Source organism: Humulus lupulus, chromosome 1 (genome assembly GCF_963169125.1).
Source record: "Humulus lupulus chromosome 1, drHumLupu1.1, whole genome shotgun sequence".
In the NCBI taxonomy this organism is placed as follows: domain Eukaryota; kingdom Viridiplantae; phylum Streptophyta; class Magnoliopsida; order Rosales; family Cannabaceae; genus Humulus; species Humulus lupulus.
Genome location: NC_084793.1, coordinates 306,627,706 through 306,699,794, shown reverse-complemented (window position 1 = coordinate 306,699,794; position 72,089 = coordinate 306,627,706). Strand labels below are relative to the sequence as shown.

At 31.6% G+C, this 72,089-nt stretch overlaps 5 protein-coding genes across 6 annotated transcripts; 2 read left to right on the top strand and 3 right to left on the bottom strand.

The window, feature by feature from the left end:
* Positions 1–10,690: 10,690 nt before the first annotated feature.
* LOC133812718 (protein SHI RELATED SEQUENCE 1) lies at positions 10,691–13,407 on the top strand. The gene is made up of 2 exons (XM_062246522.1): positions 10,691–12,038; positions 12,510–13,407. Exons 1-2 carry the CDS (start codon positions 11,237–11,239, stop codon positions 12,905–12,907), a joined length of 1,200 nt encoding a protein of 399 aa, XP_062102506.1. The 5' UTR covers positions 10,691–11,236; the 3' UTR covers positions 12,908–13,407.
* A 9,488-nt stretch (positions 13,408–22,895) lies between these two features.
* On the bottom strand, positions 22,896–23,285 carry LOC133781357 (glutathione S-transferase T3-like). Its single transcript, XM_062220329.1, has one exon. It carries the CDS (start codon positions 23,283–23,285, stop codon positions 22,896–22,898), a length of 390 nt encoding a protein of 129 aa, XP_062076313.1.
* Positions 23,286–24,811: 1,526 nt separating this feature from the next.
* On the bottom strand, positions 24,812–30,567 carry LOC133812717 (uncharacterized). The gene is made up of 13 exons (XM_062246521.1): positions 30,304–30,567; positions 30,051–30,209; positions 29,686–29,934; positions 29,458–29,577; positions 29,203–29,283; positions 28,452–28,547; positions 27,954–28,049; positions 27,635–27,688; positions 27,337–27,540; positions 27,124–27,249; positions 26,843–26,908; positions 25,777–26,076; positions 24,812–25,661 (listed from the first exon to the last, which is right to left on the bottom strand). The coding sequence occupies exons 1-13, from the start codon at positions 30,364–30,366 to the stop codon at positions 25,185–25,187; spliced, it is 2,091 nt and encodes a 696-aa protein (XP_062102505.1). The 5' UTR covers positions 30,367–30,567; the 3' UTR covers positions 24,812–25,184.
* Positions 30,568–32,063: 1,496 nt separating this feature from the next.
* LOC133812716 (protein MICRORCHIDIA 2-like) lies at positions 32,064–39,654 on the bottom strand. The gene is made up of 18 exons (XM_062246520.1): positions 39,203–39,654; positions 38,643–38,717; positions 38,529–38,563; positions 37,772–37,850; positions 37,580–37,669; positions 37,293–37,368; positions 36,650–36,728; positions 36,424–36,552; positions 35,913–36,011; positions 35,171–35,278; positions 34,934–35,083; positions 34,607–34,696; positions 34,246–34,297; positions 34,004–34,115; positions 33,553–33,787; positions 32,946–33,043; positions 32,737–32,779; positions 32,064–32,668 (listed from the first exon to the last, which is right to left on the bottom strand). The coding sequence occupies exons 1-18, from the start codon at positions 39,480–39,482 to the stop codon at positions 32,552–32,554; spliced, it is 1,947 nt and encodes a 648-aa protein (XP_062102504.1). The 5' UTR covers positions 39,483–39,654; the 3' UTR covers positions 32,064–32,551.
* Positions 39,655–59,456: 19,802 nt separating this feature from the next.
* LOC133812715 (G-type lectin S-receptor-like serine/threonine-protein kinase At4g27290) lies at positions 59,457–63,569 on the top strand. Of its 2 annotated transcripts, none has more exons than XM_062246517.1 (7): positions 59,457–60,784; positions 60,900–61,010; positions 61,768–61,916; positions 62,014–62,224; positions 62,322–62,559; positions 62,647–62,797; positions 63,061–63,569. In XM_062246517.1, exons 1-7 carry the CDS (start codon positions 59,506–59,508, stop codon positions 63,376–63,378), a joined length of 2,457 nt encoding a protein of 818 aa, XP_062102501.1. In that variant the 5' UTR covers positions 59,457–59,505; the 3' UTR covers positions 63,379–63,569. The 2 variants fall into 2 exon arrangements, with proteins under 2 accessions (XP_062102501.1, XP_062102502.1); XM_062246518.1 differs by having other exon boundaries at positions 59,458–60,784; positions 61,771–61,916.
* Positions 63,570–72,089: the final 8,520 nt, after the last annotated feature.

Sequence of the window (72,089 nt, the reverse complement as noted above, 5' to 3'; positions counted from 1 at the left end):
TATATATAATAATTTTTTTTTGGTTTGAAGTGTCTTTATGTATAAATGTTGAGCCATAAAGTTTGGTTATATAAGGTGGTAGTCAACCATGGGAACAAACACAGGGCTCGAGAATGACAGAAACAGAGGTACAACAATTATTGGGACTCGTATACTATCATTCATTTTTTTCTTTCTTTTTTTTTTTCTCTTCACTGCAAAACACCAAAAACTGGTTCCCTTTTTCTTCTTTATTACTCTTCTCTCTCTCTCTCTCTCTCTCGCTTTTTCTCTTGGGTCCTTTTATCTTCCCAATTCCTTTCTTAAAGCGCGTGTGTGTATATATATATATATATATAGATATATACATGTAATTATATGAAAGAAAAAAATATCAGAGATATATAAAGGGGAATTCTTCGACATGGCGAAGCTCTCAGTATTCTCGACCTAACCCGTAAATAGTTTTTGGTGTGATTTTTTTTATAATCGTGTATATTGTAGCTATTTAGAGTATTCTGTAAATTTTCAGAAAATTTTGAATAGTTTATAGTACTGAAAACTAAGTTCAAACATATTGTTGTACGCGTGACTAATTTTTTTATGCGCGTAGAAAACAACATGTTTGAACCTAGTTTTCAGTACTGTAAACTATTCGGAATTTTCTGAAAATTTGTAAGATGCTCAAAATAGCTACAATATATATGGGCATAAAAAAAATTACATCAAAAATTATTTACGGATTGAGAAACACTGAAAATCTTATCGGTAAGGCTTAAAGTGAACCCTATAAAAAAAGTTGTTCTCTATGTATATATAGTTATGTTTCGATAAGACATTGGAATTTGTCTCACCAATTGGTTTATTTTTGCATGAAGATGATGTTATGTTATATAAAGTTGTTACGTTACGTAGCACCTTAAACGTCATTATTAAGAAATAAAGATAATTAATTATATGATAATGTTGATTAATGTTAATAATCGAATCGATTGGATTGGATTGGATATGGTTGTAGTATTTGATATGATTTGTTGTGTAGCTTGAAATGAAAGGTGTCCTCCATCAAATGGTTGATTCAAACATTTCATTGACAATATTAATCGGTGTGGGGGGTAATCAGGGAGATCCAGTACTAGGTACTACTGCCTTTTACATTATTTGAAAAATCAGTCTTCGTTTGACTCTTTCTTTTTTTTTTTTTTTTGTAAATATATATAAAAATAAACAATTAAGGAGAAAAATCTAATATATATATACATGGAATTTCTTAAATAGGGCTTTAAGCCCTAGTGGTGGAGCTCAGTGTTTTTAATCCGTGAATAGTTTTCGGCGCGATTTTTTTTATGACTGTGTATGTTGTAGCTATTTAGAGCATCAGGCAAAGTTTCATAAAATTCTGAATAGTTTACAGTACCGAAAACTAAGTTCAAACATATTGTTGCACGCGTGACTAATTTTTTTTATGCGAGTGGAAAGCAACATGTTTAAACCTAGTTTTCAGTACGGTAAACTATTCATAATTTTTTGAAAATTTGCATGATGCTCTAAATAGCTACAATATGCACGCTCATAAAAAAAAATCATGCCGAAAACTGTTCACGGGTCGAGAAACACTGAGAGCCCTACCAGTAAAGCTTAAAATGAAGCCCCTATAGAATAATTGTCTTATATATATATCATCATTGTTGAAGGAAAATATTGCATACACAATGTGAAATAAGGGTTATTATTTTTTGAGTCTCGATATTTGACACTTTAGGTGTCCAACATCACATGAGGTGTTACCCTATAATTGTTTAGCGATACATCATAATACTTATTAAATTCAAATTTGTGAGACTCGATATTGAATTGCACCAATAGCAGTATGTCACCTCCTTGTGGTGTTGGTCACCAGTGGTGTTCCTTAACAATTCTCTTGTTTTTGCCCTTACTGTATGAACGTTTTCTATTTTTTGTATTTTGAGAAATTATAACCCAATTTTTTTGTATGACAACGTATATAATAGTTAGTAATAATATGCATCCCGTCAATTTTTTGATAATTTTTTAATAATTTACTGTGCCGAAATCATAGTTCAAATAATATTTTTCTATGCGTATAAAAAAATTAGGCACACATGCAACTGACTATTTGAACTCTGAATTTTGCACCATAAATTATTTGAATTTTTCTTAAAATTTGCGGGATATCTGTTATAACTATCATGCTAAAAAAAAATGTTATAATTTTTTCAAGTGCCAAAAATAGGAAACACTCCTACGGAATGAGCAAACATGATGTCATTACCTAAGAAAATTCTTATACTATTTTTGTTGTTTTTTTTTTACTTTTTTATGTTCCCCGTTTTTTTTTTCAAAAATATTATTTTCAAAGTTTTTTATTTACAAAATGTGGTGTCAAAAAAGCAACTAAAAATAACAATTGGACAATATCTAAACATCAATCCAATGCATATTAACACATTCAAAAATAATTAAAAAATAACAATTAGACAACAATTAGAAGTCGACCCATTGAATACTAACACGTTTTTAAAAAAATTCAAAATATATCTAAAAACCACTAAATATCAATTAGATATCAACATAACAACCATAAATAAATTTAAACAACATAAAAACAACTATATATAAACTTAAATAACTAAAAAACAATACAAAAGACGAAAAACATGCAAAACCGTAAAAATTTTCTTAAAATTGAAAAAAAAAATTGTCAATCCATAAAGATGTAATTTTTTAGCAAAATTAAGTGTATTTTGTAAATTTCCCGATAATTAATTACTTAAACGATCATGTTAAAACAATCAAAATTTTATTTTCATGGAAAAAAATATATTATTATTTTTATTATAAGTTGTAGTTTGGCTCCAAAATTTTGAAGGAAAGGACGTGTATGGGCCTCCATATGCATGTCGGATATGCATGCATGTTATATCAATGTCTCAAGTAGATAAAACATCATCAAAAACTTACAAAAGGCAAAAAGTTTCTATATAATCTCTTGATCATATTCACACTAAATGTCCAAACATATTTTTCTTAATTTCAGAAAAGATATATTTATCTTCTTTTTTATTTTTGAAAGAATTATGGAGAAAAAAAATCCTCCAATTAGTATATTTCAAGTTATTTAATAATTTGTTACATAATATAAAAATATTTAAGAGATACACTAATAGTATCCAACATGACGTAACGTGACATAACATATTATTATATAAGATTCGATACTTAATTATACCAATTAATATTTGACGGTATTGGTTTTTTCAAATTATTTAGTAATTATTGTTACATAGTATAATTGTTTAGCCACATTTTTTTTGTGACTTGAGTGAAAATTTATTTATTATCTTACATATGACTATAAATTTGAATAAAAAGAAATAGAATTTATTATATATATACATATTGAGTGATGTGTCATATGCTTGCCGGTTAAGAAAAAAATAAGTTTTCATATATAATGAGAATTATTTAACGATATTTATAGTATCAAAAATATCTTAGGACTAGTATTTAAACTTGAAGGTACGTGTATATTTTGAGTTACCTTTTTTCTTATAGTCAAATTTATTATTGGGTAAATTATATCATCAATGAGTGATTGTAACATTATTTTGTTTTGACATGGCACTATCAATTGACAGGATATTAATTAATTCAAAATTATTGTGGTTAAAAAGGACTATCATCGTAACCTAACTCATCATAATAGAACATTTATATATCTGTAAATGTATGAAAATTTGAATCTAAATTACTAATTTGAAAAAACAATAGAAGGGTCTCTTTGACTAATGCTAGAGACAAATTTTATATACATACCACACACACACACAAAATATGTACACAGGGTGTTATTTTTTCAATCATGAAAATAATGTAGCTTTACCATAATATCTCTTCTATATAAAAATATGTAGATAATGGATTTTTTTTTATTTTAACAATTTATTTTGTTAATTTTAACGAAATATTTTAATATTTAATAGAATATACTTTTAAAATAAACTAAAAATAGATATTTATTAATTATATTAATATAAATTCAAATATTATAAAATATAATAATTATAATAATATTTAATATAAAACTACATATATAATAATTATATTAATATAAATTCAAATTCAAATATTATATAATATATAATACAATAATAGATATTTAATAATTATATTAATATAAATTTAAATGTTATAAAATATTATTATGATAATATTATATAATCCTATTTTTTCCTAATTATATTAATATGAATTCAAATATTCTAAAATATTATTATTATAATAATATTTAATACAAGATTATATATTTAATACTTATATTAATATAAATTTAAATATTATAAAATTATCATTTATATTTACAAATATTGTCATATTATATATAGTTAAAAAATCATAAACAATGTTTTGGTTTAATTTTTCATTTAATATGTTTATACCATTTTTTTATATATAATATTGTTTATTAATTTGAAATTTATATGACAATGATACAAATTTAATAAAAATAATTAATAAATTCTATAAATAAAACTTAGTAAACGTGCATTGCACGTTGTATGTATCTAATATATATATATATAATTAGTCAAAGAGAGACAACTGCTTTCCTAATTTATTTTAAGTTTATGTATTGTTTTTTATATTTTTATAATTTTATTTTATATAACTTTTGTCATTTTTTCTCTTTATTATGTATAAATTTATGATAACATATTCTTATTTAATTTTCGCCTTTAAAAAAGAATCGAGTCCACCACTACATATGCCATTTGTGTGTGTATAAATCGAAAAAGTTTAGAGTAAGTTGCGTCTTCTTATTTTATTGGCAGGTTAAGATTCTGTTTTAGGTACGTAAATCAATTATGGCTCTAGGTTTTTTATTGACAGTGTTTATTATAGTCATAGCAAATTTCTTGTAAATTTTTTAGAAATTTTGTATAATTTAGGATATCGAAATCAGGGTTCAAACAATTTGTTTTACACGAGTTTAAAAGAAATAGACATACATGTAATAAATTGTTTAAATCCTAATTTTACACTGTAAATTATTCAAAATTTCCAAAACATTTGCAAGAGATCTATTATAACTACAATAATTAATTTACATGTCTAAAGGAGGGTTGTGCCCTACCAGTAAAGTAAAAAAGTGTATCTTATTGTAAATTTTTCCAAAATATATAGTGTAGGAATGTTCATCGGTCGGTGTGGTTGGGTCATAAGAGATTTTAATCAACCCAATGTAAAAGTTAGGTTGCAAAAATCCAACACTAACCCGTGCAATTAAGAAAAAAATATTAATCCGTCCAATGTTTTAGGCGATTTGATCGGGTTAATCCGCCCAAACTAATTTTAAGTTTTTATTAATGTTCAAATAATTAGATTCAATCAACTAAACATATAGTATGCATCTTCCAAACTAAGACATATTATTCCAAATTGAAACTTTAAAACATTATTCTAAAATCATTGTTAAGAATTTAAAAATAATATTTAATATGACATATAATATATCTTCTATATAAAAAAAGTGTGTAGATAACATAAATTATTGATTTTAATGGTTTCTTTTGTTAACTTTAATGGAATATTTCAAACATTTAACGGAATAAATTCAGATATTATAAAATATTATTAGATATATTAATAAAAATTTAAATGTTATAAAATATCATTAGATATTAAATAATTATATTAGTATAAATTCAAATGTTATAAAATATTATTATAATAATATATAATACATAATATATACATTATATATATGTTGTGTGTGTAAAAATAGTATAACAGTGTAACTAAATAAAAAATTAGAATGACATTTATCTTTAATCAAGAATAAATAAGTTTATTTAATGTGTGATTTGAATAATATTATGATTATGTTGTACGTTAAATAAGTTAGTTTGTGATCCAAAATGTCATCGTATTATTTTTTTATAAAAAAAAACATAAACAATGTTTTGATTTATTTTTTATTTTAATATATTTATGTCATTCTTTTATATATAATATTATTTATTTATTTAAAATTTATATGACAATCATAAAAACTCAATAAAAATAATTAATTATTTTTCTAAATAAAACTAAACAATTATGCATTGCACATTGATTGCACGTAGTTGTAATAATATATGTATAAATGAAAAAAAAAAACTCTTAATCGGTTTATTCTGGTTATAATAGACAGATTAGTATAATTCTCTAAATTTTTAGTGGGTTATTAGAATTGTACTTTTTACCCGTCTTTTCAGTTTGGTTTGGACGGTTTGCAAAATCCTAATAAATAGTGTGTAACAAGATTATTACTAATATATTACACATCATGCACAGTTGGAAGCCTTTGGAAAAAATAAAATAAATGTAATTTCTAAAAACCATAAATGTTATTAGATTGATTTTCTTTATATGATCTAGATTCGGTCTTTGGGCGTTCTTCTAAGCCAGCTGTAATTAGAAAAGTTGATAAGGACACTTTAACCTTAACACATTTTGCTTCAATTTCGCTCAAAAACCGGATCACTTTTGTATTTATTGGGTTACCCAGCTTTTGGGCAACACCACTCACTCACCATCCCAACTTCACTTCACTTCACTATAGAACTAATACTATTCCCATTTTTATCTTATTCATAAAATAAAATAAAATATATTCCAAACTATGGCTTTTCAAATTTGTTAATTTCTCATTAATTAGTATTTTTTTAGGATAATTATATATAGATTTCGATTGTAATATTTTAATAATTGTTTATTAAGGAATAATAATCCGATATTTTCTTTATACTCTTGACTGAACTCTTCTACAAAGTTTCATTAATTATATATATATATAATATTATATAAAATAAAGTGGTTTACAGTTGTTTATATTCCTAATAATAGTGAGAGTATTCATGTACTATAAAATGCATTGAGTTGAAAAATTGACCAATATTAGGTGTTCAAGTATTTAATGACATAGAATAGAGAGAGATATATAAGAGAAAGAGAAAGAGAAAAAGAGAGAGAGTGAACCTTTTTCTCATCAAGAATCTCTCAATAGTAATAGTTTGTCTTTCTTTTTTGACGAAAAATGCTTTTTCAAATAGATACAAAAAGCAACTTATTATATGTTATTATGAAGTTATTAGTTAACACAGTCCTTTTTTTTTTTTAAATAAAAAATACAAAATAAAAAATAAACATGTAATTATGTATAGTTAATTAATAGCAGACTGATTAATTGCACTTTGTTTATTATTCATGAACAGAACTAGAGAGTGTGTAATTAATAGTATGTTATGATAATATAACTAAATATTTGTGGATGAAAATCTTTCTAATTAAGATAAAGCTATATTAATATTTTATTAATTAATTAAGGCTTAAAGGGGGAAAAAGAATTAGAAGAAGTGTGCATGTGTTGATTTAACACATGTACAAGTTAGACTTAGAGAAGCAATTAATTGCTTTTACGGTTCAACTAATTCTAACTTTATAATCAGTTCTTGAAAAGTCAAAATAATTTTTATTTTATTTTTTTAAACAAAAAAAAGAGTTATAATTACGGGACCAAGCAGGAACTAATTACTTTTGACGAAAGTTATCACAATAAAATAAAATACTTTACAAAGTATATAAATGAGAGAAACGCTTTGTTGAAGTTTTTGCAGATAAAATGGAAACTAAGAAGAAGCTGATCGTGCTTAATTAATAATTAATATGCATCTAATCATAATTTTGTTCAATCTAATCATATCATGAGAAAAGGCCAAAACAGAGATTGATGAGGTGGCATTAGCTGAGTGGGTGCACATGGGAAACCCTTCTTTTATGGAGTGGGACTGATTACCTACAAAAGGGTCTGGTCTCACTCGATCGATCGATCTCACATAACATAACATAACATTAATTATAATTTGTACAAGTTTTTATTATTTTAAGTTATACCAACTTCGACTGTTACATGAGAATATTGGCCTTTAAAAAGACAACGTTTTCTCCATGCATATAATAATAAATTCTTACTTATTTTGTCAAATCGGCCACTCTCTATGGGAAACTATATATGAATTCGATAAAACAACAACATTTATAGTTATTTAGACTAGTGTATACATATAATAATAATCAATATTCTTTATAATTATATATTATATTTATATTGGATCATATAACAATACCCTACCATGACAAAGCATTAAATTTTTATATGCTTTATAGAAATATATATATATATATCATATTTGCTAAATGACTAACACTGCATGAGATGGGATGTTAGCAATAACTCATAATATTTATTAAATTAAAATGTGTAGAACTTGATATAAGTATGTATGTAGATAACTAAAACGTGTTAATTAATATAATAGAAACTTAATTTTTTGATGGTTTACTGCAGAAAATGTAATTACTTTTACTTCATTACATGATACACCGAATATGTATTATACTATATAACATATCAATGAATTAATGATTCTCATTCTATTTACAACATCAATCACTGACATGACATAATTTATCGAAAAAAATAGTACTTTTGGCATCTGCGCACAACTCTTAAGTTTTTTATCTTCTTAATCTATATCATTGACGGTACATTCTTACTACAACACTCTCAAAGAAAGAAGTGTCGAACATCTTCACACGAGGGGACAAGATCGAGTACACCGACTCGGGAGACCGAAAAATACGCCACTTGATTCAAGGGGACAATATATATTAAAACGACCGAAAATAGATGATCATCATAATGTTATTTATAAATAACAAAATAATAATGAGGCTAATAATTAGAAGACATATACCATGAGTTTTAGTTCCAATAAATAAGAGTAAAGATGAATAGTATTGTAGTGTGAATTTGGGAATGAGCTAGGTTTTTTAAGGGTTATATAGCTCACGCACTCACAATGACACAACACAACCCACCTTAAGAAAACCATTTAGAAGTGTGTGATCATGTATTGGTCAGTTGATGACTCATATAAAGACTCACTTTTTATGGAACGTCTAACGTTTTATAGATTTTGCAATTTTGGAACTCTATATATAGTACTGCATTCTTACATAATCACCTATATCATATATCTACAGAATTTAACCTCATATGTATAAATTTATAATTAAATTTGTACCACTTTTTTTGTTTGTATATATAGATCTACCTATATATATATATGCTTCAATGCCTTCGTTTATATAAATATATATACATTTATTTTATTATCTAAAATAAAACTATAACTAAAAACATAACAATATCTTTTGTTGATATAGTTATATTAAGACTAAATTGTATTTTTGTGACTAAACTTTTTATCTACAAATTTACATAATTTTAACTATTTTTTTTTGGTTTTATTTATTAATCTAATATGTAGTTCGTTTGGAATTGGATGTATGATATTTGGTCCATGTCATCGTGGGTCCACGTGGAAAGTGGGTCCCATAAACGCATGATATATAGTTAGGGTGTGGTTTCCCTTCCAAGTGGACTGTCACGCCCCCAATGATGCGAGTGGGACCCAAAATTTCAAGTCCTATTATTGTAAGAAAATAAATACTAATTGATTAAGTAAATAATAATAATAATAATAATTATCTTAGTATAATCATTAATATTCAAATTAAAATAGTTCCCAATTAAACACGACTGTACGGCCTCACAATCTCTGTCATAGCCCTCACTCGCCGGTATTGCAGGCCGGCGGAGCCTGTGAGCCACATTTAATCATTCATTTAACAACGTCAAATATTTACACACACTCCATGTGAAAAGACGAAAATACCCTCAAATTCAAATAGTCAACTCCTACTACAAACACAAACACAAACACACACATAAATATATATATATAAATATTTATGCCAATTTTTTTTTTATGCTCCCTAAAAAGAAATTGCACGTAATTTAAGAAATTAACACCACGGTTGGTCCCCCATTGTTAAATTAATTATTTTTTCTCGCTTAAATTAATTTTTGAAAAATAAATAAATTAATGTAAATTATAAAAGTACGAGGAGAGGTGGCGCTGTGTTCCCCTATGTGACCACAATTTAAACAAAAGGGGTATTGATTAATTTTTATTTATTTAGAAATTCGATGAAATACTCCTCTTTTTCACTGCCCGAATCTCTCTACCTCAATAAACTAATCAAATACACTTTATTTATTTTTAATTTATTTGTTTATAAAATTTCAAAATTGCATCCACGCATATACATATGTCCGTATCAAAGATAATGTATTTAAATTCCAAATTAAAAAATAAAAAATAGAAAAAGCAACAAAAATCTAATTCCCTTTGACAAAGAAGAAAAAAAAATGTGGTTACACTTGGCTACTACTAGTACTACCACTTTATATAATATTATTATTAGATGAAATATGAGTATTAATTGGAAATTAGAGAAGAAATAATATTAAATGGAATAAAAAAAAAAATAATAAAAATAATAAGAGAAGGGTCATTAAAGGAGAAGGAGTGTGACAGAAAAGTAGCGGGTTTTCCGGTGCAAAGGACGAAGAAGCAAAAGATGGTGCGGCGACACGTGGCGCGATGAGAACCGTTGGATGAGCATGCGAGGGATTTAGTTAGCGGTTGATCATTCCCTTTGGAGATGTGATCACAACACGCATAGATAGCTTAGCCAAACCAAAAGAGAAAGTTAGAGAGAGAGAGAGAGAGAGAGAGAGGGAGTTAGGGAGAGACTTAAATTTGGGGTTGCAGCTGTGCAGAGCAGTAGAGAGAGAAAGAGAGAGTGTGAGAAGAGAGAGAGGCATGGCGGCGTTGCAGAGAGAGAAACTTAATTGTGGTGCTTCTTAAATAAATGCCACACTTAAATTTAAGTTTATAAGAGAAACACAACAAACCCAACACAAAAACACATAAACACCACACTAGTGAGTAGTATTATACTAGTAGTGGTAGCAGTAGTTTATATATTTTGGGTCTAAAGAAAGAAGAAGAAGAATAAGAGAGAATTGAGTGTGTTTTTTGGGAGGGAGATTTATTAACCTTAGCTGCCTCCCAACAGTGTCTGATTCTCAAATAAACATGGATTTAAGATAGAGATTAGAGATTTCGAGGAGTACCCAGATGAGGATTTTGGGGTTTTGAAGGTCCAATTGGGAAGAGGGGGTATAACTTTTCTCTTTTTCTTCTCTTATTTTGAGGTGTGTTTCGTATCTGATGGATTTTCGGTCACAATTGGGGTCAGGGTCAGTATTAGTGGTGGAAATATGGCGGGGTTCTTCTCTTTAGGATCGTCTTCCACGTCTACACCGGCTTCTGCCGCCGCCGCCGCCGCCGCCACAACCAGAAGAGGTTCGACTAGCGCTGCCCAAGAAGAAGACGACGACAACAACAACCATAACCAGACCACTACTCACACCGGAATTCCAGGTCATCCGGAGACTTTTTTCTGGTACAACGTCAAGCAGCATAGTAACAACAACAACAGCAACAATCATGATCATCAGACTAATACGACCGCTACCTTCGAGCTCTGGCAACAACAACAACAACAGCAAGCTGCGCTTCTCCATCTCCAAACCATCCCCACTCGGTCTCACCACCACCACCACCAAGATCTTTACTCCTCTGCGGCGGCTCTAGGCGTTGGGCCTAGTAGTTACAGGAGTGTTGGTGGTGGTGGTGGTGCTTCGATCACCGTTGATTCTTCTGATGAGCATCAGTCTTCGTCGGCGAGGTTTATGATGATGAGGTCTTCTTCTTCTGGTGGTGGTGGTGCTGGTGGTGGTGGAGTAGTAGGAGGCGGAGTGAGCTGTCAGGATTGCGGGAACCAAGCGAAGAAAGATTGTATTCACATGAGGTGCAGAACCTGTTGTAAGAGCCGAGGTTATGACTGTCAAACTCATGTGAAGAGCACTTGGGTCCCCGCATCTAAGCGCCGAGAACGACAACAACAGCAACAACAGCTCTCTTCTCTCCAGCATCAACCGCATCAGCAACCCAAAAGGCTCAGAGATAATAATGCCTTGATGATTTCTTCTTCTCGATTGCAAACCAATACCTCATCAGGTACATATCTTACTATATATATAAATATATATTTATAACTCTGAAAGAGAGAATTCAATAGAAAGAGAGAGAGAAGAGAGGGTTTCAAAAGTTTGAACTTTTAGTAAGAGTACTACATAGATATATGTTTATATGTCTGTATTTGCTATACTATAATACTATACTATACTATTCAATATATCACCATATGATTTTATCGATTGCGTGCGAAAGAGAACCATTTACCTTCTCCTCTCTAGCTAACAACTAAACAAAACCCCATCTTTTTATATTTTTTTCGTTCTTTCTTTTGTCCCATACTCACTGTGATTCGGCAATCCCTGACGACTAGTCTTGAGGTTTCAAAGAAAGAGACTTTATATACATATTTTTTTGTTTTTAGTTTCATCTTTTATGCACAACGAAAATCAAGCTGTAGTTTTCATCGAAAGATCGTGATAATAGTACTGATGGTTTTTGAGTTGCATATAGGCATGGAAGTTGGCAACTTTCCGGCTGAAGTAAGCTCACAAGCGTTATTTCGATGCGTCAAAGTGAGCTCCATGGAAGATAATGATGATCAGTATGCATATCAGACGGCTGTGAACATCGGCGGCCACGTGTTCAAGGGAATTCTCTACGACCATGGCCCCGAATCCAACTACAACATGGGTGGCGAAACCTCCTCCGGTGGCGGCGGCGGTGGTGGTGGTGGTGGGAATCAAGTTCAGCCTTTGGATCTTATCACAGTTGCTGCCACGGCCAGTACTGCCGCCGGAGCAACCGAAGCTTCTCCGTCTGGAGCGTTTGATCCTTCTTCTCTATACCAACAACCTCCTCTCAACACTTACATAGCTGGTACGCAATTCTTCCTACCTCCAAGATCTTGATCATCATGAGATCGTGATGGTGATGATGATGACGATGATGATGATAATGATATGATCATCACCTAAGCCCTACTCATCATTCTATCATATTCATCTTCTTTTTCTTCTTCTTCTACTTCACCAAACTTTCGATTATTCAAAGCTGTTTTAAGCTCTAGATTATAAACATCAATTAATGTAGTAACATTTGACAAAGCAAAAGTATATCAGAGAGTTAACTACTAGCTATATATATATATAGCTCTAGGATGATGAGTACTAAAATTTAAAGAATGGTGATCGAGTACGAGTGGAATTGATCAATGGATATATGGATCATTATTATCCATATGCGGATATCATGATCTTTGTTGATTTGTTCTTTGTTTTTATTAATTTTGTGCAAAAAAAAAAAAAAAATCTTGAAAGTGGTTATTCTCAAACACGATATTAATCTTCTTTTTGGATAGAGATCATGGTGGAATCAAATGAAATGGAATGGAATGTGTTATTTCTTGTTATAGTACTATTTCATCTTTTTATATAAATATACACATATATATAAATATATATTTAACTCTTCTGGTTGAATTCGATTTAGTCTTTGTTTCTGATTGGTTTTGAATTTCGAAGCTGCTTTTTCCCTGTTTATCCGTATGCATGTTTGCCGGTTTGAAATGGGATATTGTAACTGGGGTTTCGTCTCTTGTTGGCCAAACTATAACTATGCAAAATTAAATTCAAAATTCTTTTTTCCCTCTTGGTATGGGCAGTGTCTAGTCCAGCCATGCATTATACTACCAGCATTCAAGTCCAAAAGTTAATGTAGAAATATACACTCTTTCCCTTGTGCTATACATACATATAAATTTCAATATATATATAAATATAAACACTTGCTATGTTGATGTGACTTTTAATGTTGAAATGGGAAATATTGCTTTTTTCATCTGGTAATATGGTTGATGAACCTGCAGGAAATTAAGTGTATATTCGTCTTTAAATGCTAATATATATATATATACATATGTAGATGCTTATAGTAACGTTCCTCAATCATGAGTGAATATATAGAAATGTGGATGCAAAACAGAAAATTGAAAGCTTTTCCTTGTAATGTTTATAATGAATCGTGTCATTCTGACCATTACATGTTATCTTATTTTTTACATTATAATAATTTTATTTACATTTATAGATCTCATTAACTCCTCAGTTCATCAAGTCTTCCAGCATTAAAATTGGTTATTAGTCGTTTATTTAAATAATTTTTTCTTCTTACTTTTTCTACTGCTCTAGCCCGTTTTCTTAGGTAATATTATTATTATCTCATTAATGCTTATCGTGCTATACTCTCTTTATAGTGGTTGGTTTAGGGTAGATTCGTAGGGAGTTATTTTCTAAGATCATAATGATCCCTTAATTACTTGCCTCTGGTGTTTATATATATTTATATATATATAATTTTCTTTGGATTAATTCATCTCTATATTCACTTCATCTGTATTCGTTTATGACTCTTCCTATATTGTTCATATATATATTAAATGGAAAGAAAAAAAAAACTTATTTTTAAGTGGTTTTTGTTTAGCTAATAAGGAGAAAAATATAGCATTTTTCAATTTTTAATTAGGTTCTTGTGACAAGTAAGTTGAAGTTAAAATTTGGTAATGATGTGACTGAATAAAGTTTTGGTTTATATATAATATATTATTGTTGTTCAAGATTGTATTATTATGAACAAGTTGGATTTTAGTGAGAATTATCGTACGAGAAAGGGAATTAGAAAAAAGTTACAAAAACCTCTTGGCTAAAGGTCTGGTTTTTCAAATGGTTGTTGATTTGGGCGATGGATGTTATAGTGTAAATCTCGTTTTATTGCATAATTAAGTTTAATTTTTTTTATATATATATATTTATAGTTTGTACGCCGAAGTCGTCTTACTTTTCTTGGTTGAAATTAGGTGATTAATACTACTGGCATTAATTAATTTCAAATTGGTATTATTTATGGATTAAATCTTGTGATTCTTCCCAGTCTCATTTATATATACATATATATATATATGTTCTACTAGAACAAACTAAGCAATAAGTAAAAATCACTCAAAAAGGTTATCCCAGGCAATTCTTTAACAAATTTTATAAGATTTTACTATTGATATGCATAGGCATATTCCTGGTAAATTTACCAATTATTCTAGCATGTGAAAATATATACATTATGATGATGATGAAGCTGACAACAGAAATTAATTTACGAAAATATTTATTTATTTATTTATTTTTGTCTATAAAACAATAGAGCTCATTTGAAATATAAATAATAAGATCAAATGATATGTGCACTTAAATATAAATATTAGACACAATAAAAAATAAATTAAATTAACACATTGAGTAATCACTTGTATTTACAAAAAATAAAGGGTATAAGTGTCTCATTATATATAATAGGTCATAGGTGATCATCTATGTGTGAGGCTCAGTAAGGTAGTACTATGTGTGTTTGTGTATAAATATTACTAAGGGTAATTCGGGAATTATTGAGGGTAATTTCTATATATAGTTCATGTCAGAAGTCACGCGACTCATCGGGGTTAGATTTTTGAGGTCATTAATTAACGATGTGAAGTTTAAAAAAAAATTATATAAATATATATATATATTTTTCTAGCCAGTAAAAGAAGCTTTTAATCAATAACCTCTAATAAGTTTTGAATATGGTCAATTATTATTATGACAATCACTGTTTGTATAAGAAGAATTATATTAATATATATTATCACGTTTTGTCAGTATTATATATGTATCAGAATATTCATTTTTGCGTTGAAATAATATGAAATATTAAATATGCCAAGTGGTATATAATGCAAATATAATCTATAGCTATAGCTCAAGTTACATTTAAATTTTGCATGTTTAATAAAATCAAGAGTTAGATTATAATATCATGATGATTAATATTATATACAATTAGACTCTTATTTAAATTCTAGCTATATAGACTAACATATTTTAAAAATATATATATAATAAGCATGGTGAGTCTTCTTCTTTTTTCTTTTTGGTGAAATGATATCTTATTTATTAATTAGTGTCTTATCAAAACCACTGCAACTTTGTGGAATATGCAATGTGACATTTCATTTGTGTGCTCTTAAAACTATGCAACTGATTGTTACATAATCCCAAAAAAAAAATAAAGAATTACTTATTTGATTCCCTTTGTCTCACTTCAAATTCTAATCAAACTGATTTTTTTGCCTAACTGAAAATATGCTTCAAACTCATCAATTCTTTCTCTACCTATAATATACCTACCCTAGATTAATTAAATATTTATATTCATTATTTCACTTCATTAGTTTAAGTTAAGAATGTGAATTTTTTTTATAACAAATAGGGGAGAAGGGGCTACCAGTATGGCTCCTTTTTCTCAGTGTTACCATGAGAGTTTCAACTCCGACCCTATTTATATTAGAGTAATGATACGTGCTCTCAAATTATGCATTCAAACATTATAACAGTGAGTCTTAATTTTAATAAACGTGATTAGTTAGGATAAACTACCACATTAATGAGTGTATATTTTGGGTGCACATATCATTAATCTTTATATTAATACTAATATTAAGAATGTGTATTAATACTAATAAATTTATACTATGATCTTTTTTTTTACAGTCCACATGCATGCATGAACAACTCATGTGCAAACTTCCAATGAAAATATGTCCAAATTATCTCACTTTTCTTATGATGCTAATAATTGAAATTTTTATTTATTTTTTATGTGTAAAGTCTTGTAATAATAACTTGGTAATATTAAAAAAATTAGGGAAGGTAGGTGGAGATTGTCTCCACCACAAATTTAGGGCTTTTGAGAGAAAAATATCAAAATTTCTACTGCTGAGAGAACAGTGGTACTATATATATACTGCGATGCAGCTGTTTAATTTGATTTATGTCTCATTTCTTCTAGTAAAAACCATATACAAATATAATAATATGTTTACTAATTAAAGAAAAATCATATGAAAATGAATATTATTATTACTATAAAAAATTATTATTGTACTGATTTCGAGTACTTAGTGTACACGGCCATATATACATATATATGTTTAATTAATTTTTTTTTCTTTCCCAAAATTAATAAAACTCCCACTTTTCTCGGATTCTCATGTTTCCTTGAGCAGCACAAATTAAGAGGAATAATTACAAAATATTCCTTCTTTTAATATATATATTTCTTAACCAAGAGAATGATATTCCTTCATCAACTTGTTACTGAAGTTATATTACTACTTGCTAAAGCTAAGTTTTAATTATATAAACAACAAATATATATATATATACATATGAGTGTGTTTTTTATATTCCAAAAAGGAAAAATCATAAGAAAGAATCAATTTTTTGATGATCTTAGACAAAAAGACTTAACCTTTTTCTACACATAATTAGCCCTAGCCTAGCACTACTACTACTACTACTATACACATATATATAGTGGGCACCCAAAACTACATGAAATGTTAAGTTTTATTTCATGTCACACAAACAAAATTTGTAATAATAACATAAGAAAGTAAAATATATATATATATTTATATAAATAAATTCACCTTTATTGGATTATTCACAGTAGCTAGTAGTGTAGTGGTAGTAGTCCGAACTCTTTAAACGACAATAGCTGAGTTGTGCTTTGCTTTAACTTGTTGATGTCGTTCATATATAGAGCCTATATATATAGCTATATAGCTGCTACTATATATATATATATATATAATTTTCTGGGCAACCTTTAAAAACAAAAAAACGCAAAATTAGCTTAAAGCTATCAATTAGGGGTTTTACTATGAAAAAATGAACAAAAATAGAAACAAAAAAAGAGAGATATTTAGAGTAAAAATTAAGAGAGAAAGAGAGAACTGTACGTACATGGATATGTATATATATATATCAACGATGAATTAAATTAGCGAAACTGAACCATTTTTGTGTATTGAAAAACCAGTAGTAGTGTACCAGCTTCTGAGAGAGCCATGATTATGGTCAAAAGTAGTAACTAAAGAAAAGTTAAGAAAAAAGAGCTCTCTTTCTTTGTGTTAGCTAGGGCATATTGTTGTGTTTTGTGATATACAGTAGAGCTCAGCTAGGTTGGGTTATTAGGATATTTTGAGCTGAGAAAGAAGGAGGGTTGAGGATGAGGAGGGGAGTATAGGGTGAGCCCAAAGAGTATGGAGTTTAATGCTTAGTTTCTCCAAAACCCAAATTTTGATTTTAAAAAAAGTGCTTTGCTATGTGGGCATCATTGGCTGTGGTCCCAAACAAGGTCTAAACTGTAAAAGCTTTCATGGAGTAGCTGTAGCTGTTTCAAAAACCCTACTTGTGTTTTCTGAGAAAGTTGGAGACAGCCCTGTATTTGGAGCAAACTGTGTTCAAATAATAATAATAATAAAAGGGTTTTTTTTTTTTTTTTTTTACAATTATTATTATTATTTAAAATAAAATTGGATAGTTGGTAAAGAAGGCTGCAAATTTAGATGTTATATCAGATGTGGCTTTTAAGGCACAAAAGTTTTGTGAAACCAATTAAGCTTGTTTTGTCTCATGAATCGTCTCTTCAATGGCCAGCCTTGTAGTCAGACTTTGTATATAAATATCTATATTTTTTCTTCATTTTTTGTCCAAAATAATGATGAAATATATGAATTAATTTTGAAAAAGATAATAATGGCATAATTAGAGAAAAAAGCAAAAGAACCACATTTTGCCGTTTTAAAGAGATCACTGGCTGTGATTGAAGAACTTTTTGTTGTTTGTTCATAAAGTTTATCCAGTTTCTTAAGTACGTGACTTCTGTAAAAACGTTGTGGAAGTATTTTTTATTTATTTATTTATTTTTTTGGGAAGGAAAAAATAAAAGAGGAAAAGTCTACTCCATATAATCACCCTTTATTGTACGACTCTTATCTATTGTACTGTAGTTGGATTCTATTACAACATTACTTCAGATTTTTTGTGTAAACTCAATTTAAAAAAAAAAAAACTTGTTAACAAAAACATCAAAAGTGATCACAAATTTAATTTATCATAATTATAATAATATACCATCATCATATGTATATACACACACAAACATAGCTTGAATAGAACGAAGTATCTCATAGCTTTTTACCTTTTGTTGTATGGATAATGTTGTACATCTCTCTCTCTCTAGAAGCTATATATATATATTAGCTCAGCTAATAAGATCTCCCACAGTCTTAGGAGAAAGAATATTGACCAATAAGTTTGATTAAAAAATGTATTATTATTTGTAAAGATTAATTATAAAAGATGTACCAATGAAGAAAAAAAAAGGTGAAAAAGAAAACCTCTCTACTTAAAGTTCTATATATATATATATCTATATATTATTTAAAGAAACTTTTTTTAATTAAAAAAATAAACAAAGTCGGTGCCACACCATACAATTAGGTCATTATTAGGAGAGATGATTGTCTAGTTTGTAGGAGTATATATATATTTATATATATATATATTTTGGTAGATGATGACTGGATTGATATATCAAATTTATGAAACTTTTTTACATAATTAAAAAATATATTTATTTATTTTTTTCCTTCAATGTTATCTGTCTGCCAATTTATATAAATTTACAAATTTTCAAAATGTACTTGTTGACTTACCCAAATGACCAAATTTAACAGCTCCAAGTTCAATTACTTAGACCTAGTTATACCTACCTTGTACCAATAATATAAATAAATCCTAGAATAAAGACTACACAGACCAATAATTATACAAGCTAGCTAGGTTATTACTTTTGACATAATTTTCTTCTCTTTAATTTGTTTCCCATGTTTATATTAATATATATATAAGAGATTTCTCCTATATAGTTTCACTTTAAGCGTGAATAATTTTTGTTATGACCGTGTATATTGTAGCTATTTAGAGTATCCTGCAAATTTTCAGAAAATTCCGAATAGTTTACAATACCGAAAACTAAGTTCAAACATGTTGTTGCACGCGTGACTAATTTTTTTATGCGCGTGGAAAACAACATGTTTGAACCTAGTTTTCGGTACTGTAAACTATTCAGAATTTTCATAAAATTTGCAGGATGCTCTAAATAGCTACAATATACACGGTCATAAAAAAAATCGTACCGAAAACTATTCAGGGGTCGATAAATACTAAGAACTCTACTGGTAGGGCTTAAAGTGAAGCGTCTTGTCCTATATATGTATATATATTATAACTACAAATAATACAATTTGGTGCTGTGTCTGCTTTTCTAAGCAAGTTGATTAGTGCAATATCACTAGATGAGTGAGTAGTGTGTAAGAGTAAGATCCTTCACTTCTGTCTCCCTTTGTGTTAGATTTTTGAGTAGCTATTCCTATTATTAGGGCTTAGCTATTATTATTATTTTATTGATTATATCTATATATATATATTTCTTTCACTCCAATAATTGTACTTTGGTTTTACACCATTTGTGCTGCACCAACAATTTGAGAATCTCCACCTTTGTGTGGCCTTTAAGCATAATAATCAGAATAGTTTTATTGTATTGGTCGATTCACAAATCTCTCACTGAATCAAAAATCTAGATTTTGCCTGATTTTATTATATATATATGTACTGTTTTTTCACTCTCTCCTTCCTCGTAATTATGTGTCTTTATTCCACTAAGTATATATATCATTATATATATATATATTCTTGATTAATTATTCATAGCTATAGCTGCATGCATGCCTTTAGATTTTAGGGTTTTTAATAGTGATTATGATTTGGTACAAAGTGAAGAGATGAGTACTATGCTTTAGTACTGTGGCTATGTTCATGCAACTTCTAAATAAATATTTTTGGGTTTCTGGTACTGTATCAGAATTTACTATTCTTCAATTCAGTTACTGATTCACTATTTAGTCATGACAAAACAATAAATAACCTCTATATAGTGGTAGAAGTAATGAGGTTCCTTTTTCCAAAATCAGTTAAACTAGTGGCAAAATTATAATAAAACTTGTTTTTTTTAAGAAAAAAAAAACTCATTTTCGTGATCAATTTAATATTTCAAATAAATTTTTTTCAGTTTTTCTATAACTTCTAATAGAGTGATTTTATATATATATATTAATTACTATAGTCAACTGAACTGATCTTAGGAAATTAAGGACGTCCTTTTTGGCAATTAAATATTAATTTAAGGAGTTTTTTTTTTTAAAGTTAATTTTGTTTTCCGAAACATAAAAAAATTGAATTATAAATTAACTCTGCAAGTGTTCTACAAACCTAGTAATGAATATATATATATGGAAATTCTATATTAGGGTTGCTACTTAGCCCTACCGGTAAGGATATTTTTATTTCCGACATATAAAGAAATTATAATGCAATTTTTTTTTATATGACATTGTATATTGTAATTATAATAGACATCTAACTAGTTTTTGAAAACTAATTTACAATGTCTAAAACAGGATTCGAACAATCAAATTTGAACTCTTGTTTTTGGTATTATAAATATTTATAATTTTCAAAAATTAATAAGATATCTACTATAATTACAATATACAATGTCATATAAAAAAAATTAGCTACATGCCGGAAATAGAAATACCCTTAATGATAGGGGCTAAACTAGCACCCTACTATATATCAATTTCCCAAAATATTTACCCAAATTTTAAAGCATATTAATGGACAATAATTCTTCAAAAAAAATGCATTGTAATTATTTTATTAGCGAAACATATTTCGCAATATATTGAGTTTCATAAAGAATGTACACTCTACTTTTATCTTTTTTATTTACATTAAAATAGTTTGCTTAAATGATTTTAAAACAAGAATGGTATATCATATAGATATATATAATTTTCCATAGAAAACCTATATGTACTTTTGTTAAATTTTGGGAAAAAAACAACTTAGATTTAACGCGTACGACAACAAACTGGTCTTTTAGCAACTTCGGATATACCGCTGAAGACTCATTAGTCGCTGTTGTGGCTACATGTCACCGCTAATATGTTGTTGCTAAAAGTTCGATGCTAATAGTTATTATTAGCGACAGCAGACTATGTCGCCCCTAATACACCGGTTCATCAGAAAAGTAGTCATCGAACAAACGTTGGTGTCCTTCTACATGACCCTTATCAATGTGGGCTCTCTTTCTTCCTTGTCTTGTTGAGCTACCCCCATCCATGAGCGCTTTGAAATATTGATCATCATGATCGTCAGTACACTCTGCAATTATGATATCCTCTAGACTCATATTGTCGTATGGATTCGGAGAATTTGGCGAATCCATTGTCGAACTTAGAGTATATGATATTTGGGAATGAAAGATGAATGAGAGAGTAAAATGAAGGATTGAATGGAGAGTTGAGTAAAAGGAATATTGAAATTTGGTATTTATAGACATGGTGACATATATATGTAGCCATTAAAATAAAGAATAATTTATTTAAATAAAATAAAATACATAATAATGCGGTTGATAAAAATACATAACAATTACAACTTCAAGATATTATTCTTAATATAAGTACACAAGTTTTCATGATCTTTCTTTTGTTCAAGAGTCATGTGCGACGTGTCCATGATGAGATAATCCATGTATTTTGTCATCCTATTATCTTCTGCCTCTTTCTCCTTTATCGTCGCCAATTTCTCCAATGCAGATGCTTTCCGTTCACTAATCTCTATAAATCTAGTATTTGTGTCTTTTTTTTCCTTCCCTTTTCTCTCTGCTGCCTTTTGGCCAGTAGGGCGCACTTCACGTACTTCATCATCACTGAAGTCTGCATTGGAAGAAGAAGTAAATACCCCTGATTCTGACACCTTTGTTCTCTTACCACCTTTTGGTTGGTATATTGTATTGCTCATCCTTTAGCAATCTCCAACAGTCCACAAGCAGAAAATTTGAGTTGCTATTTTCATATTTGTACAATTAATGTGCATTCTCAAGAATTTGCTAATCAGACCAACCACTGTGATGTGCTTGTTGTACTCGTTTATAACACCCATTGAAACGCGCCACCTTTTGATTCATCTTGTTCCAATGATCTTTGCATTGCCTTCCAGTTCTTGCTTGCTCGCCTTTTTGGTTGGTGTTGTAGTATTCTGCAATCCGAGCCCAGAAATGTGTAGAAGTTTGGTCATTCCCCACAATGGCATCCTTAGATGTATTAAGCCATCCACTTATCAGAAGTATAGTGGCTTCCTTGCTCCATTTGACTTTACCTTTATGCCTTGATTCATCTTCATTGTGTAGAACTACATTTTCCAACCCTTCAACATCATGTTCAGGTTGGGTTTCAGAGGATGATATTTCACAATTCAAATCAATACTAGACTTTTCCATACTTGACCTGTAATTTCTTGAAATAATTTCGTGTTGGTGTAGGGAAGGCATATGAAAGGCATATGGTAGTGAATTTGGTTGTGTGAAGAATAGAGCTTGTTGGGGCGTCTCAAAAGAGCCAAAATTTTGAAAAGGGTATGAGGCTATGGGATAATTTTGAGAATTTAGAAAACTTTGGTTTAATTGAGAATATTGAAAATTTGGATTTTGGGGGTAGAAGGAGTATTTTGAAAATTTTGATTGAAATGAGAATATTGAAATTTTGGTTTTTGGGGGTTGGTATGTGGAGAATATGATGAATTTTGAGAATATTGAAAATTTGGATTTTGGGTGTTGGTATTTGGAAAATTTTGTGAATCCATTGGTAAGAAATTTTTTTTTGTGATATTGATAATTTGGAAGAAAAATGTATGAAATGGTGTGAAAATTGAATGAAATAGATGAGTATTTATAGAAGAAATTTTTTTAATATATTGACAATAATATAAACAGTAATAATTTATACCGTTTTTTACACCAACAATAATATTTTACTACATATAATATATATGTATAATTAAAAAAAAAAACAAAAAAACAAAGTAGCACTCCTTCAAAATTGAAAAGCCACCCTTCACTCCAATGATAAGCCATCAACCAATTAGGTAGCCTGTGAGAGAGCTATTTCTTTGACCACGGGCATTGGAGCTGCTCTTATGGGGTTTATCCTACAAAATACCACAGTATGTCAGGGGGTAGAGAGCGTGATGTCACCAAAAGTTTAAAATTAGAAGATTCTAACACTAGTAGGATACATGCCAAATGATCTTTAATGGAGAAGTTAGAATGAAGAAATTTGTTTTAGGCCTTATTTCTTATACATAAAATTAAACAAAATTTGAAGCCTTAGATTTATGCCAAATTTGTAACATGGATGAGCCGCCCTGTACTACTCAATAGTCCAAAGAAACCCCAAGACCGAAGAGGCCATCTTGGGATGAGACACAATCTATCTATGGTGTCCTCAGACTGTGCAAGGTGTGAACTTGAGGCCACAGAGACATATAGAACAAAGCCATGGAGAACTTCAACCAGAGCAGAGACCAAGAGCAACCCCCCCAATAGACTCACACTAGGTCAGAGAATCCATAAAACCCAGGTCGAGTTCAACCAATTGGGGTGATAAACCACCACCAACACTCTGCAAAATGACAAAATCTAAGGCCATATTCAAGAAAGGGAAGCACATTGAGTGTTGATGGCTATAGTAATGTTCTGTTTAACATGAAGTGGACAACAGGATGTTGTACGGTCGTGGTAGGTAATTCCCATGTTCATAGATGGGTAAGAAACAGTTGGTGGTAGTTGAAAAGGACAACTTTACAGCAATGGCTCTATCAATGAACTTGTCTGCTTATGTGATAGATGATAGTTCAAACCAGAAAGAGAACAGAATATATAAATATATTTATGTACTTATATAATAAATTCCACACGGGCTGGGCTCTGCAGAACATATCAAGTTTTCCAAAAATAAAAATAAAAAGTAAAGGTTAAAGGTAGTCCATTGTATTAAAAAGAAAAAACGGTATAAATTGTAACCCAAAATTTTTTAGAAGATGCCTTTGATTCAAGGTTACATTAGTTAATTTTTACAGGCAAAAAAGCTCTTGTAGTTGTAGAGGAGAGAAGCACATATTAACTGGAAACTGCATCAGGATGAACAAACTCAAAAGAAGGAAAGCTAGTCCTCTTAAGTTTTTCTTTAAATATAATTCCATAGGGTTCTAAGATCGTTGACCTGATGAATCAATCTCTCACCTCAGAAAGACAAATCTTCCAACTTTCCGCGCCATCACGCTTGCTTCCGTCGAACAGGCAGTTTCTTTAGTTTATATCCTAGTTTAGAGCCTTTGGTATTCACCGAGCACCTGATGAAGCCCGAGGTTTCCCCTTCCCAGAGTTTAGGTGCTGGGTAACAAATATGACACCCATTACAAGTATAAGGCAGCCAACCAGCGTGCTGAAGAAGAGGGCACCTGGTTGCCTGGTCTGGACAAAACCATAAACACCGGTGGAGGTCACCAGAATGAGGTCGGTCAGCCCATCATTTGAGAAGTCCTCACTGACCAATGCATGTGTAGGTGGTGCCGGGAGCTCTATTGATGCTAAAATACTTCCTCCTGGAGAAATAACTACAGCCTCTTGTTCTCCAGCTGCAAGGATCACTTCTCTATTATCATGAACACGCAAGGAAAATGCTTTAAGCGTAGGGATGACTGTACCAGCTTCCATCATCCCGGAGGGAGATGGAAGATTTGACCAAGTAGCAGCTGTTGAAAGATGCCACTGCCAATCAGCACCATGTCCATGCAAGCCTGGGGCGTATGATGTTACCTGAGAAAAGGCACAATGATACTAAACAAACCATCCAAACAAAAAACAGTGTCCTCTATACACTGCAGACCATAACTAGGAACCTCATATGTAAGTTCATGAAGGACAAGCATACCTCTCCCCGATTTGTCAAAAATACAACATCACCATGACTTCCCTTGCGATGCCTATGGCCATCATTTCTTGGTATGAGGATGGGTGTTGCTACCTCCACAGAGACTAAATCTTGACTTCGACCAAAGTGCCTACTAAATTCTGCATGCTGGAACAAGTTAAAAGGAGAATGATGACATATAGAGGCATTAAAAAGCTGTTCTCGCACTGGTACACCAGAGGTTGCCACGGCCCAACAAGGCCGCAGCACTTCCATAGATCCACTAACAACTGTCTGCACTGCCCCATTTCCCCCCACAGCCTGTGAAGTCAAACAAAATTAACATGGTTCAGCGAATATCGTCTACTCCCATGGGGCAGAACTTGCAAGTTGTAATATTATCTCCACAAAATCATTATAGAAATCATAAAAGTTTCATCACTCCCCCTTGCGAGTCTCAACTCAAAAATTAACCAACACTCACCAAAAGACTACTTTCTGTTAGACCTCCTATACTGTACACTTGTTCTAGGAGAAGGCCTACACAACACACCATTTGATTAGTTTTATTAACTGTGTTTAATGTCCTAGCTGTATTAATAGGATTAGTTCTAATATTTCTTGTAATGCTGACTGGATAAATGAAATGTATTAGTAGTGCTGACTGGACAAGTAAATTAACTAAGTCCAAGTCATTGAGGGGCTCCATCTAAATGTATAAATAGCCGAATAGGCTATGGGGAGAGGCGTGATTAGATTTGTGAAAGAAAAGAGATTTCTCTGTGTGGAGTTCCCAAGTGACTCATAAAATTGAATTAAGCATCTAAATCTTATCCACGTTTAATGTTTTCTAGTCTACACAACTCCATCCTAAGCTAAATCGTTGTTCTTTATGCCAAATCAGCCAGCAAGAATCAGACATCCAATAACTTTTAAGATTAGTGTGTAACCTTAACTAAATAATGTATCCAACACACTAGTGAAATGGTTGGATTCAGAAATCCAACCGCAGCAATAATTTATTGTGTCAATGGTTGTAAGACTTAATGAAGCCCAAATAAAAGAGAAGAGAAAGAAGAGTACGCACCTGTACATGATCTAGGACTCCATCACCATTAATATCAGCATGAAGGCCCCCTTCTTGAAGATGAAGCTGGCGTGATCAATGAATTTTTTTGTTAACATATGGAGAAATTATCTACAAAATATTAATACAAGCATATATATGTGTGTGTGTGAGAGAGAGAGAGAGAGAGAGAAAGAGGGGGAGATTAACCATTTTCTAATTTGAGTTACATAAATGTAAAAAAAAAAAATGAAGTGTAACTTCATGTGAGTGGCAGTTGATTAGAAAAATACTAACTCTACCTTGCAAACAGTGCGGCCAGTTGCCAGATGAACAGCTTCTATTCCTTCCTTCAGATGAGCCACAATGACATTGGGGAGCCACCAAAGCTGAGTGTAGTTTGTTATGGTGGGAATATAAGGTAAAGGCTGCAACAATAAAAGAAACAATGTAAGGAAAGGCACCCGTGAAACAAAACTGAAAACAGGCATTGCTGACAGCCTGACAAATCTGACCTTCTTTAATTTTGAGGACCCTGCACGCTCAGTAACTTTCCCGATTAAGTTTGGAATTTTCTTTGTTGAGTCCTTCCCGGGCCGATTCTTTTCCTCAGGCTTGTGGAAAGGTAAGGTAAGCGACTTTCCAGGTGTCTTCTTCAAGGTTTTCCTTTTATGCTTCCTGAAATGCGCTAGTTTTAACAAAGTATCCTCTCTCCTATCCTGATAATAGAAAATGACGTATCAAAAATCACTCACTGCCAAAGAAATAAAAAAATTGAGGAAAAAGAAGGAGTATAAATACTTATTAACGTACCCAGTGGTGTGGCATGACTCCAAGAATTGATTCTCTGAATTCCCTGCATTCATACTACAACTTGGCATGTTTTAGGGAGCTTATCTCATATAAAGAAGTCCAAATTATAGCAAAATTATGTTATACAAAAAGCAATAGGAGTATGCATGCATATGTCAGAGAGAGAGAGTATGTTCATAAGTTCATATGCATATTTAGGGTAATGTTACCTCATAAGCACACTTCAAACATTACTTGTAACGCATAATAGATCATAGTAAGGAGCAAGAGCTAAAGATATCATGCATCAAATATTGACAAACTGTTGTACATGGATTACCTCTCCTGGATGGCGACTATTCAGTGCCTGAACATCAAGCTTGTAGTTATGCTGAGGAATCAACCGTGATGCATCTGAAGAATGACCTTCAACATTCTAAACAAAAGAATTATGACATTAGTAAGTTAGCAGTGTCAGCATCTTAATTAGATGCTAGCCTAGAACGTTAGAGCAACTCCACATTTAAGCTCACTATACATAATTTAATTGCTAAATACTTTAAATAAAAATATAATAATATTAATAGCAAACAAAAAGAAAGAAGAATAAATAAAAGAACTTCCATTGTCTCACAGATAAATTAGTCAAGTTTACATTGACACGCAATCAAGAAGAACACATTTATCATAGAATTCCAAGCTAGAGTCATCTTCAAGTGATCAAGGTGTAGCCCCAAAATATTTGAGGTAGGGTAGTTCTTTCTTAAACTAAAAGATATCATGTTTTTTCTATTTTCTTTTTTCATCAATAAAATGAATTTATATTGAAAAATCTCACCTCATTCTTTCCACGCCATCTGATCGCGCCAGAGCCACCAGCAAATGCATAAAATTTAAAATGACGTGAGTCTGCAGTTCCTGGATTTTCAGATCCCTGCACAAATTTTTCAAAAAAAGGGCAAATACTATCTTAAAAATGACAAACAAACATTCCAATACTGAGATTTAAATAAATAAAAGGCATTTTGCTATTCTTACTAGAATCATATGCAATAGTTTTCCTTATTCCTTTTGGAGGATAAATACGAAGCATCTTAATTCATTAGTTCATTGCAAAATAATAAAATTTGCAGCCACAGTATCATCGAACAATCCTCTTTAGGATGAAAATTATACAAGCTACACCTTTTTTTTTTTGGAAATGAGGCTCCTTGCCTAACTCTAAAATATTTGGAGACCAATAAACTATTGAGATTACTATGCAAGTACCCAAGAGTGACTCAATCCTCAAATCTTGTAGGAACTATCCACCTGCATGACCGTTTGAGCTACCCCTCTTGGGTGTACACCCTACACATCTTCAAGAAGACATAATACCCTAAAAAGACATGGATAATGCAGCTTCCTCCTCTTGAAGTCTAAAAATAATTTCTAATTGCTAGCTATTATTAGGTAGTAAAGCACACATTAAATCTGGTTGCAGAGTTTAATGAGAAATATTATAAAACTTTCTATCAAATATATAACAAGTACAAGACCAAAAGTAATGAAACACACAAATGCTTATCGCAAGCTAAAATTGACTTTACCTCCTTCTTTTCGGTTGTGCTTCTTCCTCGCTGCTCGGAACTTTTCTCTGCTGCTATTTCTTCAAAAGGATCCAAAAGAATCTAAAACACAACAAAATGTTTACACTTGTTCTACATGACATTGCTTTTTTGCCAATAAAAGAAGATTTAACTTCGAGATTTTCAAGAAATATAAATCCCATTTAGTAACTCTAAAATAAACATCAAACAGAAACTCCTAATTTAATGACGCTACTGAAAGGATCAAACACATACATGAGGCTGCACTTCCATTCTTCCACCAACAATAACCAGTCCTGAATCTCCATGCTTCAGAGTATAATTGCTAACTGAGATTGCTATCTCCCTATGGTGAGCATTATGAGGAAAATCCTCCTGTCAACGACCACAAATGTTTAAGTGCATTCCAAAATGAAAATAGCCAAGTAATTAAACAACAAGCTGAATCAACCAACAAAGAAAAACAGCAAGGAGAGCTCAAACCTGCAAATTGTTTTCCCAGAGCTTTTTGAGGTTAGAATCGAAACACATGACGGTCCAACCCGATGTGACAACGACAAGGACCTGCCTCACGGCTTTCCCTGGTTTTTGACGGTCAATAACCCCAGTAGCCATCGCTACAGCACGTCTCCCAGAGGAGACACGAACTTTGTCAGGCAAAAGGCTCACTTCTGCGATCACACGCGCATCACTGAACCCTTCATCCACACGCCGACTGTGTGGTTCCAAAATCTGAGGCGAACGACCCATCTCAGTTTACAATACAAAAGCACTAGGACACACCTTATTACCAAATGGGTAAGCCTCAAATCTCATGAAAAGTGAAAAAAATAATAATAATAAAGAACCTGAATTTTGGCATCGTATGTGGCGACGAGGATTTCTCTCTTGCCATCACCGTTGAGATCAGCGACAATAGGAGGCGGCAAACGTTCGCCCTCGAACTTAATTGGGTACTCATCCGTGAGATGCATCCACGCCTCACGGAAAGAGAAATCACCCTCATGCTGAAACAGAAAAAATCAAAATTGGATAAGGAGAAAAACCAGAAGGCATAGAATCAGAAAGGAAAAGGAAAAGGGTTAATTATTTAGTTTGTACATGAAGAGAGAAGAAGATAGCGAAAGCAGAGAGCATAAGAATGGCCAAATCTCGCTTCCTCATATTGACGCACTCAGAATCAGCTGACTTATCAGCTCAAATTTGAAGAAGAAGAAGAAGATGATGAAGAGAGGAGCATAGGAGAGAGAAGTTGACTCAAGATTGTAGCCGGACTGCTATGCACTGATTTTCTTCTCTGATTTCCCTCGAGAACGCGGGTCGGCCCAATCTCTCTCAAAAATGGATCTTTTTTCCTTCTTCTGCTTCTTCTTTTTTTTTTACTGTATATTTATTTACTTATTTTTTCTAATGGATTTATTTACATAACTTATTTAGAGAGAATTTAACTATTTATTTATTCCCCTCTAATATTCTAGAACTAATTTATATATATATATATATCTCTTCTATATAATAAGTGTGTAGATAGCGGAAATTTTTGGTTTTAACGGTTTTTTATTTTTTTAAATGTTAACTTTAACGGAATATTCTTATATTTAACAGAATATTATTATATTTAACGGTAGTAATAAAATAAAATAAATAATTAAAAAATTAAAATAGGATATTTTTGAGATATTTTACAATGATAATTATTTACAAATAATAAATAATTAAAAAAATTAAAATAGAATATTTTTTAGATATTTTACAATGATAATTATTTTAAAATAATAAATAATTAAACAAATTAAAATAAGATATTTTTGAGATATTTTACAATAATAATTATTTAAAAATAATAAAATCATACATTTTATAAATTAAATAAAATTTAATTAAACTTAAACTTACTTATTAGAATAATATCATATTAAACATATAATATAATCTATTGTCAATTAACAACAAATTGTTTTTAAAAAAAAAATAGCAATAACGTATAATATTTAATATTACATTAAACATATAATATATAATCTATTGTTGTCACTCCCAAATTTAAAAATTAGAACAAACATAAACTTAAACATAAATAAATAATATATTTAATTAAAATATGATATTTAGTTGAAATTTATATGACATTAATATAAATTTAATAAAAATAATTAATAAATTTTATAAATAAAACTAAGCAAACGTGCATATTGCACGTTGTTTGTATCTAGTAAAAAGAAAATGTTTGCTGTTTCTTTGTTTTTTTGGTAAGTTCTTTGGATTTTATATTTTCAGAAATTATTTTTTATACGTTATATTTTACAAAATGATTCAAATAAATTCATCAGCTTAATTTTAATTTTGATTAGAAAAAATTAAATATATAAAATAATTTTATTTTTGTTTTAAATTGTTAGTTTTGTGAATTATTTATAATTTTAGCTCAAAAAATTTGACCAAAATTAAAATTAAAATTATATTTAAATCATTTTACAAAATACATAATCTAAAAAATTATTTATAAAAAACTTAAGATCCAAGTAATAAAACACAAATCCAAAAAATATATAAATCTGTATATAAATAATTGTTTTATATTGTAGGGAGTGACACTTCATAAATAAATAAATATATAAACCCTTATATTCTAGAGATTAACCCTTTGAATTTATTTTTAATTTATGTGATATGATAATGTTTTTATATTTAATTTGAAGCTAATTGAGTTCTGAGTTTGATTCAGTTAAAAAAAATAAAAAATTCATGAGTTTATGAACTTCATTTTTCGTGATCAATTTTTCAACATAATTATCACTCTTGACCAACTTACAAATTACAATCCAATAAAGATTACTATTTTTAGTTCTTTTAAAATAAAGTAAAAAAAATAATAATTGCTGCCGTTCTCCTACATTATATAGTTCTTTTCCATATAATTGTTTGTATAATACTAATTAAAAATAAAAAAGTTAAAACATAATCCTGCTGAAGATCCCTCGAATTGTTTGAACTTAATAATTACAAAGAGAAAAGCTTGAAAAGAATTTTTTTATAAAATTTCATAAAAATTTACTCCCTTTTCTTTTGCTTAGTCTTTTCTCTCACAAAATTTCCCCTCTGCAAATTTCAACCTTCTTAACAAAATCCTGAACTTTCCACAGAGAAACCGAGCTTCACAACGCCGTAAAACCGACCAGCTTACTAGTAAGCCTACACCATTTTAAGGTTCAAACCACATTTAAGAACATTTACAGAGGAAACTGTACAGATCAAAACATGAATGTACACAAAGATTTTCTCGACAAAGGGCGATTTCGCAAAGGTGATCATCGGCCAGCCAACGGTTCAGATTGTAGTTTCACCTGATTCAAACCTTTTCAGAAGTTTGATTTGACAAGTTTTGCTTCTTCTTAGTCTCAACATAGGCTGCAAGTTGAATGCACTTCCTTTTGGACTCCTCCAGATTCTTCTCCAAGCTTGCAATCTGTTCAATCACAGTTCATTACATTGTTTCAACTAAAATGTTACTTAGCTAGAATTATAAACACCTACCATCTGTTTTAATTCAGTATGTTTTTTCACATGTTCTTCACACCTGTAGATAAAAGGTCTCTCAGTGGTCATTCATCAGAACATAATTATTACATACTATCAAGAGTGAATTTCATTTCATAGCTGAAAATCAAAGGAGAAAACATGAGCAGTTGCTGCCACAATCTAGTCTAACACATGCAAATAGATCATCTAACTGTAATATATACCTCAGGAAAAGTTGGACATTTTCTTCACATATCTGATCAACGGACAAGGATTCTGTTTCATCTGCCGCATCTACTAGGTCAACTACTTCATTCAATCCCTGCAAAGACTTTTCGTTAAAACATTTCAAGTGGGAAATAAAAGGACACCCATTGATGCTTCAAATTTTGTACAACAAAAACAAAGATGCATAAAATGAGAGGGTTTCGCGAGTGTCAAATCAGACGCATCATGGGTGAGACATAGGTATATGGCTATCTAGAATATGTATGACATACATAACATGTCCAAGAAAAAATAACTTAAAGGACAATTCATCAAGAGAACCACATTCCTTCATTTCCAAACTATTAGGCTGAGCACCAATGGAGCAATGTAAAAATGCATTGTCCTTGTAATTCAAAAGCTATAAAGCGATACTTAAAATCAGCTGATTTTTCCATATGAGCCTGCATTTTAAGACATTGATAACTCCCACATCCTATCAGACACCTAGGCAAGCCCATGTAATTAAATATGCATAACCTTGCACTCATGCAGTATTTGAATTGAAAAGATGAGAAAACATACGTAATAGGAGCAATAACAAAATATATGTTGGTCACTTACAGCAGACAAATTACTGTGAATATTAGTTCTCGGACCAAATCCAGGTGGTACACTATTCCTTAAATCCTGTGTGGCATTAGCTGGAAGACCAACAGTAGTTCGATTGGCTGGCAACTGCTTCTCGACATTGGCGGTATGTCCAACAGAAGATTGATTTTGTACAGGGTGATCCTTTTGTTTCTTGCTTACACTGGTGCCGGGAATCTGATATCCCATATGGTGACAGTTGTTTTTCCTGCTTGTCCAAATCATATTGCTTAATTATTTATTATTTTAAATGTGACAAATTCAAGAAAATTATAACCATGAAACTAGGGCTAGATCTTTTGTTCTGAAAAACTCAATTCATCAGTTTACAAAAATGAAAACTAGGACCTCTAAGTAAGAGAACAAGGGATCAGGCAGTTGAATCAAAATTGTCACAAACTTGGAGCAGACATACACAACTCACCAGTAATCATTAACCATTTGTTTCAGCCTAGTTTCAAGCCGAATATATAATGATGACCTCTCAAAATCTTGCTTGTCATGTGCAGGCTCTATAAAATTTGCTTCAAGAACTCCTACAGTATTCATCAATAATTCAACACTAACAGAATATGGAGCAACAGTATAAAAAGACTGAATACTCGATCAAAATCCCTGGAATAAAACAAATAAAATATAGGGGAAAGAAGGAAACAACAAAAATACCAACAACACCACTCCCTTTTGAAGTACCATCAACAGTGACTTTCCAGAATGGCTGCAACAGTGTTGACAAATACATAGCATCACCATTAGATCCAACAAATCCTTTTCATACGACTAAAGATAGATAATTAAAAAAATTCCATTTGTATTGTCAACACATTTTAAAAGGGTAATTCAAGCCACTCCTATTAATGAGTACGTCTTCCATTCTTGTAATGTTTTTGCTTAAATTGAAATTCCAAAGTTCTCTACTAAGCAAATTTCCAACAACCCAAAAAATAGTATTCAATATAACAGTAAATGCAAAAGATCACAGTTCATATGTTGAACAGCATGAAAAATTAATACCACCAGAACATACCCTGATGAGGCGATTTTTATGGTAAACATTGAATCCACAAACTGGAAGAGCAGGTGCCTCTTTTATAAACCCAAGTTTTGTTTCCACCGCCTAAAACAAAAGATTTTAAGTTAAATGTGTAAGAGGGCGAGAGAGACAAAAGAAAGATAATATATGCTTTCGCGGGGGGGGGGGGGGTCCTGATGCTTATTCTGTACTATATCCTAGTAACAAATAGCAATAATTATAGATAAAATCCAAATTTTCTATATCATGGTATCATTGCCTTGAAAGAGCATAATAAAAGAAGGCAAAAATTAATGCTTGTTCTCCGAAACATAGTATTACCTCAGCTATTATTGTACCCATCTGGGGCCTGTATGGTACAATCATTGGATATTGCAACTCATCTGCTATATTAAATTGCTCTACAGGTTTCCCCCTTAGTATTATATTGAAGTTTGCAAATTTTCTGAGGTACAGGATGGAGGCATATGCCTAGAAACAAGAAATTATAACATATCATTTGTCAAATAAGCAATGCAGAACCATAACAAGAAGACCACTAAAAGTTGGCAAAGAGACCCTTAATGAGTAGCGGATCCGGTAAGATATATGGGATTGTATTTCAGCTATTTTTTTGTTTAATTTAGTTGAACTTCCACGATTAGCTTCATCTCTCAACCGAATATCCTGATCAAGGAAAAACAAGAACCACACTATCAAAATCAAACTTATGTCTGTTGATATGATCATTAACTGGAAAGAAAAAAGAAAAAAAACACTTCAATATACATGTCATAGGCAACATGTGTTAATTTCTTAGAGCTTTCAACTTTTGAAAACAAAGTTGATAGTTTACTTCGAAAAGGTTTGCAGAATTCTAACCGTGCACCCTAACAGAGTAATGCTAGTTTAGTAATGATTGTTCCTCTCATCACATTTTCTTAGTATTCATATTATGGTTGAAAATTCTCATAAATTTAAACTTCGCAACTAGAAGGGTTAAATGGAATGGATTTGTGAATGTAAAACAAATTTTCATGTGACTACTAAGATTCCATAGTTCCACTTCATAATATTGTGTGGGTGACAGAAGATGATCTTATAGGTAATAAGTGTCTAGTTACGGCCTACTTTAAGTATGGTCAAGATGTCTCCACCTGTCTAAAATCAGCTTTTTTTAATTATAATAAGTATACCATCTCATTGGGGATATCTAATATCACATTACCATAAAACAACACTTCCTTCAGAAATATGTAGGTAAATAGGATTTTTAAGAGCATATTACTTAACAGTTTGAGCACCACCGGCTGCAGCTTACCTCATCATCGTCATCAAAATTCAGCTCATATATGCCTTCATCATTCAGCCACAAATTGTATATAATTACTTTTGTTCCATGAGCTCCAATATCCTCAAACTGAGAAATATAACAACCATTCAGAGTATACAAAAGCAAGCCAAATGTAGAAATACTCTGGCTATGGTTGTTACAGATTTAACTTTTAACAAATTTAAATAAATTTCAAATATTTCTTTCAGCAAATTCCATAATGAGAATGTCCATAACCACTTTCACATTAACTCCTTGCCAAAACATTTTTAAAAAAGAATAACAACAGTTGGTAATTTGTAAGCAACACCAACAAACATGCAAAAGCATATTTTATCTTCATAATAATGTAAGACAAGGAGAAATTCAACAATAATATATCGGTTTGGTCTGGTTTCAAGTCCCTCCTGGGTACCTACATAACAATTGCTATAGTTTCTTGGTCCCCAAATATTGTAGGGGGAGCCTAGTTTCAAAAAAGAAAAAACCCCAAATTAACCTGTAGCATGAGCTCCTCTTTTGATGAAAATGGAGACCACTCAAGGATTGTTTTCATGTTAGAAGACCAATCATCATGTGAACCATAAATTATTGGTTCTGCCCAGTTAGAACTAATGTCAAAATCAACCTGCATGAAAGCAAATTAAAGTATAAATACCAAAAATATAGATAAATGCAACTCTCAAAGAGGAAACTACAACCCTGGAAGTTAAGGATGTGAATACCATTGGAACAATAACATCGTCCTGCCCAGTTTTTCTTAAAAATGTATATGATAAAAGTCCAACACTCTGAGTAGCTTGGCTAAAATACAATTTAAAGAAAAAATGTCATTGAAAATTATAATTTTATTACTCAACCTGACATAAAGAAACTATGCATTATCACAAGTACGAAAAAAATTGATAAATAACATTAGTGTAGAAGACAGTTAGTATAGGCAAGCGACTATTCAGGACCAATGAATGCAACCTAATACAACAAGCATATAAATGCATTAATTATTTTAAAAATCACTAGAACTGGAGAATTCAAGCTAAGATACACTTTCATCCAAGAGATAATGAGTCTGTTAAAGCAGTGTCTAGCAAATAATTGTAGAAATGAAAATTTACAGAGTTCCACAGACATCTAAGTAAAGAGAATATTGTGAGGGAATGGAAAGTCTATTCTTTGAATATTAACAATATAGACACCCTCTTAAGAGGTTATTGCAGTTATCAAACTATTCAATTATAAGATATGGGTACTCAAATATTTATATCAAGCAAATACGATTGAAACCATTTTCCAGACAGAATCCATTACCAATCTCCATATAAAGATTGGATGTTGCACCAACCAACATTAATAAAAAAGAAAGAATACCTTTTACGAGCTGAACGACTGAAAACAATAACGTCAGCACCTAATCTCATGGTACTCGTCTTGAATCCATTACCATCTAGAAACAGACATCCACGAAACAATGAGAAATAAACACACAAAGATCTAGAATTTGGATGACCATATAATCACAAAGGGTTAAAAGGTAAAAGATTCAAACACGCCAAAACAAGAAATTAAAGCACGTTGAAAAGACTGTAGTTACACAAATGATAAGTCAATCATGCTACACTAAAAGCTAAAGTGATAAGAAAAATCATAAGAATTACATTGCCCAATAGTCGTGTTTGTCTTCTTCGAAGAATAGCCTAAGCTCATACATTTCCGAATGCATTCAGGATCCATTCCACCACCGTCATCTACAAGAAAGTTTTGAAAGTTGAAACTTTCCTTCCACAAGATTAAAAAATCAAGCATAAACTAGTATCATCACAACAGGAAAATTTCCCACCAAACTATACCTTGGAAGAGTAAAGCTGGAGTATTATCCTTCATGACATCAATCTTATCAACCTTCACAAAGGTTGCACCACTGTGTATCTAAATTATAGACAGAAAAAAAAAAGTAGTTACAGTACTATCGTATCTCCTATGATACTATTTCAAGCATTTGACTAGTTGCTTATACAGTAATCTTTCAATTTCCATCGTAAAAGCCCTTTCTTCAATAGGTTCTGGGATTATGTTTAATAAGCCTTTGTAGGCTGCATTTGAACAATTTGGCACATATGTGCAACTATTTATTATGGCTAATACTGTTGGAAGTCCTTATTACAATTATGGAATTGAACAAGTAACCCTATATCATCTTCAAGCAAGCTCATCTCATTACTTGCTGAGGAGAACATAAGAGGAAAGAAGCACGACATCGTATAAAGATCCAAAAATGTGCCAATTCATACCCATTAATAAGTGGTTGACAAATAAACCTTCATATGCAAAGCATGATTAGTTCACTAAATTATTATATCTACATTCCATAATTAGGAAGTAATCCAAATAAAGTTTTTGAGGAAGAAATGTTGTCAAAAACTATTCATTGCCTTACATTTGCAAAATTTCAGTGAATGGATAGAAACTCATCACAGAAACACCAAAGATTAAAAGTAAAACCCACCATTCCCTCTATAATTGGCAAAAAAACATCTAACATTCAATTTCATAAGGTGTATTACACCTATGCACTGAAAACATTAATGATAATAGGTGATATCATACCTCATCAACTGCATTATCCAACAGTTCAGCTATGGCTGCAAATGAATAAATGTATGTTAACTAATTGATAACTTTGCGAACTTAAACCCTTGAAACTTTGCCAATGCAGCTTACCTCCAAAAGCCCATTTATGCGAGGTGGCATTAGAATGAAGAAACTTGGGATGAACACGAGCATGCTCCAATTGATCTGTCAAGCAATTTTGGGAGTAAAATCTGACAATGATCAAGTACACCAAACCATACAATTTCATAGACTTCGGATGTAGTCTCCTTTGGACAAAAACGGGGATCACTCCCAGTAATATGGTACATGATTTTGCACAAAACTGATGTAACTAAACAAGAATTGGGCTAGCGTTAATTTAAAACCGATCAAAGACCACTCTTTTTCAACTTCAGCAAGAGCAAGCATTCACATTCAATGGCTCAAGAAAACAACATCCCTCAATCAACTTCTCGTAGGGAATTTTGGTACGAAAAATAACCATGCATGGTCCTTTTCTCGAACATATGAAGCAAAACGCTATCGTGTGTTACTAAATTTACATAAAACGAAACCAGTCTCCCTAAATCCTAAACCCCACTTTCCCATATACAAAACAAAAATAGTGACGCAAATAAAGAGTACATCGAGAAAGAAAGACAGCAAAAGAGGAATCGATGACCACTGACCTTGGGAGGAAGGGGGCTTGATAGAGGAGTTAACGGCATAAGAGCCGGCTTTCCAGAAACTACGGTAATCCAAGATTGAAGGGTCGGAAGTAGTAGTTGCAATTGTAGAAGTGCGGTTATCCGAGGGAGATTGAGATTGAGGTTCATGAGGTGGGTCGGTCTCAGAAGCTGCTTTGTTAGAGGAAGCATCGCTATTCCCCACACTACCGCCGGCACCACCGTCGTCTTCTTCGTCGCTAATGCAAATTTCAACCAGATCTTTCTCGGATTTCAGTGGCATTGCGACTGCGAATCGCCTCTGAATTCCACAAAATAGTTCTCTACGATTGCTACCCTTGCACTATTTTTTTTGGGGTCGGGAACGGAGTTTATTAGTATTCAGAATGTAACGGAAAAGTTTTTCTAACCCCAAAACTAATCGTCATGGACAGATTATTAAACTTTTGTCACATCTGACAGAAATACCCGGAATAAGTAATATTTGAAAAAATAATTCCAAGCTTATATGTTATGTTATTATTTAAAGCCAAAAAAAAAAAACAAAAGGAGTCATAAAATATAACGTTTAGCTAAATTACGAGTCTTTGAGCCTAATTGAGTGCGACTAAACCAACTGTGTGTATAGTTTCTGCTGGAAAGGCAGATAATATTTCTACAAAATAATTTATAAGGGAGTTTAGACAAAAACAAAACTAAAGAATTTCATAAGAATTGAAAAAACTATAAACAAAACTCCCTCAAGAACAATAAGATAACATTAACCAAAGGGATCCCTTTGGTTAAGTTTCCAAATATAGATATAACCATTTGTTCTCACTTATAAGATTGTCTCTTATCAATTAATTTTGAGATTTTGTAGTAAGTTTTAACTTAAAGAACAACAACACTTACATTTTAAGGACTTAGATAAAGTTGCAATAACTTCTTTTTCTGGGGAGAGGATGATTGCTCCAAATCCTATTATTTCTGTCTGGTTAGATAATGCAGTATCTACTGATAAGAAATTGGATTGATTCCCTGAATCTTCTCTTCTTTGATTTGTAGATTTTGCATTTTGTATGGGTTGCCTCGTCGTTCTCTGTGTACTTCTTATCGATTCCCAATATCGAGTTACTCATTCAAACAATTGGTGTCCTTGTCTTGTTGGATGTCCATAGGTTATTTTATTCCTCTCGAACCAAATTGCACAAACTATGATGAGCATTTTTTGAAAGTTTTCTTTTTCCAAAATTTTAGAAGTATAGAGTAGAATCTCCTTAAAGGAAATGTCTTCTTTCTTATGTGACATGAAAGGATAATCCCACCGATCTCATATTTCTTTAGAGGAAGGATACCAAAAGACAGCATGTACATTAGAATCCTCTCCAAAACCCCATAGTGGGCAAACACTGTGTGTAGAGATATTGCGTCGATTTAAACCTTTAAGAGTGGGCAAAATTTCATGGTAGCCTCTCCAAGCAAAATGTAGAATTTTACATAGTATTTTGATTCCCCAAAAGGACTTCCACCACATTGCTATTAGTGTAACAGATGAAGAGGGCAGTGCAGTGTCCATAGCTGAGCCTAGATTATACCCACTTTTGACAAAATAGTTCCCATGATTTGTATAGTGCCAGAGCCATGAATCTGGATGATCAAATTGAGTTAGAGGTATGGTTAAGATGTTTTGGGCATCAGCAGCATTAAAAAATTGTTGGACTCGTATCATGTTCCACGAACCAGGAGTTTCAATGAGATCATGTACTCTAAGGGGATCAAATCTATCAATTGTATTCGGGAGAAAAGATGGAGGTCTTGGGATCCATGGATCACTAAAGGCCAAAGTTTCTTTTCCATTTCCTATACGTCTTCGCAATCCTCTTCGTAAAAGGTCCCTACCCCAGATGATACTTTTGTAAGAAAAACATAACTTATATAATACTTGAATAAACGCAATATGATAAATACAATATTTATATCTACTAAATTAAAGATAAATAAATATTATAATTATAAATAATACAATATAAATAACTTATAATATATATAACAATATAATATTATAATTATAAATAATACAATATAAATAACTTATAATATATATAACAATATTATAATTATAAATAATATAATAAAAATAACTTATAATATAAATAGCAATTATAATTAATTTACACAATAATTATAAAGAACAAAATTAAAAGCCAAGGTCTGTGTAACACACAGTTTCCTTAAAACAGATTCGCCGCCTCTACGATGTTTCGACGTCTATCTCCCAGGATACAACGGTGAACGACAAGTAACTCAATTACTTCGCCGAACCAAATATACCCAAACTCTATCACACTAGAACAGATCTAAGAATACTAAAGAGTAAAAAAGAAGAAAAACAATATTGAACATATATATATTTATTTCAAAAAAAAAAAAAATCTTCAATGGAAGACAAATATATATATATGAATAAGTTTTTGGTGTAAAAGAAACTAAGACCACTAAGGTCTATTTATAGTTTCTAACTATGGAGATTTTTCATTTATAAACAATGTGAGACAAAAAAAATCTCTATTGTTTTTTTTTTTTCATTCAAAATATCCAACAATCCCCCACATGAATGAAAAAACTGACTCAAGAAAAACCAACAGATGGTTTAGACCTAGGTGATAAAGTTCAACGTTAGAAACCCGCATAGGATAGGTAGGTGTTACCCTTTGAACCTTCCCTTGTGTAAGTATATTTACTTTACTGGCTGATCAGTAGACGCAATGTCTTTGAACTGTTCTGCCGTTCGTGTAAACGATGATATACCACTCACAGGAATTTTCCTGACATATATTGGTTCTCAAGATTATGTTCGTTTTGGCCCTGAACATTTCCCTGGTTCTGCAAGAGATATTCTAGGAATTGAGCCCTTATTCAATCCCTATAGAAGCAGCCCATCTTCTCTCTCACATAGGTGATTTTCTTAATTAAGAGTAACCCGTATTACTCTGCTCGACATTTCGACGCATAAGAAATCACTAAAAGCATAGCTTAACCTTTTCCTTACGGTTATCACTGTTTCATCATAGGAATGGACAATGAGGATAACCCCCACTGTGATCCAACATAGTCTTTACAGTTTTAGTTGTCCCTTTGAACCTAGATCTTGGGATCTCCAATCAACTAGGTGGGGTGTCTACTGTATTGACTTTATTCATTCATGGGCTTTAGACTCATTCCCCTCGATGATTTTTCAACCAACTCTCTATTTAACCCTTTGGTTAGCGAATTCGCAATATTATCCTTTGACTTCACATAGTCAATAGAGATAACTCCAATTGAGAGTAGTTGTCTAATGGTATTGTGTCTACGACGTATATGTCTAGACTTACCATTATACATATTATTATGTGCCCTACCAATTGCAGATTGACTATCACAATGTATGCCAATAGTTGGCACTGGTTTAGGCTATTTTGGAATATCTTCTAAAAATTGACGAAGCCATTCAACTTCTTCACCACACTTGTCTAAGGCAATAAACTCAGATTCCATCGTGGATCTAGCTAGAAGATTTCCATGATACAGCTGCACCACCGAGTGTGAACACATATCCACTCGTAGATTTTGAATCTTTCATATCAGATATCTAATTAGCATCACAATACCCTTCAAGTACTGCTGGATATTTAGTATAGTGCAGCCCATAGCTACGAGTAAATCGCAAGTACCTAAGTACTCTTGTTATTCCTTTCCAGTGGCCAGACCCTAGATTACTCGTGTATCTACTCATTTTACTAACTACGTAGGCTATATCAGGTCTTGTACAACTCATTAAGTACATTAGACTTCCAATAATTCTAGAGTACTCTACCTGAGAGACACTCTCCCCTTTGTTCTTGAACAAATGTAGACTCGAGTCTATAGGGGTTCTGGATACACCAAAATCTTCTTTGTTGAATTTCTCAAGAATTTTGTCCACATAATGTGACTGACTTAGAATGATCTTATCAGATATCCTTGAGATTTGAATCCCCAAAATGACATCTGCAAGACCCATATCTTTCATGTCAAATTTCGAGTTCAACATACCCTTGATGGATTTGATCATCTTATCACTGCTTCCAACAATGAGCATGTCATCTACGTAAAGACACAAAATGACATAGTCATTATCTGTTTCTTTAACATAAATACATTTATCGCATTCATTGATTTTGAAGCCATTTGCCAACATAGTTTGGTCAAATTTCTCATACCATTGTTTTGATGCTTGCTTTAAACCATATAAAGATTTCACCAATTTACATACTTTTCTTTCTTGACCTGGGGAGGAAAACCCATCGGGTTGTTCCATATAAATTTCTTCATTTAAATCCCCATTTAGAAAAGCAGTTTTCACATCCATTTGATGTACTTCAAGATTGTGTAACGCAATAATAGTAAGTATCATCCTAATGGAATTTATTCTCGTCATAGGAGAATAAGTGTCAAAGTAATCAAGGCCTTCACACTGCTTATAACCTTTAATTACAAGTCGTGCCTTATACTTATCAATTGAACCATCAGATTTCATTTTCCTTTTGAAAATCCATTTGGTCCCTAAAGGCTTACATCCTGGAGGAAGATCTACTAATTCCCAGGTGTGATTTTGAAGTATGGATTCAATCTCACTATTAATAGCATCTTTCCATAAAGAGCCTTCAGTGGAGTTCACAGCTTCATCAAAGCTTTGAGGTTCACCTTCTAGCAAATAGGTCAGAAAATCTAGACCAAAAGATTTTTCTGTTCTAATTCTTTTGCTACGTCTAGGTTCATCCTCACATTCTTGACTTTGATCCTGACTATTTTCAGCAATAGTCCCATGTATTCGTTTCAACGAACTTGAATCCTCTTTTGATCTAAGAGGAAATACGTGTTCAAAGAACGACGCATTTCTGGATTCCATTATCGTGTTTTTGTGTATGTCAGATATTTTAGACTCATACACCAAAAACCGATACGCACTACTATTATGTGCATAACCAATGAAAATGTAATCAATAGTTTTTGGACCTATTTTTACCATTTTTGGTAAAGGTACAACCACTTTGGCAAGACACCCCCACACTCTTAAGTATTTGAAGGAAGGTTTCGTTCCTTTCCATAACTCGTAAGAGGTCTTATCTTCTTTCTTTTTGGGTATCTTATTTAAAAGATAATTAGCTGATAAGATAGCTTCTCCCCACATGTTCTGAGGCAATCCAGAACTAATCAACATCGCATTCATCATCTATTTCAATGTACGATTTTTCCGTTCAGCAACACCATTTTGCTGAGGTGAATAAGGTGCAGTTGTTTCATGGATGATTCCATTTTTTGCACAGAATTCACGAAATGGTGATTCATACTCACCACCTCAATCACTTCTCAACACCTTAATCTTTTTGTTAAGTTGATTCTCAACTTCAGTCTTATAGAGAACAAATTTCTCTATAGCCTCCTCTTTGCTTTTTAGCAAATACACATAGCAATATTTCATGCTATCATCGACAAAAGTAATAAAATACTTATTGCCTCCCCTTGGTTGAACAAATTTTAAATCACATACATCGCTATGGATTAAATTTAGGGGTTCATTATTCCTTTCAATCGTTTTGAAGGAAGACCTTGTTAGTTTTGCCTCAACACAGGTTTCACACTTATGATTTGAATCAATGTGGAATTTTGGTATGTGATTCAAGTTAATTAAACTCCGTAGAATATCATAATTAACATGTCCTAGTCTACCATGCCAAACATTGGAAGACTCAAGCAAGTAAGTAAAAGAGTTATTAACTTTATTGATAATTGGTTTAACAACCATTATACTGAGTTTAAACAACCCATCAGTTACATAACCACTTCCCACATACATTCCACTTTTGGACAGAACAACTTTGTCTGACTCAAATACAATTCGGAATCCGTGTTTGTTCAACAGTGAACCAGACACTAGATTTTTCAGGATCTCTGGTACGTACAGTACGTTGTTCAGAGTCAGCTCCTTTCCAGAAGTCATTTTTAGGATCACACTTCCTTGACCCGCAATTTTAGATGTGGCATAATTTCCCATGAAAATCTTCTCGCCATTATCTACCTGTTCAAAAGATTTGAACAGACTCTTGTTTGAGCTACATGCCGAGTGGCACCAGTATCAATCCACCACTCCATTGGGTTGGAATTGACTAGGTTTATCTCAGACACCATGGCTGATAGATTTATTATATCAAACTTAAAGAAAATTCTTAGGTTAGCCTGGAAGGGTTAAAAACCCAACCATTCGTGGTCTAGCCTCTCGTAGAATATTTCTTTGAGTATTTATCCAGCCTCAAATATCTCTACTAGATAATTTCCAAAGAACACTAGAAGAAGGGTCTAGCCCCTGCCTCAGCAGTCTAGTTTCTTTGAAAATATTCAGTTCCCAGAACTTCTCTAGTGAGATTTAAGTTCAAACGAACTTTTCGCAATAACAATATCTTTCAATATATAGATATAGAAATATCACTAATAGATATATTTAAACATTATAATAATATAAAATATATCTAACATTCAAATATTATATTTAAACAATAATCTGTTTTAAGATTGTAGGAAAAACATAACTTATATAATACTTGAATAAACGCAATATGATAAATACAATATTTATATATACTAAATTAAATATACATAAATATTATAATTATAAATAATACAATATAAATAACTTATAATATACATAACAATATAATATTATAATTATAAATAATACAATATAAATAACTTATAATATATATAACAATATTCTAATTATAAATAATATAATATAAATAACTTATAATATAAATAACAATTATAATTAATTTACACAATAATTATAAAGAACAAAATTAAAAGCCAAGGCCTGTGTAACACACAGTTTCCTTAAAACAGATTCGCTGCCTCTACGAGGTTTCGACGTCTATCTCCCAGGATACAACGGTGAACGACAAGTAACTCAATTACTTCGCCGAATCAAATATACCCGAACTCTATCACACTAGAACAGATCTAAGAACACTAAAGAGTAAAAAGAAGAAAAACAATATTGAACATATATATATATCTTAATCTTCAATGGAAGACAAATATATATATGAATAAGTTTTTGGTGTAAAAGAAACTAAGACCACTAAGGTCTATTTATAGTTTCTAACTATGGAGATTTTTCATTTATAAACAATGTGGGACAAAAAAAATCTCTATTGTTTTTTTTTTTATTCAAAATATCCAACAACTTCTCCATGCTATTGAAGGATAATGACCTTCTCTAGCCCCCAATATACTTGTATGTTGATAGTATCTTGCCTTGAATACTTTTGCAAGAAGGGATGTAGGGTTTATTAGTAATCGCCAGGCCTGTTTTGCCAGAAGTGCTTAATTATACTAAATAAAACCACGGAATCCCAATCCTCCCTCACACTTTGGTCTACATATTTTATGCCAAGCGCGCCAATGAATTTTCTTTTGTTCATTAGTAGAACCCCACCAATATCGGGCTTGTATTCTTTCAATTTCTTGGCACAAACCTTCTAGTATACGGAAGCATGACATTAGATAAGTTGGCATAGCTTGGATAACAACTTTAAGTAAGATTTTTTACCAACTTGAGAAAAAAGCTTTGATTGCCATAAGTGTAACTTCATCCAAACTTTGTCTTTTATTGAATTAAACAAAATTCTCTTGTTTTTACCTCCCAACATTGGTAGACCCGGATATGTTTCTAGAATCAGTTCTTTGCATATTTAGAGAGGATGTATACAAAGTGGCATTCTCTTCCGAAGTATTCGGAGAAAAATATAATAAAGACTTTGTAAAGTTGATCATCTGCGTAGAAAAGAAAGATAACAATTATAGCTATATTTGAATAATTGGAAAAACATATGAATTGATATCTCTAATTGGAGCTAGTTATTAGTGAATGCCTTTATTGTGTCTTCCAAACATTACCTGTCTAGAACATGTCGAGTATAGAGAAAAAAAAATTTGTATAGCTTGTAGAGATCTCTCAAATGCCTGGACGATAATGAGGCTATCATCCGCAAAGAATAAATGGGTAATGAAAGGAGTTGTATTAACTATTCTTAGTCCCTTTATTTCCTTTCTACTTTCCGCTTGTTGTATTAAAGCTGAAAACCCTTCTGCACAAACCAGGAAAAGATAAGGTGATAGAGGGTCCCCCTGTCTCAACCCTCTTGATGGAATTACTTCTCCATAGATCACTCCATTAATTTGAAACAAATATCGGACTGAAGTTACGCGTTTCATTAATTTCTTAACCCAGTAAGGTCGAAATCCCATCTTAATTAACATTTTTTCCAAAAAAATTCATTCAACTCTGTCGTACGCCTTGCTCATATCTAATTTCATTGTTGCGAATGATTTCCTCTCTGACTTCTTAGATTTTAAACTGTGAAGGCACTCATAGGCAATAAGTGCATTATCTGTAATGAGTCTTCCTGAGACAAAAGCACTCTGTGTAGAGCTGATGAGTGAAGCTAGGAAAGGTTTTAATCTATTAATTAATACCTTAGAAATGCATTTGTATAGGACATTGCATAGTGTTGACGCGGTTCTTTGGCAACAGGTAATTAACAGAATAAGAGAGTGGGATTAGTGCTAAGTAATGAACTGAAACAAATGAGTGATATTAAAGTAAAACGGTAATGCGAATACTTTTTTAGGTGGTTCAAAGGTTAAAATCATTCTACTCCACCAGCCAATATTATTGCTAGTTTTATGGTATTCTCTACAGGGTATTTCTTTACATAATAGAGTCCAACCCTTTGCAACTCCCAGGGTCTCCATATTTATAGGAGAGGGCACCTAGGGGTTGGCAAGGGGGGTCATCCCGTGACCTTCTCACCCATCATGTCATCTCTGTGACATTCATGATTAATTCCTAAAACCTGACAAATGAAGTGTGGTCTAATCAATAGGTAAGGGGATAATGGACCGCACGGCCCAACCCAGTCGTGGGCGCCTGAACACGCACGTTTAGGCTACGTGTCCGAGAATTCAGGGATATATCAGACACATGATGCCTGATATATGCACGTTTACATTGCGTGGTTGACTTTATAAGGGGTCACAGACTCCAACTCAAGCTTGTACCTCGAGCTGGATGTCTTCTTAGTCCGCGGTATCCATACTTCTAACCTGACTCCTTAGCAACTTCGGTGAACCTGCGGTTACCTCGAGCTATAGAGATGGGACCTGGGAGCAGCAGCTTCGGGTACACATCATCCATGTGGCTGATACACAATTATGCCATACCTCAGCCTGCTAATAGCCCGTGGAGAATTAGGGCGTACACATAGATTGCTTGGTCAAAAATCACTGATAGTAACTGGATTTTTCACCTTTGGAATCAGAGAAACCAATGTTGAATTAATTGTAGACAAATCTTCACTTCCATTTAAGCATTCTATAATAGTTTTTTATACTAACGAACCAACTATATCCCAATATTCTTGGTAAAACAGTGCACTCATACCATCTGGACCTAGACTTTTATCTGCAGGCATAAAGAAGATTGCATATTTTATTTCCTCCAAGGAAAATGGGGCTTCAAAACTCATGTTCATCTCATTTGAAACAGAAGTATGATCTCCTTGTAATAGTTCTTCAATTTTTTCTTCTGAAGGAGACGAAGAAGTGAAGAAAGAATTGTAAAACTTCATTGTGATCTCGCTGATCTCACTATTACTTGTGCATCATTCGTTTCCATCGTTGAAAATTCCTATCATATAATATTGGAAAGGTTATTTTCATAAATAAATTTTTTACGGCCTGTGTAACGCCCCAACTCCAGGGACCGTTACGGTGTGCCTTGTAAACATTGCTAAACTCGCTAACCGAGTCATTTGGCCAAAGTCGTGAACTAAGTATGATTAGCGGTTTAGGGATAAAAACTTCGGTTAAGATGTAACGTTTCATTAGAACGTTTAATTTATACATTGGGATCCCGAAAGTAAAGTTTCAGAGTTTATTACAGAAAGTATTTACAACAGGCCGTTCTAAGCGGCAAAACAGGGTTCAACCCTAGTTCCACTTTAAATCTCGGCCGTGGCGGACGAGCAGCTGTATATGTACACATCATCACCTAAGCTCTCCAACTCAAGGGTGGTCCAGCTTCCTCCTGCCTTTACCTGCACCACGTAGCACCCGTGAGCCGAAGCCCAGCAAGAAAACACAATATAACATGATATAATATCAACTATAACCATAGTAACCATTTGGAACCAATGGTCCATCCAGATAGGTGACAATAGCCAAAAGTCACAATAATGAGCATCGCTCCCTCTAGCCACGTGATGATAGGGTCACCATGGCTCAACTGATAAGTGATTCTCTCATAAGTTTGATTAGGACAGGTGCAAGGTGATTAGTCACCAACATAACCTTCCTCACGACTCCAGAGTCGAAGCTATGGACAACGTCCCTTAGCCATGTGACAAACAGTCACCGGGGTCATATACCTTGGCTATAGTCATCTGGTCGTAGACCAGGCAAGCGCTTATAGTTCCCATTGACCTTCCGGTCGGTCCAGCACTAATACCCCATATGAGTCATTCAATGCCGACCTCGATTAGATCTAATCTTTATTTGTGCCGGCGTTTACAACGCACTGCCACCTCTGACCCTTGGGTCGGTAAAACACGACCAGTGCTCAGCCCGTGGTGAACTTAACTAATAAGTCACAGCTTCACAGACGGATCTGACACCATTGTCGATTCTGACTAATAAGTCAGCGCCATACACAGGTAAGCCATGCCACCAAACATATATCCATAAACAAGGTATTCAGCATGCTTACTTAACAGATATTAGTACAATTAGGACTATGCATTAACACAGAGGCTCAAGCTCTGAACGATATCACACCCAGTATACAAGCATGTCCTAATCACATGTTTCTTATGCATCATATGCAATATATTCAACAATCCAGCATGCACCAATAACAGCCATGCATGTCACGTTTAATAGTCAGCCTACATGCATCAAGAATAGCCATGCATGTCATACATAATAATCAACCGACATGCATCAATAATAACCACGCATGTCATACCCAATAATCAACCAATATGCATCATAATAGCCATGCATGTCACATATACACAGGGTGCAGTTTTCTTACCTCAAATCCGAGCTAGAACCAATATAAGAACGACCCTTGAGAACGGTCAACCTTAAAGCCCTTAGCGGTCACCTAACCATAACCAAACATGGAACACCATCAATAACATGATAACCCAAAGGTTTCCAAACCAATATCTAGCCTCCAAGAGATCAATCCAAACTAATCCAAGTAGTAGGGACATTCCCGAGGCCCGTATCTAAGTTCCCGGGGTCAAAACGAGCAAACGGGGTGAAGACAGGGCAAGGGCTGCGGCCCTAGCACCTTGGGCCGCGGCCCCCAGAATTTCCAGAGGCAAGCGCCGCGGCGCCCCACACAAGGGTCGTGGCGCCCAGCGAAACAGAAAGGCCACCTGCTAACTCGAGCTAGGGCTGCGGCGCCCAACCCAGAACCATTCTCCAACGTGTTTTCAACACTTCAAAGTCCCAAAAAACACACCTAAACATTCCCCAATCATCAAAACAAAGTTCCCAAGCTTCCCAATACCTCAAAACCCAAGGTTCAAACAAACCGAAAACTCAACGATTCACAAAAACAATTCAAAGCTTAGAAACTCGGAAAGACTCAGAACTTAAACTTCAAGTACCTTTGATTGGGTTGTTTTCCGTCAAATCCTTCGGTTAAGAAGCTTCTATTCTTTCCTAGGATCGCTATGCCTCGACCCTCGCTTGATTTCGACTCCTAGAACTCACGATTTCTTCGAAGATACTCAAACGGTAAAACGGACCGTCAAGAGAGAGAACGAGAGGTTTCCTAACGTACGTTCTTATCTGACCAACTACTTCAAGCTTAAGTAACCTCAAATAAAACCTAGTGCTCGGGGTCCCGAAAACACCCCCGGGGACATTATAGTCAAAACTTTCAGAATTCCATCCTGATCTCAAATACTCCCAATCCATCACCAAATAAACATTTCTATTACCCCGAAATTGACCCCGTTATGACAAAACCGCTAATCCACTATACATGACCGTCTCATGTCGAATAGCTCGAATATATCTCCATAATAGTAAAATCTCATTCACAAATTACAATATGCACCCAATTTGCAAATATGCCCTTAACAAGCCAAATTACCAAAATGCCCTCATAACTAAAAATACTCTCATATGCATGCATTCACCATCATATAATAACACCATCATATAATAATATAATTCACGTAGACATGCATATAATCATTAAATACTATAATAAATCAATTGTGGCCCTCCCGGCCTCCTAATCAAGGTCCTAAACCTTATTAGGAAATTTGGGGCATTACAGCCTGCCCATTCTAACTTGTATTTTTTAATGATATATATCTTGTTATATATGATAAAGGAATATTAGTTTATTATTGGTTTTGTATCTTTATTTTATAATTATTCCTTGATTTTCTTCGGTATCTATCTATTACTGTGCCTTGAAAGGATCCCTAATTGTTATATAGACTTTGTTAACCAATATTTCACCACTCAATAATTAAGCATTTTGTGAAAGATATTTGAAGATCGAAATATAAAATAAAATCAACTATAGTACCTTTAATTGAATTGTTATTTTGTCGCTCTCTTGCATTTTGATGAAAGAATTTTGTATTTTTTATTTTGGTCTCCTGCTTTTAGCCATTGTATTATGGATCGTCGATGCCAAAAGACTTCCTCTTTGCGTAATAAATCATCCAATTTTCTTTCTGCTTGTCGTAACTCACTATGGTCTTCCATATGTTTTTGTGAATTCTGCAAACAGATAATTTGTGAATGGGTTTCTTTGATGTCTTTGGATAAGGATCCAAATTTTGACTTGTGCCATGTGGATAAGTTAGTTGAGCACGCCTGAATATTACTCATATTTGCGAGAAGGGAGGAGGAAGAAGAAAAAGGTTTCAAACACTTTTTTATAATTTATTTGCATTCTGACTCATTTGACCATAGATTTTCAAATTTAAAATGAGGTCTTTTCCTGTTTCTTAAAAGGCCGGACCCAGTTTCATCTTGAAGAGTTAAGAGAAGCGCTCTATGATCTGAATGGTAGAAGTCTAGATGTGTTAAAGAGGCTGAAGTAAAACTATCTTTCCACTTTTCGTTAACCATTGCCCAATCTAGCCTCTCCTGTAAGAGGTCATCCTCACAAAATCTTTGCCAAGTAAATTGATTACCTCTATAATCTAAGGGCTGTAATTTACATACCTCTTGTGTGTTACAAAACGCTTCAATTTGGTGTTCATTTCGCAGCCCTCCTCCATTTTTATCAGCTTGACTTAGAATTTCATTGAAATCCCCCATCACTAACCATGGCCCATGTGCTACTATTCACAAATGTTGTAAGAGCTCCCATGTCATATGTCTATTGGATATTGCTGGGTGACCATAAAAGCCACTGAAGTGCCAAGACAAATGTTTATCAAAACTTATAAAGCAACTTATGTGATTTGAGGATGATGATTGTACTGAGATTACTACATTTTCTTTCCATAGCAGCATTACCCCTCCACCTAGTCCTATCCTTGGGACCTCGAAGCCATTATCGTAAGAGAGTTGCTTACACATTGTTGCTACCTTATCTTTAGTAAACTTTGTTTCCATTAGAAAAATTACTTCCGGTTTATTATTTTTTATGAGGAATCTTAATTGCCTCATGCTTCTTCGCCATTGAGTCCTCTGACATTCCAACTAGCAATAACTATTTGGGAAGAAAACAAATATGGGACTAGTGGAAACTTTGGAGAGAAAACGAAAATGGGACTAGTGGAAACTTTGGACAAGCTTGTGATATCTGCTATTTTATTTATAATTGTTGTAGGCTAGAGAATTTTTTTTTCCATGAAGTTAATACAAATTAATAGTGATCTCTTTCATATCATAAGTAATTATGAATATTTCCTTCATTTTTCATGCAATTAATTATGATAAGTTTTTTCTTATCATCCTGATATCATTTGTAAATAATGAATATTCTAATTTTTTATATTTATTATACTTATCTTTGACTATTTCTTCTTATTTAAAGATAAGAATCAAATAATATAATTTAAATTTATTCGCCACTCCATCTAATATTGTGAAAATCTATAAATAAATGTGAATCAAGTTGTTTTAAATGAGTTTTGGGTTATATATTGTTTTAATTTTATTCACCACTCCATCAATTATATATTGTTCATATACGTACATGCTTTTATTTACTACTATTTTACAATTTTTAGACCACTATTATTAACATTTATTGCTCAAAAAAAATATTAACATTTAACTAAAATAAGTTTAAAAAATAAAATTTATGACAGAAAATATAATAATTGATTTAGGGTTTATGGGAAATCGGATTGTTATTTTTTATTATGAATAAATAACATTTTTCCCTCCAACTATGACACTATATGATCGTGCCCCTCGAATGATTCGCGATGTTAAAAATTCTCCCGAACTATGCATGTTACTGAAATATTAGACTTCTGTTAGATTTCATCATTGGTGACTAATGAATTAATGATTTAACATTTTGTCTGTTGATGTGGCAGTATTATTGATAACTCTACAAAATAGAGTTATTTTACCACTTTTTATGTGCTAATTGTTGCTTAATTCTTGAGTTTTTAATTGATTTATTAAGTTTTAAAGTAGTTTTGAATTTATTGGGTTTATTTTGATTTTATATATTTTTGTGTGTTTTTATAGTTATTTTGTTGTAAAATGTTATAGTTAATTATTTGAATTATTGTTGTTTAGTTTGAGGTAAAAAAATTGTTGTATTATTGAAATTAAATGTTAAATATAAATTAAGTTATAATTAATATTTTCAAAGAATTAAATTGATTTATTTTATAGTTGAAAATATTTTATTATGATTTATTTTATATTTATTTTGTAGGAAATTTATGACACTTTTGTTCTTGAAAAGAAGCTAAAATAGAGAAAGAAATTGTGGCATTTTTCAAAAGCCATAAGCCTCATGGGCCCTGCCACCTTCAAGGCCCAAGCTCCAAGGCCCACTAGCACCCCACGGTTTCCTCCTGAAGCTCACCATCACATGCAGCCAATTGCTTCAGCCATCAACATATATCCTTCAGTTCATGCCTCCCACGTACCAGCCAGCTTCCCATTTCCTCACAGCCATGCATCAATGAAACCAAAGCCTGCTGCCAACACAAAGCAGCCCCAAAGCCACCAAACCAGCTGTCTTTTGTGCATTTTGAGCCCAATAAAATTACTTTTGTACCATTTGTCTCCTATGACAAAAATACTATATTTTTACCTCACTTTCTACACTTTTTACCCCAAAATATAATTATTACACCCTATAATTTATCCCTATTTGCCGTATTATAATTAATTTAATTAATTTGAATTGATTATTTTAATCATCATTTTTTGCTATAAATAAGGGATTTGTGGTGTCCAATTTTGGAAAGGAGGTTACTCTACACAAAGTTTCTACACATTCAAAACCTATCAATTCTCTTCATCTTCTTCTTCTTTTTATTTTTTTCTATGTATTTTTAGAGGAAAAATTTGGGGGTTTCTCCTCCAAATTTTCCTATTTATGTTTGTAATTTTTAGTTTGTATTTGCTATTCTAGTTATGTGTTTCTAATCTTTTTAAGATTATTAAGGTAATGATGAAACAATTTGTAACTAGATAGTATTTATTTTGTATGTTGATTTCCCATTTTGTGCAATAAAGTTTATGGAATTTTCTTCTTCAAATATCTTCTTTCATCTTAAATATCATGTATTTTGGATTGTTAGCACATATTTAAACTTTGCTCTTCATTAGTGCAAATACATAATATTCTTTGTGTAAGATGTGTCATTAAATTGTACACATCCATGCTTAGAACAAAAATATTATGTTTTGCCTTATAAATAATGTTCATTGATTTATTTGTTATTTCATTAGATTGACTTACACTAAATGCTTTGAAATTATAATTTTGAAAAGTGAAGAAAAATCCTATCTTTTTAGAAGAAATTTGTGCTTAAAATTATAAATCTATTTAGAAAATGATAGTATGATTTATCTTGACTATCACTAAAACTTGGGAATCAGTATACTTATAAATATTATTGAATTTATATTTTGTGGATTCTAATCCTTAATAATCTTATTTTACCATCTTCATTTCTATTAGTAATTTATGTTATATATATTGTCTTTAATTTTTATATTATTGTCTTTTATTTTATTTTCATTATTCAAAATTCTCATCAATCTTTGGAACTAGGTTAGAATTTATTAATTTTGGCTTAAAATAATTTTCTTTTCGATTTTAGACAACTCCTTTGGGTTCGACATCCTTGCTTACACGATCACTATTCTATATGAACGATTCGTGCGCTTGCGATTTATAAATTTTTAAACATACCCGTTTTGGGTCCATCAATTATCTATAAAATAATTAGCAATTTTTTCCCTGAACTTTGACTATTACCAAATAATATCATTTTTATAAAAAAAATTTATATATATTTTTTAAAAATAATAATTAAATCTTTAAAAAATTAAAATTTTAATTGTCAAATAATAACTCTTTTTCACTTTTTCACTTTTTCTTTTACAATATTAATTAAAATTATTTTAGAATAAACATTTAAAATAAATACTAAAATACTAAAAAAAAAATTTAATTAAAGAGAAAGACGCTTAAATTTGATAAGATTTTGTTCCCATCCAATATTTGGTCTGACAAAAAAAAAAAAAAGAATACTTATTATTTAAATAATTATTTTAGAAAGTATTCCTTGAATATCAGTGTATTTAAGTTATATACTATCGTTAGCATTATTTATATCTGACCATCTCTGGCCATTACTCTTAAAAATAAAAGAAAATAAATATTATATGAATATAGGAGAATTCTAAAGTAGTGGTGCCAGTTAGCCCTTACTAGCAGGGGTATTTCTGTTTCTGACGTAGAGAAATTTAATCCAATTTTTTTTATATGACGTTATATATTGTAGTTATAGTAATTATTTCACCAGTTTTCAGGACATTCTGAATAATTTACGATATCCAAAATATTGTTCAAACAGTCAAATGTATTCGTGTTTTTTTTTATACGAGTGTAACTAAACATTTTGAACTCTAATTTTTGGTATTGTAAAATATTTAGAATTTTTTGAAAATTAGTGGGATACCTATTATAACTACAAGGGAAAATACTATTTTGGTTTTCCTGAATATGCTATCGGCCCCTGTGTTTTATAAAATAGATCAAAATAGTACCATAGACTTGATTTTTGTCAAAATATTTTTAATTATAAGATCAATTCTTGAGTCATTAGTGATGCGATGAGTTCAGAAAAGTAGAGAAAAGTGTCGAAGAGCTGAGAATAAAATATTATATTTGAATTTTTTTTGAACAAAATTAGGTATAAAGTACTATTTTGACCAATTTTGTAAAACACAATATCCGAATTGGCATTTAACAAAATACAAAGATCGATCGAGTATTTTGGAATAAGACAAGAGCAAACTGATATTTTCCTTAACTACAATATATATTGTCATATAACAAAAATTTGGTTATAGTTTTTATACAAAGAAAGAAAAATAATCCAACCAAGAACAAAAAGAGATTTATAATATCTAATTGAGTAATGAAGAAAAATCCGGGGTCTAAAAAAATTAATTCTCAAATATGAATATGCTATTAAATTAGAATTAATTATTAAAATTGGGTGCCAAGTAATTAATCACGTTTTTTTCGTGTCACATATTGGTGTTTAATACCAAGCTAGTGGTGAAAATAAATATTGGTTCAATTTTAGTTTGTCACGGCTTTTGGTGTTGGGTGCAAAATGTCAATACTCAATCTTAAAATATATCTAACTTGCTGAAAAAAAAAAACAAAATATATACAACGTTTACTAAATAAATAAAAATATAACTATTGAAAATATACTTTATTATTGAATTTTAGTAATTTAAAAAAAAGCATTTATAAAAATAGAATTTTTTATTTAATTAATTAAAAAGTTGACAATTAAACATAAAATGTGTTTAGTAGCTCTATTTTTATTTATTATTTTTTTAAAATTTATTGAATTTTGAAAATAGAATATTTTTACTTTCAAAATTTTTTTAAACCGTATTCGATTTTTTTTTTCTTCTCTTCTTCAAATCAACTCTTCATATTGTTAAAAAAAAAATTAACAAAAAAAAGTTATCAAAAAAATTTATTATTTTTTGTTTTTAAAAACAAAAAATAATAAATAATTACCAAACATATTTTTATTTTTTTTAAAATAAAGAAACAAAAATAAAATAATATTACATTTTTGTATTTAAAAAATTTAAAATTAAAGATTTTACCGAATATAAGCAATATTTTTTCTAATAGTTTCATAAATAATAATTGTGAACGCGTTACGCGCGTGTATAATACATCATTAAGATCTCTAGAAATAATTTTTAAAATATAAAAATAGCTTATAAGCAGCGAGAAACCAAGAAACCTAGGTGGCGTTTGGTTACAAAATAAAAATGGAATGGTAATGGTAATAGGAATGAAATGTAATGAAATTTTCTTTCTTTTGTTTGGTAGAGACTTTGGAATGAATGACTGAATAATGATTAATATGTTTGATATACTATGAAATAGAATGAAATAAAATTAACATTATTTTGACCAAATTACCCTTACTCTTATAATGAATAATTTTTTTTTATCAAATTACTATTATTTTGTAATGTAAGTTTTTATAATATACCAAAATACTATTTTGTATTTGAATTTAACTTTTATTTTACTAAATTACCCTTATATACAAATTAAACAAATAAATAATAATAAAATTCTAATTATTAATACTCAATATACAAAAAATTTATAGAAAGAAATAATATTATTATTACTTAAAAAAATGTGCTTAATTGTATGGATTTCTTTTATTAATATAAATATGTTATAAGTTATTGGATTTCATTATATTTTGATTATTAAAAAAATAAAATAATAAAATTACACCTTCTTAATATAATAAAGAATAAATAACATTTTTACCCCCTGAACTATGACCACTGTATAATCGTGCCCCTCGAATGATTTGCGATGTTAAAAATTCCCCCGAATTATGCACGTTACTGAAATATGAGACTTCTGTTAAATTTCATCCTAGGTGGCTAACAGATTGATGATGTAGCATTTTGTCTCTTGATGTGGCAGTGCCATGTATAGAATAATTAAAAATTTTGCCCCTGAACTTTGACCACTACCAAATTGTGCCATTTTTATTAAGCCTAATTTATTTATTTTTAAAAAAATTGATAATTAAATTCTTAAAAATTTTAAAAAAATTATTTTAAAAGATTAAGAAAATAATCAATACTAAAAGTTTCAAATTAATTAAATAAAATTCAAATACTCAAAAAATAAAAATCTAATTAATAGCAAATAATTTTTCTTTTACTTTTTCTTTTCTTTTACAATATATATGTTAATATAAAAATTAAAAAATAAATCTTAAGACAAAGTTTTTTCCCCTTTGATCTCCTCTTAAATTAAAATTTGTATTTATTTATTTAAGTCTTTTGTCCATCTCTTTAATTAAAAGTTTTTTCTTTGTTTTAGTATTTATTTTAAATGTTCATTCTAAAATAGTTTTAATTAATATTGTTTAAGAAAAAGTAAAAAAGAGTTATTTGATGATAATTAAAAAAATTTATTTATTAAGAATTTAATTATTATTTTTAAGAAAAAAAATTATTTTTTTATAAAAAAATATAATTTGGTAATGATCAAAGTTCGGGAGGTAAAATTGATAATTATTCTATACATGGCACTGCCACATCAACAGATAATATGATACGTTATCAATCTTTTAGCCATATAGAACGAAATCTAGCAGAAGTCCCATATTTTAATAACGTGCATAGTTCGGAAAGTATTTTTAATATCGCAAATTATTCATGGGGCACGATCATACAATAATCATAGTTCGAGGGGGCAAAAATACTATTTATTATGTAATAAAATAGCAAATAATCTGTATACAAAAAATAACAATAAAAAATGTTAGTTGTTTAGTGTTTATATATATTTTTTTCTATCTTATATATCATATAAATATATATTATAATATTATTTTCTTTTATCAAAACTCTTCCATGACCATATACATACAAACCATTAATAAAATACAAACCAAACATTACATTAGCACAAATAATTAATGGCTATTCATACTTTTAAGCTTGTCATTTTACTTTCGTTGGTAGTCGATAGCATTAGTTCCTTCCAATCCATTAGCGAGAACAGAAGTTTGGTTTCTAAAGAAGGAAGCTTTGAGCTTGGCTTCTTCAGCCCAGGGAGTTCAAAGAATCGTTATTTGGGAATTTGGTACAAGAATATCCCAATTCAAACTGTCGTTTGGGTTGCAAATCGATGTAGCCCAATCAATGATTCGTCTGGCTTGTTGAGGATAGATAATACGACAGGCAATCTTGAGCTTCTGTATCAAAACAAGAGTGTCGTATGGTCAGCGATCTTATCGAAACGAGCGAAGAAACCCAAGGTTGAACTACTAGATTCTGGTAATCTTGTCATAACAGAGGAAGAAGATTTAAACCAAGAAAACTATTTGTGGCAGAGCTTTGATTATCCCTCGGATACGTTGCTATCCGGGATGAAACTTGGATGGGACTTGAGGAGCGGTCTAAACCGGCGTTTATCAGCATGGAAGAGCTGGGATGATCCTTGTTCGTCGAATTTCACTTGGGGAATTGAATTTGATGAACAACTTCATTCATTACCCCAAGCAATTATAAGAAAAGGGTCTGTGGAATTTTTTCGAAGTGGGCCATGGAATGGCCTGAGCTTGGGTGCTCTTGAGTCAACTCCTGATATGAAGCGGCTCTCGAATTTCGAATTTGTTTACAATGAAAATGAAGTTTATTACACTTACAATCTCAAGAACAAGTCGTTGATCTTAATAATGGTCTTGAATTTGACGACGAACAGTCGTAGGGGATGGACATGGATTGAAAGCAAGAAAATCTGGAATCCTTATTTTACATCTCCGACGGATTTGTGTGATAACTACGGCCATTGTGGAGCTAATGCAAACTGTAACATGTCTAACAGTCCAATCTGCCAATGCCTATCTGGGTTTAAGCCCAAGTCTCCAGAAGAATGGGATTCAATGGATTGGTCTCAAGGATGTGTCCGAGAGAATCCTTCGAGCTGCCAAATGGATAAACCAAAAGGCGAATTTGTGAAAATTTCAAGCTTAAAATTGCCAGATGCAAAGCATTCTTGTGGGAACCGGAGTATGAATCTAAACGAGTGCAAGGCCAAGTGTTTGAGCAACTGTTCTTGCATGGCTTATTCAAACTCTGATATTAGAGGACAAGACAGTGGTTGTGCCCTATGGTTTGGTGATCTCTTAGATATTAGAGTATACAACTCTGGTGGACAAGATTTATATATTCGTATGTTAGATTCAGAGCCAGGTACATAGTTAATTTTGTCACAAAAGATCATTAAATGTCGTAATATTTTAGTAAGTTCATATGGTTTTATTCAAGGTTCAATATCTTACTACATTTTATTTACTTCTTTGTGAAGGAAAATTTAATAATAAGGTGAGAACAGCTGTGATAGTTGTGGCTGTAGTTGGAAGTGTTTCAGGGATGATATTACTTGGATTTTTCCTTCACAGAAGGAGAGGCTTAAAAGGTAATGTTTACTTACTCTGTTTGTAGCCTATAAATTAATTGTGTCATAGATTGTTGTCATGACTCATATGCAACCACCAATTTTGAATTTAGACTAGGATAATCAATATATATATATATAGTTGAATAACACGTATACTTGGACTTTTTTTAACTAATAAAGTGCACGTAAGTGGCCAATTTTGAATACAGATTCCCTTTATTTTAAGCCATAATATTATTGCTGTACTGGTTTTTCAAAATTCTATGTGCTTTCTCATTTAACCAATCCATAGTACAAAATATAGAATCATTTAGTTTCAATATGAAAATACAGACCTTTCAATACCTACCTAGTTTTGTCGTATAGCTACAAGCCTACAACTAATAAACTCTTCCAGATTACTTTTAGTATTGCTTTTCGGGTGTTTGTTTTGAGTAGTTAAGTAACTTTAGAAAGTGTTGAGAGACTTAGAATTGGAGGAATATTAAACTCTAATGTACAAAAGTGTTCACTTTACCTTTCAAATATACGTAGGACCCACACAAAAGTGTTGGAAGTGTTTTAAATTCTCGTTCCTACTTTTATTTTAGCCCATACCAAACACCCCTTAATGTAAATGTAATGCATTTGAACTGCTCAATCTGCTTGGATAAGAATAACACCACCTTTTGTTTAAGGAATAATAATAAATTGTCTTGTGACGCTTGCTTTCATGGTATACCTAATTTGCCTCGTATTTTATTATTAAAATTTCGTCATATTACATTGAAAAAAGCAGAGAGAAGTGAAAAGATGTATCAGAATGGAGGTGAAGAGGAAGATTTTGAGCTTCCCTTGTTCACCTTTTCAACATTAGCTACAGTAACTGATAACTTTTCAGAAAAGAATATGCTTGGAGAAGGTGGTTTTGGACCTGTATTCAGAGTAAGGTTATCATAGGCAAGAACAATATTTATGAAAAAGATAAATTGTCATATATTGAAAAATTATGAAGACCCTGTTGTTAATGTGGCATTTTCAGGGCAAGTTAAAAGATGGACTAGAAATCGCAATTAAAAGGCTATCAATGAGTTCAGGACAAGGAGTGAATGAGTTCAGAAATGAAGTGAAGTTAATTGCCAAACTTCAACATCGGAATCTTGTAAAGCTTCTTGGTTATTGCATTGATGGAGAAGAGAAATTGCTTGTTTATGAATATTTGCCCAACAAAAGTCTTGATTCTTTCATTTTTGGTAAGAAGTGTTTTGTTTAGTTTTTGGGTTATTTTAAGCTATTGTTTCAATATGTTAGAGTTACTTGATTTACTTGAACAATGTTTTGATTTTTCAGATCAAACACTAAGTAGACTATTAGAATGGCCAAAGCGTTTCCAAATTATTTGCGGAATTTCTCGAGGACTTCTCTATCTCCATGAAGATTCTAGAATGAGAATTGTACATAGAGATCTTAAAGCTAGTAATGTACTACTTGATCATGAGATGAATCCAAAAATTTCGGACTTTGGCATTGCTAAGACTTTTGGAGGAGATCAAACAGAGGGGAACACAAAGAGAGTAGTAGGAACTTAGTGAGTATACTCGTATCATATGTTCTCTGATCAATACAAATGCATTTATGGCCATTTTGTTTGTTTCTAATAATGATGCATATGCAGCGGTTATATGGCGCCTGAATATGCTTTTGCTGGCTTATTCTCAACCAAGTCCGACGTCTTTAGCTTCGGTATAGTGGTATTGGAGATTATAAGTGGAATGAAAAGTAGAAACTTTCAACAAGAAAATGGTGTTAACTCTCTTATTGGACATGTAAGTCTTAAAAGTTGCCTGGCCTCTATTAATTTAGATGTTTAGTTAGCCAATGATTATAGCTAGCATTATCGTGTTTAACAAAGAATAATAATGATTTAGACTCAAAATTTGAGTTGGTCGTAGTGTTATATTTGAGTATGTATTTTGTATGTCCGAATATCACTTGACTAATAAGTCATCATCATCACTCGATTGAAGTGTCTCTCCAAGCCAAATCATAATGAATAACATAAAGGGTTTTTCCTTGTTTACTTTTATAGGCATGGACATTGCTGAAGGAAGGAAGGTCAATGGAACTAATCAATGAGTGGTTAAGAGATTCATACGACAATTTGCAGCAAGTGTTGCATTGCATCCATGTTGGTCTCTTATGTGTTCAACAGAGTCCGATGGATAGGCCTACCATGTCAACTGTCATATTTATGTTAGGAAGGGAGAATGAAGTGTTGCCTCAACCAAAACCACCAGGCTATTATTTCATGGTGGAAACTTATTCACAAGAACCAAATCATTCTTTCAATATTCTCCACACATATACTTCAACAAATAGTATGACCCTCACATTTGGAGGTCGATAGGGCCATTAAGGTTAGAGCATCATAAATCCCCTTTTCTTTTCTTTTCTTTCTTTTTTTGACTTGTAGATTTAGGATGAAGAGAAGAATGGGCCTACTCATCATTCTTATGTATGGCTTTCAAATTGACAGCAAAAAAAAAAAAACTATATATATAAGGAGCGACTACCATGCATCCTCTTTTTTTACAACAACGGTGTATTCTTTTTCTATTTTGGCACCTGAATAGCTATAATCAATTTTTTTTTGTATAATGGTGTACATTATAGCTATCTAGAACAACTTATAAATTTTCAAGAAATTCTGAATAAATTATGGTACCGAAACATGGTCTAAACTGTCTGTTGTACGCGTGCCTGTTTTTTTGTGTACGCATATAAAATTTGACAGTTTGAACTCTGTTTTCGGCTTTGTAAACTGTTCAGAATTTCTTGAAAATTTGCGGGTATTCTAAATACTTACAATGTATACCGTTATATAAAAAAATTTGGGATTATATTTATCCAGGTGTCGAAAATAGAAAAATGATACACACTGATGTTACAAAAAAAAATACATTATAATCGTTCTTTATATATATAAATATATATATATAGAAATTAATATATATATATATATATGTAAAAAAGAACATTTTCCTGTTTGATGGAGAACATTTTCTCTATTAATTACTTAACATGCTATTGGCGTCAAAAATCTATGTTCTTAGTAAAAAAATTGTACTTAATCAAATATTTTGGCAACAAAACTCTCTTTTGTTTATGTTATCGTGCGTTTGTCACCATAATTACACAATCATATTGGTCTAGAATAAATAAAATAAAAGTACTATTTAATTTCTTAAAACAATTTTGATTAAAAATGTTTTCTGTAAAATTCTTAAAGAAGGCCGACCATTAGAATTAATTGATAAACAGACAACTTTCATGGAGTGTTGCGATGCATCCATATTAGTCTTTTATGCATGCAACAAAATTCGGTGGATGGACCAACAATTTTGTTTTTGTGATTTCGTCACATAGGTTACAATCTAATTTTTTTTTTATATGGTGGTATATAGTATAGTTATTTAGAACTTCTCACATATTTTTGTGAAATTCCAAATAATTTACAGTACTGAAAATATGAAATAAGTTGTTTTGAAGCCTGTTTTATACATGTGTGAAATAATTTATTTTGAAACATGTTTTTGGCATTATAAATTATTTAAAATTTTCTGAAAACTGGTGGGAAATCCTAAATAACTACATTGTACATTGTCATATAAAAAAAATTTAGATTATAAATTTTTTACGTGCAAAAATAAAAAATATTTATATTGATGAGGACAAAAAGCATGTCCTACTGGAGAAACTTCCTATATATTTCTTCTATATAAAAAGTGTATAGATAAAGAAAATTATTAGTTTTAATTGTTTGCTTTGTTAACTCTAATAGAATATTTTAAATATTTAATGGAATATATTTTTAAAATTAACTAAAAATAGATATTTATTAATTATATTTATATAAATTCAGATATTATAAAATATTATTATTATATTAATATTGAATATAAATTCAAATATTATAAAATATCATTATTATAATAATAGGGAATTTCTTATGTAGGAGCTTCAAAAAGAGCTCTACCGTAGGGCTCTCAGTGTTTCTCGACCCGTGAACAGTTTTCGGCGCGAATTTTTTTATGACCGTATATATTGTAAATATTTAGAGCATCCTGCAAAGTTTCAAAAAATTCCGAATAGTTTACCTAGGTTCAACCATGTTGATTTCCACGCGCATAAAAAAAATTAGTCACGCGTGCAACAACATGTTTGAACCAATTTTTCGGTTCTGTAAACTATTCGGAATTTTCTGAAACTTTGCAGGATGCTCTAAATAGCTACAATATATACGGTCATAAAAAAATTCGCACCGAAAACTATTCACGAGTCGAGAAACACTGAAAGCCCTACGGTAGGACTCTTTTTGAAGCCCCTACATGAGAATTGTCCTATAATAATATATAATACAAAACTATATATTTAATACTTATGTTAATATAAATTTAAATGTTATAAAATATCATTATAATAATATATAATCTAAATATTTATTTAAAAAATTACTATTTATGTTTAAAAATGTCATTATATTATGTATATAAATCATAAACAATATTTTTGTTTAATTTTTCATTTAATATATTTATATCATTCTTTTATATATAATATTTAAAATTTATAAATAATAATACAAATGTAATAAATATAATTAATAAATTTTATAAACAAAACTAAAACTAAGTAAACGAAAATGTTATATATAGAGAAATTTTTCTATAGGGGCTTCACTTTAAGCCCTATTGGTAGGACTCTCAGTGTTTACAACCCGTGAATATTTTTTGGAACCATTCTTTTTATGACCGTGTATATTGTAGCTATTTAGAACATTCTGCAAATTTTAAAAAAATTCCGAATAGTTTATAGTACCGAAAACTAGGTTCAAACATGTTATTGCACGCGTGACTAACTTTTTTTATGTGCATGAAAAACAACAAGTTTGAACCTAATTTTTGGTACTGTAAATTATTTAGAATTTTCTGAAAATTTGCAGGATGCTCTAAATAGCTACAATATACACGGTTATAAAAAAAAATCACGCCGAAAATTATTCACGGGTCGAGAAATACTGAGAGCTCTACCGGTAGGGCTTAAAGTGAAGCATTATCCTATCTATATATATATATATATATATATGATGTTTGTTAAATAACGTGAAGTTATATCGTATATAATTTTTTACAGTACATAACATTTGACTTATTTTAATGATTTCTCTAATATTGCATTACCTAAGAGAAGAATAGAAAGAAAAAAATATCAAAGTTAATCGTACTCTTGATTTTGATCATTTTTAAAAGTAAATAAGGCATAATTTTCATTATTTTATTGTAATTAATAAAGAATAAATATATATTTAAAAATAAATGTAAAATAATATAAAAATAATTATTAATAAAATTGTTAAAATATACCTTGTAATAAAGCAAATTAAATAGGAAAGAAATTTCATAAATTATAAGAAAAATTTGTATCAAATAAAAATTTAAGAAGAATAATTATGAAAGGGGAAAGACCTTAAAAATTACATAAATTGTAAGGAAAATTTCGAAAATGCGTAACTTTGCACCTGTTTATCTAATTCAAGTGTTTTTTTTTTTTTATTTTGATATTTTTTCGAGATTTATTCAATCAAAACTACTAACGGTGGTTTGGCCGAGTGTTTTTCAAAAAATAATAATCTCAACCACTTCATTTATGTTTTGGATTAGTTGTCATAAATTATTAAAGTTATATTACACTATTTTTCACCAAGAAATTAAAACAAGTACATTTTAATAATTTGCGTCAAGAATAAATATGTAAATATATTTTAAAGTCATAAATATAACTTCTCTGTCTCTTAGTATAAATTAATTAGTACAATTGAAAACATAGAGAATCTTTTCCATTTAAGTTGCATTCCTAGTAAAGCTATCTTTAATAACAAGCTTGTTGTGCATGAATTAAAACTTCGCAAATTATAGCTCTACCGAGATTGGTGATCAAGAGTAGAGAGAGTAAGTGGGGGCAAGCAGACACACAAGGGAGAAAATTGGTTAATTTCGCCAGTCTCGGAGTATTACTATTTTTCCCAAAATACGACTCATACTCCAATGAGTTAAAGTAACTCACTGAATTACCAAAATACTCTTTGGCTCACCCCGAGTTGAGTATTAATCTCCATTGTGACTTTACCGCTATCTTGCTCAAAAAGACCGACTTCTGCCGAATATCTCAAATATATCCACATAATAATGTGATTTCAATCATATAACAATACAATCACAATTTTGTCATCAGTAGGTAAAAATTACAAATGTCCATTTAGATAAAAGTGAGCATTTTACACATATTTAATACTCTTAAACATACATAATCGGTCATATCATAATATAACTTATGCAATTCACATAATCACATAAATATTAAATTAAATCATATAATATTCCAATAATACCTCATGACCCCTAATCAAAGCACTAAGCCTTATTAGGAACTTTGGGATGTTACATATTTATTCAATTTCTCTATTTTTATATCATTTATTTGATTTAATATAATTGGCCAAATCCTTGGTAAACACAACTTTACATGCCAAGTCTCAAAATGACCTATTCAAAGCTTCGTAAACATCTAGTTCAAAAACTAGAGAACAATGTTGTAAAGTGGGATTTCCGTTCAATTTTATCCAATGTGGTTAACGTGACTCTTTGCTTGCTGAGGTTTCTTGGCCTTGTCAGCGTCACATGTATATTTTAAAAATATTAAAAATCTTTTTTTATTATTAAAAGTTAATAAATTTAAAATAAATCATAGTTTATAAAAAATTAATTTAATTTAAATTATTTTTAGTGTAATGATTTATTTTAAATTTATTAATTTATGATAAAAAAAGAGATTTTTAATATTTTTAATTACACATGTGGCGCTGACGTAGGTAAGACACATTAGTAAGTAAAGAGACACGCTAGCATGCTGTTAACCAAATTGGACAGAATTAGACAAAAATCCTACTTTATAATACTGTAAATAGTTTGGGGAAATTTTCAATGGTCTTAAAAAATTAGAGAACACGATAATGTATAAAATTTGAGGGCAAAAATCATAAATAGTCCAATATATAGATAGGAATTCCAATGTTACTTCTAAGACAGTTGAAAATTCACAACTAGAGAAATCAAACAGTGAAAAGAGAAATTGACATAAAAATTCCATAAGAATAAAATAGAAGATAATATATTTGTATAGGGAAATTTCAATTTGTATGCTTGATCATTTTTATAATTACAAAAAAATGCTATGCATATTAAAAATTACAAAATAATGCTATTTTTTGGCACTTTACCTAAAATGCCCTTTCCACTTCCTCATCACTTCTCATTTCTCTCTTCTCTCTTATTTCACTTTCTCTCACCTCACAGCACCATCACCACACTAAATATTATATTTCGAACAGATTTGGACATAATTTTTGAGTTTTTTTTTTGCGATTTTTTTCAGATCTGAAACTCTGAAATCTGCAGAAAATCGACCTTGCTCGATGGTGGTTTGATGGTGCTCGATGAGACCTTCAAAATAATGATTTTTCATGAAAAAATGACTTTGCTTGATGGTGGTTCGATGGTAGCTCGATGGTGGTTCGATGGTGCTCGATGCCAGCTCGATGAGACCTTCAAAATCATTATTTTTCATGAAAAAATGACTTCGCTCGATGGTAGCTCGATAGTGGCTCGATGGTGCTTGATGCAATTCTTGTAAGAGACATAATTTTTCACTCGGGTGTCCGTTTGGGGTGATTTTTTTTTTGATTTTGGGTATTTTTTCAAGATCTACATGTTAATATGCACATTTGGGAGGTGTAATACTTGTAAAAAATACAAAAGTGCAAACATACCTCATGTTTAAGACATCTTTTGGTATATTTTTAAGTTTTAAACTTCCCAAATGTGCATATTAACATGTCAAACGTGTAGATCTTGAAAAAATACGCAAAATCAAAAAAAAAAATCACCCCAAACGGACACCCAAGTGAAAAAATTATGTCTCTTACAAGAATTGCATCGAACACCATCGAGCCACCATTCGATGGGGCCTTCAAGATCAAGATTTTCATGAAAAAATGACTTAGCTCGATGGTGGTTCGATGGTAGCTCGATAATGGCTCGATGGTGCTTGATGCAATTCTTGCAAGAGACATAATTTTTCACTCGGATGTCCGTTTGGGGTGATTTTTTTTTGTGGGTATTTTTTCAAGATCTACACGTTTAACATGCTCATATGTACATTTGGGAAGTTTAAAACTTAAAAATATACCAAAAGATGTCTTAAACATGAGGTATGATTGCACTTTTGTATTTTTTACAAGTGTTACACTTCACAAATGTGCATATTAACATGCCAAACGTGTAGATCTTGAAAAAATACCCAAAATAAAAAAAAATCATCCCAAACGGACACCCGAGTGAAAAATTATGTATCTTGCAAGAATTGCATCGAGCACCATTGAGCCACTATCGAGCTACCATCGAACCACCATCGAGCAAAGTCATTTTTTCATGAAAAATAATGATTTTGAAGGTCTCATCGAGCTGGCATCGAGCACCATCGAACCACCATCGAGCAAGGTCGATTTTCTGCAGATTTCAGAGTTTCAGATCTGAAAAAAATCGCCAAAAAAACCCAAAAATCATGTCCAAATCTGTTCGAAATATAATATTTAGTGTGGTGGTGGTGTTGGTGGTGGTGTGAGGTGAGAGAGAGTGAAATAAGAGAGAGAGAGGGAAGAGAGAAGAGAGAAGAGAGAAATGAGGAGTGAAAAGTGAGGAAGAAATGGTAAGGGCATTTTGGGTAAAGTACAAAACAATAGCATTATTTTGAAAATTTTAATATGCCTAGCATTTTTTTGTAATTATAACTTTTATCAAGCATATAAATTGAAGTTTCCCTTTGTGTATTGTTTAGTGTGCCGCCGTAACATACCAATCGAGCGAGAAATATATAATAATTCATTCAGAAAGATATTTTACATCAAAGTAAGCTTGTTCTTTCCCTATTATATATACGATAATGAGTTTGTAATCTAAATCATTAATTTTCCAAGGCTAAAGTTTTGCCTTCTCTTTTGTCAAAAATATTGAAAGTTTAGTTTTGAATGCACATGTTGAGATTCTATGATATGCAAGTGGGTCTGGTGACCAAGTGAAGCTGCAGATAGACAATATGCATGGGCGTAGGTTGAGACCAAGATTGGGCAGGTTTTGCAGCATGTTATGGGACATGTTTCGTGTCTATGGGAACACAAGTCGAATGATTCAGAGAACTTATGTCGAAGAGAGATAGCGGATTGGGACAACAGGCCATCTAGAGTTAGGCAAAGTTGATTTGGGGGCAAAACTTGAGGCACGATGCTGAGAGTCAGCATGAGCACAAGCCAGAAGGCAGTATAGTGGTTTCGAATGATGTCAGATCATTGACCACATTGTAGAAGCTCAGAGAAACAGTTATGCTTATGGTCAGGAGTGACCATTTCGCATCAAGCCATGGGTATGCAGTAAGCCCGGAGGGCCAAAAGTCTAAGAGACTACTTCACGAAGTCTGTGTGCAATGTTGCACTAGATACTGCATAAATGCTACAGTTGGCATGAGTGTCTCGTCCGAGAGAGACGCATCACAATTTTGACCCACGACAAGAGTGTTGGGGTCGAGTTTGCCATGGAGCTGGCTTACGCCATGTCCAGAGGGACTTGTCTAAGAGAGACAAGTCTTCAGCTGAAGGATGTTTCGTAGGTACTGTTGGGAACTGTTGGTTTGCGAACCTCACCCCGAGGGGTGCACCTTAATTTCGTCCTTGTCAATAGGAGTATGCATTGGACAGTTGGCGGGGAAGCTTCAATCAGAGGATATGTTTGCTTCGGGTTCAGTGTTGTAAGGGCTACTTGGTTGACTGGAGGGACATCGTGATGGACTTGGAGGAGTTCATGTGTGCAAGGAGTATTCCAATGCAGATGCACTACTTCATGGGAGAATTCTGAATAGCGACAGTGGCATGGGGTCTTTGATCGAGTCCAAGGGTGGACGTGGGAGATCATCACCAAGTGGGTGGTTCTACAGTAGTAGAGAGACTAGTACAGACTTAAGATTCAAAAGAAGCATGGAGTAAGCTTAGGAGTCGAGGCAGAAAGAAGACTGGCCAGCGGTCTGTCGATGAGGGCATCAACAATTGAAGTGGGGGAGAGTGTAACATGCCGGCCTTGAGGGCATGTTACAAGCTAGGATGGTGCTCGATCAGATGCGCATGCGAGGGTGCAAGCCGGTGATCATGTTGATGCCAAGTTTGTATGGCAGTGGCATTTTCGTAAATATCTTCAATATTATCCAGAAATGGACGAGACTTGGTAGATTCCATATTGAAGGGTTAATGAATGCAATGGTGCAATCGGATTTGGGAGATTCAAAAAATTAGCGAGCTAAGATCCAAATATGTCTCCCAAGCAAAAATCATATATGTTCCTAGTAGAAGGCTAAAACCTCAGAAGACTCTTCGTAGAGGGAGCACCTGGTGTCAGCTCTCCACCACCCTCTGACGCAGGTGCGTCAAGTGAGCTACTATTAGTTGGGAGGACTAGAAGGGCGGGTGTAATGCCCCAAATTTCCTAATAAGGTTTAGGACCTTGATTAGGAGGCCGGGAGGGCCATAATTGATTTATTATTATATTTAATGATTATATGCATGTTTATGTGAATTATATTATTATATGATGGTGAATGCATGCATATGGGCTCAATTTTAATTATAAGCGCATTTTGGTAATTTGGCCCGTTGAGGGCGTGATTGTGTATTTTTATGCATGGGGGTGAATTATAAATAATACCACATGATATGTGGATTGGTTCGAGCCATTCGGCATGAGACGATCATGGAAATGCAAGTTTTCGGTCTAGTCATAACGGGATTAAGTTCGGGGCTCGGGGTGAGTCTCGGGATGTTTAAATGATTAGAACGTTGTCAGGAATTAAAGGGTAACAGGATAAGAATTATTGGTATTTGAGAATATTGTGAATAACGGGAAATGGATGGTGTTAATTATAATTAACGAGATAGGCGGGAAATTATGATTTTACCCTTGG

Coding starts and splice junctions, on each gene's coding strand:
- LOC133812717 (XM_062246521.1), bottom strand. CDS start 30,366: ATGAGGAAGCGAGATTTGGCCATTCTTATGCTCTCTGCTTTCGCTATC. Junction 30,210..30,303: donor CTATCTTCTTCTCTCTTCAT/GTACAAACTAAA, acceptor TTTCTGTTTCAG/CATGAGGGTGATTTCTCTTT. Junction 27,541..27,634: donor GAGTCATGCCACACCACTGG/GTACGTTAATAA, acceptor TTCTATTATCAG/GATAGGAGAGAGGATACTTT.
- LOC133781357 (XM_062220329.1), bottom strand. CDS start 23,285: ATGGAAAAGTCTAGTATTGATTTGAATTGTGAAATATCATCCTCTGAA.
- LOC133812715 (XM_062246517.1), top strand. CDS start 59,506: ATGGCTATTCATACTTTTAAGCTTGTCATTTTACTTTCGTTGGTAGTC. Junction 61,011..61,767: donor CAGAAGGAGAGGCTTAAAAG/GTAATGTTTACT, acceptor CATTGAAAAAAG/CAGAGAGAAGTGAAAAGATG. Junction 62,560..62,646: donor AAGAGAGTAGTAGGAACTTA/GTGAGTATACTC, acceptor ATGCATATGCAG/CGGTTATATGGCGCCTGAAT.
- LOC133812716 (XM_062246520.1), bottom strand. CDS start 39,482: ATGCCACTGAAATCCGAGAAAGATCTGGTTGAAATTTGCATTAGCGAC. Junction 37,851..38,528: donor TGGATAATGCAGTTGATGAG/GTATGATATCAC, acceptor TCTATAATTTAG/ATACACAGTGGTGCAACCTT. Junction 33,788..34,003: donor CAAATGGTTAATGATTACTG/GTGAGTTGTGTA, acceptor TTGGACAAGCAG/GAAAAACAACTGTCACCATA.
- LOC133812718 (XM_062246522.1), top strand. CDS start 11,237: ATGGCGGGGTTCTTCTCTTTAGGATCGTCTTCCACGTCTACACCGGCT. Junction 12,039..12,509: donor GCAAACCAATACCTCATCAG/GTACATATCTTA, acceptor AGTTGCATATAG/GCATGGAAGTTGGCAACTTT.